The following is a 72,089-nucleotide window of genomic DNA, read 5'->3' on the forward strand; positions in this document are numbered from 1 at the left end:
GCCCTCCCCGGAGTCGGATCCCACCCACCCCCAACCAGGATGGCCCCGCAGCCAGAAAGCTGAGGTCTGCCGGGTGGGACCATATGTAAACCACCCTGGCGGAACTTGGCGGGCACTCAGCCTGTTGAGTGCGGAGGATCGCCGGGGGGGGGGGGGGGCGGTTTCAACGACCCCCGACCAGCGCCTCGGCGACCACGCGGGCGCGATTGCCGCTGATTCTCCGGAGAATCGGTGGCCCGGCGAGGCGGGACTCTCCCGCCCCCTCGGCGATTCTCCGACCCAGTGCGGGCTCGGAGAATCCCGACCATTTTTGTATCTGCTCCCGGCAGCGAGTTCCAGACTCTTACCTCCCTCTGTGTAATAAACGTACCTCGTACATCTCCTTTAAACCTTTCCCCCTACACCTTAAACCTATGCTCCCTAGTAATTGACTCTTCCCACCCTGGGAAAAAGCTTCTGACTATCCACTCTGTGTATGCCCCTCATGATCTTGTAGATTTCTATCCGGTCGCTCCTCAACCTCCGTCGTTCCAGTGAGAACAAACCAAGTTTCTCCAACCTCTGCTCAGATTTTTGTTAAAATAATTTAAAGTACCTAATTATTTCTTTTTCCAATTAAGGGCCAATTTAACGTGGCCAATCCACCTAACCTGCACATCTTTGAAACCCACTCAGACACGGCAACCTCTCAAAGCTAATGCCCTCCACACCAGCCAACATCCTGGTAAATCTTTTCTGTACCCTCGCCAAAGCCTCGACATCCTTCTGAGGGCACGGTAGCACAGTGGTTAGCACAGTTTATTCACAGTTCCAGGGTCCCAGGATCGAGCCCCGACTTGGGACACTGTCTGCGCGGAGTCTGCACGTTCTCCCCGTGTGTGCGTGGGTTTCCTCCGGGTGCTCCGGTTTCCTCCCACAATCCAAAGATGTGCAGGTTAAGTGGATTGGCCATGCTAAATTGCCTTTAGTGTCCAAAAAAGGTGAGGTTGGGTTACGGGGATAGGATGGAGGAGGTAAGGTGCTCTTTCCAAGGGCTGGTGCAGACTCGATGGGCTGAATGACCTCCTTCTGCACTGTAAATTCTATGATTCTATGATTCTGGGTGTGCGCCCACCAGAATTGAACACTTTTATATCCCAAGTGCGGCCTAAATAAGGTTCTATAAAGCTGCAACATTACTTGCCAATCTTTAAACTCAATCCCTAGCCCATTCATTGAGGCATAGAATGTGAGATGTGAGAAGCAGTGCTAACCACTGTGCCACCGTGCCATCCCCTCGTGGGATCCCTGATGGGATGCTGGGATAAAGTACTGGGATGAAGAGGACAATGCACAAGAGGCCCAAGTCAGGAATGGCAAATTCTGGGGTTGGTTGGAGGAATGAATGTAGGTCAGCGAGTGAAGTACTTTTGAAGTGTAGTCACCGGTGTAATGTTGGGAAAACAACTGCTAATTTGCAGCCAACATGGTCCCACAAACAGTAATGAGATAATGACTGGATAATCTGTTATGATTGAAAGATAGTAAGAAGTCTGACAACACCAGGTTAAAGTCCACCAGGTTTGTTTTGAATCACTAGCTTTCGGAGCACTGCTCCTTCCTCCAGTGAATGAAGAGGTGGATTCCAGAAACATATATAGACAAAGTCAATGATGCAAGATGATACTTTGAATACGAGCCTTTGCAGGTAATTAAGTCTTTACAGGTCCAGACGGAGCAACTGGAGAGAGGGATAATCACAGGTTAAAGGGGTGTGAATTGTCTCAAGCCAGGACCGTTGGTAGGATTTTGCAAGCCCAGGCCAGATGGTGGAGGGTGAATGTAATGCGACATGAATCCAAGGTCCTGGTTGAGGCCGTACTCGTGTGTGCGGAACTTGGCTATAAGTTTCTGCTCGCCGATTTTGCGTTGTCGTGCGTCCTGAAGATCAAAAGATGAAAATAGGTCAGGACACAGTGTAGATCTCTCCAGCTCCTCTTTGAAATTGTGCGGTGGAATCTTCTGCATTCACCTGAAAGGGCAGTGGGGGCTTTTGTTTAAAATGTCTCACCTGAGAAACTGCACCTCTAACAGTGCAGCACCCCGCTTTGATGCCACAGAGGATTATCAGCCTAGATTTTTGATTTCCAAGTCCTGAGGAGCAGGAGTGAAATCCGCAACCTTCTGATTTAGGGCCAAAGGTTAACAAACTGAACAACAGCAGACTGGAAAAAGAACTGGTCCTTGACATCTAACCTAGATCTGGTCTTGTACAGCTTAGAATTATGACCCCTGGTCCTCCCTAAACTACAAGCTCATAAAATGTGCAGATATGGGACAAATGCAGTGACTTCGAAAGGGAAAATCCAACACCCCCTTCACTCTGGGCAGCAGAGGTGCAATTTAGAGTATCCAATTCATTTTTTCCAATTAAGGGACAATTTAGCGCAGCCAATCCACCTCCCCTGCACACCTTTGGGTTGTGGGGGTGAGACCCACGCAAACACGGGGAGAATGTGCAAACTCCACACGGACAGCGACCCAGAGTCGGGATCGAACCTGGGACCTCGGCGCCGTGAGGCAGCACGGCTAACCCACTGCGCCATCGTGCTGCCACTATTGAAGGGAATGTATTGGGAATTGTTCGAGATAATCTTTCAATCATCAGCAACATAATGGAAGTTGTCATCGATACTTTATCCACGCCATTTACTCACTCGGGCCACTCAGCTCCAGACCTCATTACAGCCTTCGTCCAAAGATGAACAACAAAAGCTGAATGCTGGAGGTGAGGTGAGGATGACTGCCCTTGATATCAAGGCGGTATTTGACTGATTGTGGCATCAAGGAGCCCTAGCAAAACTGAATTGAATGGGAATCAGAGGGGACACCCTCTGCTGGTTGGAATCATACCTCGGACAAAGGAAGATGGTTGTGGTGGTTTGGAGGTCAATTATCTCAGTCCCAGGGCATCACTGCAGGATTGCCTCAGGGTAGTGTCCTCAACCCAACCACCTTCAGTTGCTTCATCAAAGTCCCCTTCATCAAAATGTCAGAAGTCGGGATGTTCACTGATGATTGCACAACATTCAGCGTCATTTCAAATTCCTCAGATACTGAAACAGCCCACACTCCACACAGCAAGACCTTGACAACATTCGGGCCTGAGCTAATGAGTGACAAGTAACATTCCTACCACGTGGGTGGCACGGTGGCGCAGTGGGTTAGCACTGCTGCCTCACGCCGCAGAAGACCCGGGTTCAATCCTGGCCCCGCGTCATTGTCCGTGAGAAGTTTGCATATTCTCCCCGTGTCTGCGTGGTTCTCACCCCCACAAACCCAAAGATGTGCAGCGTAGGTAGAGTGGCCATGCTAAATTGCCCCTTAATTGGAAAAAAAATGAATTGGGTACTTTAAATTTATTTTTTTAAACATTCGTGCCACGAAAGTGCCAGGCTGTGAACATTTCTACTTGACTTTCACTGGCATTACCCCTGCTCAATCCCCCATTCTCAACATCCTGTGGGTTGCTATTCACCAGAAACTGAACTGGACCAGCCACATAAATAATATTGCTGCAGGAGCAGGTCAGAGGCTGGGAATTCTATGGCGAGTAACTCACGTCTTGACGCCGCAAAGCTTGTCCACCATCGACAGAGCACAAATGAGGTGGGTGATGAAATGCCCATTTGTCTAGATGAGTGCAGCTCCCACAGCACAAGGACAAGGTCAGCAGATGCATGAGAACCTGGGAAGTCTCACTCCAAGCCACGTACCATCCTAACTTGGAAATATATTGCCATTCCTCACAGAACGGCGGGTAGAATCCTGGAACTCCCTTCGTAATAGCGATGTGGGTGCATCTACACCGCATGCACCGCAGTGTTACAAGAAGGGGGTTCACCACCACCTGGGGCGTTGTGTAATTTCAAGAAGGAATAAGATATAGCTCTTGGGGCTAAAGATGACAATATTAATTTCTTTACCCGTCAGCCTGGCCTCAATAAAACTCGGGATGGATTTGTAGGTATAGTATTATTTATTTTTAACCAACTTGCAAGTCTGACTCGCTTCATAGAGACACAGAACACAGAAACTGTCTCCTGGACCACTCGGAAAACGAATGAGGTCAGAGACAAAAAAATCTCTGCAAATACATTCAAATGGCATCAGGTTTCACATACAAGATTCCCATAGGTCATCCTATACCCCTCCTGACCTGGCCATACATCCTGATTGGCTCACTTTGCATTCCTTAACCCTGGGCCTCTTGTTACCCAGCATCCTTTTCCCCATCCTCCACCATGCACCCCTCCCCCTTCCTTGCCATGCTTTCTGAAATCCTTTGTGCTTTGTCCTTTGTGAACTCACTAGAATTAAACTGGCCTATATCTACATTACTGTAACTAATATTTGAACTAACTATTTTATATCACATTCGTCATTCCCTCCTTTTATCATTTTTTCACGTTCGTCAAAGGGATCAAGGGATATGGGGGGAGGGCGGATCAGGGTATTGAACTTGATCAGCCATGATCATAATGGATGGCGGAGCAGGCTAGAAGGGCTGATTAGCCTTCTCCTGCTTCTATTTCCTGTGTATGTTTCTACCACCTCAAGGGCAATTAGGGATGGGCAATAAATGCTGTCTGTGATTCACATCCCATGAACAAATATTTTAAAGTATTGTAACTAGTAGGGCAGCACGGTGGCGCAGTGGGTTAGCACTGCTGCCTCACGGCGCCGAGGTCCCAGGTTCGATTCCGGCTCTGGGTCGCTGTCCGTGTGGAGTTTGCACATTCTCCCCGTGCCTGCGTGGGTTTCGCCCCCACAACCCAAAAGATGTGCCGGGTAGGTGGATTGACAATTTAAATTGCCCCTTAATTGAAAAAAAAAGAAAAAAGTCTTGTAACTAGTGCTTACTGACCCTCGTTCACCTCTAGAGCAATTCCACATTTGGCAGCTTACACTCTCGTTTACCCTGAGGTACATTTATATTTTAACTGATTTCTATTTTATTACAGGTTGTAGCCCCATTTATTGAAATCCAGTTTGCAAGCCCTGAAGTTGGCTGCAGATTATCTTTCTATCTGGGTTTGGAGTTTCCTGTGGTGTGGGTTCCCATGCTCAGCTGGCTGTAGAGTATTGCCTTTGGAATGTGGAAATCCTCCATGCGAAGCACATGAAGTGTTCGTCGGGAGAGCGTACTCATTCAATCACAGAACAAAGCCATGGTTTATATCAAAAATGACTTTACTACTGAGTGGACTGTAAGCGTTGGTTCAGTTTAAATGACCTAGCAGCAGCCTTTAAAAACAAATGTCTTAAACGTCACCTTCTAAGATGGCCGGACATTTGCAATACTATACTTTACAAATTCCGTAGCCACGAGATTGGAGTCAGCCTGTCTAGAAGTAGGTTGCACTGGAGCACCAGCTGAGATTGTGTGTTTGAGTCTCTGGATTGGGGTTGGAACCCCTCAACCTTGCTTTTTGTAAATTTAGAGTACCCAATTCTTTTTTTTTCCAATTGAGGGGCAATTTGGTGTGGCCGGGCAGTGCAGTGGCACAGTGGTTAGCACTGCGGCCTCACGGCGCCGAAGTCCCAGGTTCAATCCCGGTTTTGGGTCACTGTCCGAGCGGAGTTTGCACATTCTCCCCGTGTTTGCGTCGGTTTCACCCCCACAACCCAAAAGGTGTGCAGCGTAGGTGGATTGACCACGCTAAATTGCCCCTTAATTGGAAAAAACGAATTGGGGGCTCTAAATTTATTCCCCCCCCTCCCAAAATAAAAATTTAGCATGGCCAATCCACCTATCCTGCACTTCTTTGGGTTGTGGGGGCGAAACCCACGCAGACACGGGGAGAATGTGCAAACTCCATAGGGCAGTGACCTGGGGCCGAGATCGAAACCGGGTCCTCAATGGCGTGAGGCAGCAGTGCTAACCACTGTGCCACCGTGCCGCCCAAAGGTGCAATGTAAATGCAAGTCTTTCTTTTTTTCCAGTCATTATCGCCTGTTGTCTGGTACTGCCCAGGACTATTAGAGGATGGAATCCAGCTGTCTGACAGCACAAAGTCATAAACTCCTGTTTTGTGGGCTGCCGGAAGGCCATGTTACTTTCCAGTCTCTGCTGAAGCAGTCCTTTTGCAACTGATTTCAGTGTGCGTTATTGTGCTGAGCATTTTGTTCCTGCGTTATCAAGGTCACCCTATCACAAGCCGAGGCCTTGAGCTGCTGCATCATTGCTTTGGTGACGTCAGCTCAGATCAGTTCACCCTGGCTCTGCCGATGGCTAATGCGGAATCTCGCCTCCTGGCCGAGTTAAATGGGACAAAAGGGAAATGTCTGGAACTGCTATCAGCGAGGAAGGGAGACAGAAAGATCAACAAAAGCCTTCCCAATGATGATCATCTTTTCAAATCCCTCCATGGCCAGGTGCCCTCCCTATCTCTGTACTCTCAGTCAGCCCTATGCCCGCTCTGAGACAGCTGAGCCCCTCCATTTCTGGCCACTGATTCAACCTCGGATATAGTAGCTCCAACATTGGCAGCCGTGCTTTCAACTTCCGTTCTGGCCTTAAGTTCTGGAATTCCCTCCCTAAACCCCTTTGCCTCCCTACCTCTCTGTCCTGCGTTACGATGTTGGTTAAAGTCTACTGGGCAGCATAGTGGTTAGCACAATTGCTTCAGAGCTCTAGGGTCCCAGGTTCGATTCCCGGCTGGGTCACTGTCTGTGCGGAGTCTGCACGTTCTCCCCGTGTCTGCGTGGGTTTCCTCCCACAGTCCAAAGATATGCAGGTTAGGTGGATTGGCCACGCTAAATTGTCCTTAGTGTCCAAAAAATGTTAAGTGGGGGTTATTGGGTTACGAGGATAGGTGGGCTTCAGTACGGTGCTTGTTGTAAGGAACGGTGCAGACTCGATGGGCCAGGTGGCCTCCTTCTGCACTGTAAATTCTATGACTCTATGACTACTGCTTAGGGGGCGGCACAATGATGCAGTGATTAGCACTGCTGCCTCACGGCGCCGAGGACCCGGGTTCGATCCCGGCCCCGGGTCACTGTCCGTGTGGAGTTTGCACATTCTCCCCATGTCTGCGTGAGTCTCACCCCCTCAACTCAAAGATATGTAGGTTAGGTAGACTGGCCACGTTACATTGCCCCTGAATTAAAATAAATTCGACTGCTTTGACCAAGCTTTTTGTCCTGATATCTCCTAATGTGGCTGAGTGTCAAAAAAGACTTGATACAAGTTTGTGAAAGACCTTGGAATGGCTTATGCTGTTAAAAGGTGTGCTATAATGCAAGTTGTTGTCCCTAATAAACCCTCCAGCAAGCTCTTCTCATCAATCTGCTGTAGGCTGCATATTAATCAACGTTGTGCCCCTGCCTTGATTGGTAGGAGGTAACTACAGTTCTTTACATTAGGGGGCTTTTAATGATGAGCTTAGGATTTTTGTTTTGTATAAATGAGAGGTTATCCACTTTAGTAGCAAAAGCAAGAATGCAGACTATTATCTGAATGGCCATAAATTAGGAGGAGTGAATGTGCAACGAGACCTGGGTGTCCTCATACAGTGACTGAAAGTAAGCATGCAGGTATAGAGGCAGAAAAGAAGGCAAATGGTATGTTGCAAGAGGATTCAGGTACAGGAATAGTGATGTCTCAATGCAATTATATAGGGATATTGCGTTAACGAAGCTGGTGGAGGAGGCTAGGGAGGATCTTAGGAGGTGGGATGCACTGCACTTAACATTGGCGGGGAGGGTCCAAGTGGTGAAAATGAATATTCAGCTGAGGTTCTTGTTTATCTTTCAGGCTCACCCGATCTTTATATCAAAGAACTTTTTTCGGAAAGTGGACACGATCATCTCGGACTTTGTATGGGTGGGGAAGGTGCCAAGGGTGGGGAGGACACTGCTACAGAGGGAGAGGCAGCGATGGGGTTGGCGTTGCCGAACTTGCTTCATTGTTATTGGGCGGCGAATGAGGACAAGGTGCAGCTGTGGTGGAAAGGAGAAGGGGTATGTCATTATATTCAGATAAACATCATGGTGCAAACACACATACACACTGATGGGCAGATCAACGGACCAATCAACACACACGCAACATCACAGCCAATCATAAGAACATAAGAACTAGCAGCAGGAGTAGGCCATCTGGCCCCTCGAGCCTGCTCCACCATTCAATGAGATCATGGCTGATCTTTTGTGGACTCAGCTCCATTTTCCGGACGGAACACCATAACCCTTAATACCTTTATTCTTCAAAAAACTATCTATCTTTATCTTAAAAACATTTAATGAAGGAGCCTCTACTGCTTCGCTGGGCAAGGAATTCCATAGATTCACAACCCTTTGGGTGAAGAAGTTCCTCCTAAACTCAATCCTAAATCTACTTCCCTTTATTTTGAGGCTATGCCCCCTAGTTCTGCTTTCACCCGCCAGTGGAAACAACCCGCCCGCATCTATCCTATCTATTCCCTTCATAATCTTATATGTTTCTATAAGATCCCCCCTCATCCTTCTAAATTCCAACGAGTACAGTCCCAGCCTACTCAACCTCTCCTCGTAATCCAACCCCTTCAGCTCTGGGATTAACCTAGTGAATCTCCTCTGCACACCCTCCAGTGCCAGTACGTCCTTTCTCAAGTAAGGAGACCAAAACTGAACACAATACTCCAGGTGTGGCCTCACTAACACCTTATACAATTGCAGCATAACCTCCCTAGTCTTCAACTCCATCCCTCTAGCAATGAAGGACAAAATTCAATTTGCCTTCTTAATCACGTGATGCACCTGTAAACCAACTTTTTGCGACTCATGCACTAGCACACCCAGGTCTCTCTGCACTGCAGCATGTTTTAATATTTTATCATTTAAATAACAATCCCTTTTGCTGTTATTCCTACCAAAATGGATAACTTCACATTTGTCAACATTGTATTCCATCTGCCAGACCCTAGCCCATTCACTTAGCCTATCCAAATCCCTCTGCAGACTTCCAGCAACTTCTGCACTTTTTTTTTTTTTTAAATAATATTTTATTGAAAATTTTTGGTCAACCACAACAGTACATTGTGCATCCTTTACACAACATTGTAACAATACAGATAATAATGACCTTTTTTAATTTAAACAAAAACAACAACAAATAAATAAATATTAAATAACAAAAAATAAAAACTAGCCCTAATTGGCAACTGCCTTGTCTCAGGTCACACCCCCCCCATCCCCCCCCCATCCCTCCCCCCCCCCCCCCCCCCCAAGTCCTGGGCCGCTGCTGCTGCCTTCTTTGTTCTCCCCCATCTATCTTTCCACAAGATATTCGACGAACGGTTGCCACCGCCTAGTAAACCCTTGAGCCGACCCCCTTAGGACGAACTTAATCCGCTCTAACTTTATGAACCCCACCATATCATTTATCCAGGTCTCCACCCCCGGGGGCTTGGCTTCTTTCCACATTAGCAATATTCTGCGCCGGGCTACTAGGGACGCAAAGGCCAAAACATCGGCCTCTTTCGCCTCCTGCACTCCCGGCTCTTGTGCAACCCCAAATATAGCCAACCCCCAGCTTGGTTCGACCCGGACTCCTACTACTTTCGAAAGCACCTTTGTCACCCCCATCCAAAACCCCTGTAGTGCCGGGCATGACCAAAACATATGGGTATGATTCGCTGGGCTTCTCGAGCACCTCGCACACCTATCCTCCACCCCAAAAAATTTACTGAGCCGTGTTCCAGTCATATGTGCCCTGTGTAATACCTTAAACTGAATCAGGCTTAGCCTGGCGCACGAGGACGACGAGTTTACCCTGTTTAGGGCATCTGCCCACATCCCCTCCTCAATCTCCTCCCCTAGCTCTTCTTCCCATTTCCCTTTTAGTTCGTCCATCATAGTCTCCCCTTCGTCTCTCATTTCCCTATATATATCCGACACCTTCCCGTCCCCCACCCATTTCTTTGAGATGACTCTGTCCTGCACCTCTTGTGTCGGGAGCTGCGGGAATTCCCTCACCTGTTGCCTCGCAAAAGCCCTCAATTGCATGTACCTGAATGCATTCCCTTGGGGCAACCCATATTTCTCGGTCAGCGCTCCCAGACTCGCAAACTTCCCATCCACAAATAGATCTTTCAATTGCGTTATACCTGCTCTTTGCCACATTCCATATCCCCCATCCATTCCCCCCGGGGCAAACCTATGGTTGTTTCTTATCGGGGACCCCCCCAGTGCTCCGGTCTTTCCCCTATGTCGTCTCCACTGTCCCCAAATCTTCAGTGTAGCTACCACCACCGGACTCGTGGTATAGTTCCTTGGTGAGGACAGCAATGGGGCTGTCACCATAGCCTGCAGGCTGGTCCCCCTACAGGACGCCCTCTCTAATCTCTTCCACGCCGCTCCTTCCTCCTCTCCCATCCACTTACTCACCATTGAAATATTAGCGGCCCAATAATACTCACTTAGGCTTGGTAGTGCCAGCCCCCCCCTATCCCTACTACGCTGTAAGAATCCCTTCCTCACTCTCGGAGTCTTCCCGGCCCAAACAAAACCCATGATACTCTTTTCTATCCTTTTGAAAAAAGCCTTCGTGATCACCACCGGGAGACACTGAAACACAAAGAGGAATCTCGGGAGGACCACCATCTTAACCGCCTGCACCCTCCCTGCCATTGACAGTGCTACCATATCCCATCTCTTGAAATCTTCCTCCATCTGTTCCACCAACCGCGTCAAATTTAGCCTGTGCAATGTGCCCCAATTCTTAGCTATCTGGATCCCCAGGTAACGAAAGTCTCTTGTTACCTTCCTCAACGGTAGGTCTTCTATTTCTCTACTCTGCTCCCCTGGATGCACCACAAACAGCTCACTCTTCCCCATGTTCAATTTATACCCTGAAAAATCCCCAAACTCCCCAAGTATCCGCATTATTTCTGGCATCCCCTCCGCTGGGTCCGCCACATATAGTAGCAGATCATCCGCATATAAAGATACCCGGTGTTCTTCTCCTCCCCTAAGTATTCCCCTCCATCTCTTGGAACCTCTCAGCGCTATCGCCAGGGGCTCAATCGCCAGTGCAAACAGTAATGAGGACAGAGGACATCCCTGCCTTGTCCCTCGATGGAGCCGAAAATATGCCGATCCCCGTCCATTCGTGACCACACTCGCCACTGGGGCCCTATACAACAGCTGCACCCATCTAACATACCCCTCTCCGAACCCAAATCTCCTCAACACCTCCCACAGATAATCCCACTCCACTCTATCAAATGCTTTCTCGGCATCCATCGCCACTACTATCTCCGTTTCACCCTCTGGTGGGGCCATCATCATTACCCCTAACAACCTCCGTATGTTCGTGTTCAGCTGTCTCCCCTTCACAAACCCAGTTTGGTCCTCATGAACCACCCCGGGACACATTCCTCTATTCTCATTGCCATTACCTTGGCCAAGACCTTGGCATCTACATTGAGGAGGGAGATTGGTCTGTAGGACCCGCATTGTAGCGGATCCTTTTCCTTCTTTAAAAGAAGCGATATCGTTGCTTCTGACATAGTCGGGGGCAGTTGTCCCCTTTCCTTTGCCTCGTTAAAGGTCCTCGTCAGTAGCGGGGCGAGCAAGTCCAAGTATTTTCTGTAAAATTCAACTGGGAATCCGTCCGGTCCCGGGGCCTTTCCCGTCTGCATGTTCCTAATTCCTTTCACCACTTCTTCTACCGTGATCTCCCAATCCCATCCTTTCCTGCTCTTCCACCTTGGGAATTTCCAGCCGATCCAAAAACTCCATCATTCTCTCCCTCCCATCCGGGGGTTGAGCTTCATACAATTTTTTATAAAATGTCTTAAACACTTCATTCACTCTCTCCGCTCCCCGCTCCGTCTCTCCATCTTCGTCTCTCACCCCCCCTATTTCCCTCGCTGCTCCCCTTTTCCTCAATTGGTGTGCCAGCAATCTGCTCGCCTTCTCTCCATATTCATACTGTACACCGTGCGCCTTCCTCCATTGTGCCTCTGCAGTGCCTGTGGTCAGCAAGTCAAATTCCACATGCAGCCTTTGCCTTTCCCTATACAGTCCCTCCTCCGGTGCTTCCGCATACTGTCTGTCCACCCTCAAAAGTTCTTGCAGCAACCGCTCCCGTTCCTTACTCTCCTGCTTCCCTTTATGTGTCCTTATTGATATCAGCTCCCCCCTAACCACCGCCTTCAACGCCTCCCAGACCACTCCCACCTGAACCTCCCCATTGTCATTGAGTTCCAAGTACTTTTCAATGCATCCCCTCACCCTTAAGCACACCCCCTCATCCGCCATTAGTCCCATATCCATTCTCCAGGGTGGACGCCCTCTTGTTTCCTCCCCTATCTCCAAGTCTACCCAGTGTGGGGCATGATCCGAAATGGCTATAGCCGTATATTCCGTTCCCCTCACCCTCGGGATCAATGCCCTACCCAACACAAAAAAGTCTATGCGTGAATAGACTTTATGGACATAGGAGAAAAACGAGAACTCCTTACTCCTAGGTCTACTGAATCTCCACGGGTCCACCCCTCCCATCTGCTCCATAAAATCCTTAAGCACCTTGGCTGCTGCCGGCCTCCTACCAGTCCTGGACTTCGACCTATCCAGCCTTGGTTCCAACACCGTGTTAAAGTCTCCCCCCATTATCAGCTTTCCGGTCTCTAGGTCTGGGATGCGTCCTAGCATTCGCCTCATAAAATTGGCATCGTCCCAATTCGGGGCATACACGTTTACCAACACCACCATCTCTCCCTGTAATTTGCCACTCACCATCACGTATCTGCCCCCGTTATCCGCCACTATAGTCTTTGCCTCGAACATTACCCGCTTCCCCACTAATATAGCCACCCCCCTGTTTTTCGCATCCAGCCCCGAATGGAACACCTGCCCTACCCATCCTTTGCGCAACCTAACCTGATCTATCAGTTTCAAGTGCGTTTCCTGTAACATGACCACATCTGCTTTAAGTTTCTTAAGGTGTGCGAGTACTCGTGCCCTCTTTATCGGCCCGTTAAGCCCCCTCACGTTCCACGTGATCAGCCGAGTTGGGGGGCTTCCCACCCCCCCCCCTTGCCGGTTAGCCATCATCTTTTTCCAGCTTCTCGCCCAGTTCCCACACAGCTGTATTTCTCCCAGACGGTGCCCCCCCGCCCATCCTTTCCCATACCCACTCCCCCCTTTCCCCAGCAGCAGCAACCCAGTAATTCCCCCCTCCCCCCCCCCCGCTAGACCCCCCGCTAGCGTAATTACTCCCCCCATGTTGCTCCCAGAAGTCAGCAAACTCTGGCTGACCTCGGCTTCCCCCCGTGATCACGGCTCGCCCCGTGCGGCGCCCCCTCCTTCCTGCTTCTCTATTCCCGCCATAATTATCATAGCGCGGGAACCAAGCCCGCGCCTCTCCCTCGGCCCCGCCTCCCATGGCCAACGCCCCATCGCCTCTCCCTCCCCACCTCCCCCCATCACCACCTGTGGGAGAAAGAAAAGTTACCATACCGCAGGATTAATCATACAATCCCTCTTCGCCCCCCCCCCCCACTCGTCCCACCACTTTGTCCAAACGTTCATTTTCGTAGTCCAATCATTCCAATTTTTCTTCTACAATAAAAGTCCACGCTTCATCCGCCGTCTCAAAGTAGTGGTGCCTCCCTTGATATGTGACCCACAGTCTTGCCGGTTGCAGCATTCCAAACTTTATCTTTTTTTTGTGAAGTACCGCTTTGGCCCGATTAAAGCTCGCCCTCCTTCTCGCCACCTCCGCACTCCAATCTTGATAGACGCGGATCACCGCGTTCTCCCATTTACTACACCGAGTTTTCTTCGCCCATCTAAGGACCATTTCTCTATCCTTAAAACGGAGAAATCTCACCACTATGGCTCTGGGAGCTTCTCCTGCTCTCGACCCTCGCACCATAACTCGGTATGCTCCCTCCACCTCCAACGGACCCGTCGGGGCCTCCACTCCCATTAACGAGTGCAGCATCGTGCTCACATATGCCCCGACGTCCGCCCCCTCCACACCTTCAGGAAGGCCAAGAATCCTCAAGTTGTTCCTCCTTGCGTTGTTTTCCAGTGCCTCCAACCTCTCCACAGATCGTTTCTGGTGTGCCTCCTGTATCTCCGACTTCATCACCAGGCCCTGTATATCGTTTTCATTCTCTGCTGCTTTCGCCTTCACGACCCGAAGCTCCTGCTCCTGGGTCTTTTGTTCCTCTTTCAGCCCTTCAATCGCCTGTAATATCGGGGCCAACAACTCTTTCTTCATTTCCTTTTTTATCTCCTCCACGCAGCGTTTCAAAAACTCTTGTTGTTCAGGGCCCCATATGAAACTGCCACCTTCCGACGCCATCTTGGTTTCTGCTTGCCTTCCTTGCCGTTGTTCCAAAGGATCCGCTGCAATCCGGCCACTTTCCTCTCCTTTTTCCATCCGTGTCCAGGGGGAACACCCTTCTGGTTTACCGCACGGTGTTTTCAGCCGTTAAAATTGCCGTTGGGGCTCCTATCAAGAGCCCAAAAGTCCGTTCCACCGGGAGCTGCCGAAACGTGCGACTTAGCTGGTCATCGCCGCACCCGGAAGTCATCCTCTGCACTTTTTGCTTTACCACTTATCTTAGTGTCGTCTGCAAACTTGGACACATTGCCCTTGGTCCCCAACTCCAAATCATCTATGTAAATTGTGAACAGTTGTGGGCCCAACACTGATCCCTGAGGGACACAACTAGCTACCGATTGCCAACCAGAGAAACACCCATTAATGCCCACTCTTTGCTTTCTATTAATTAACCAATCGTCTATCGATGCTACTACTTTCCCCTTAATGCCATGCATCTTTATCTTATGCAGCAACCTTTTGTGTGGCACCTTGTCAAAGGCTTTCTGGAAATCCAGATATACCACATCCATTGGCTCCCCGTTATCTACCGCACTGTTAATGTCCTCAAACAATTCCACAAAATTAGTTAGGCATGACCTGCCCTTTATGAACCAATGCTGCATCTGCCCAATGGGACAATTTCCATCCAGATGCCCCGCTATTTCCTCCTTGATGATAGATTCCAGCATCTTCCCTACTACCGAAGTTAAGCTCACTGGCCTATAATTACCCGCTTTCTGCCTACCTCCTTTTTTAAACAGTGGTGTCACGTTTGCTCATTTCAAATCCGCCGGGACCACCCCAGAGTCTAACGAATTTTGGTAAATTATCACTAGTGCATTTGGAATATCCCTAGCCATCTCTTTTAGCACTCTGGGATGCATTCCATCAGGGCCAGGAGACTTGTCTACCTTTAGCCCCATTAGCTTGCCCATCACTACCTCCTTGGTGATAACAATCCTCTCAAGGTCCTCACCTGTCATAGCCTCATTTCCATCAGTCACTGGCATGTTATTTGTGTCTTCCACTGTGAAGACCGACCCAAAAAACCTGTTCAGTTCCTCAGCCATTTCCTCATCTCCCATTATTAAATCTCCCTTCTCATCCTCGAAAGGACCAATATTTACCTTAGCTTCTCTTTTTTGTTTTATATATTTGTAGAAACTTTTACTATCTGTTTTTATATTCTGAGCAAGTTTACTCTCATAATCTATCTTATTCTTCTTTATAGCTTTTTTAGTAGCTTTCTGTTGCCCCCTAATGATTTCCCAGTCCTCTAGTCTCCCGCTAATCTTTGCTACTTTGTATGTTTTTTCCTTCAATTTGATACTCTCCCTTATTTCCTTAGGTATCCACGGTCAATTTTCCCTCTTTTTACCGTCCTTCCTTTTTGTTGGTATAAACCTTTGCTGAGCACTGTGAAAAATCACTTGGAAGGTTCTCCACTGGTCCTCAACTGGTTTACCATAAAGTCTTTGCTCCCAGTCTACCTTAGCTAGTTCTTCTCTCATCCCATTGTAATCTCCTTTGTTTAAGCACAAAACACTAGTGCTTGATTTTACCTTCTCACCCTCCATCTGTATTTTAAATTCCACCATATTGTGATCGCTCCTTCCGAGAGGATCCCTAACTATGAGATCCTGAATCAATCCTGTCTCATTCCACAGGACCAGATCTAGGACCGCTTGTTCCCTCGTAGGTTCCATTACATACTGTTCTAGGAAACTATCGTGGATGCATTCTATAAACTCCTCCTCAAGGCTGTCTTGACCGACCTGGTTAAACCAATCGACATGTAGATTAAAATCCCCCATGATAACTGCTGTAACATTTCTACATGCATCAGTTATTTCTTTGTTTATTGCCTGCCCCACCATAATGTTACTATTTGGTGGCCTATAGACTACTCCTATCAGTGACTTTTTCGCCTTACTATTCCTGATTTCCACCCAAATGGATTCAACCTTATCCTCCATAGCACCGATGTCATCCCTTACTGTTGCCCGGATGTCATCCTTAAATAACAGAGCTACACCACCTCCCTTACCATCCACTCTGTCCTTCCGAATAGTTTGATACCATCGGATATTTAACTCCCAGTCGTGACCATCCTTTAACCATGTTTCAGTAATGGCCACTAAATCATAGTCATTCACGATGATTTGCGCCAACAACTCATTTACCTTATTCCGAATACTACGAGCATTCAGGTAAAGTACACTTATGTTGGCTTTTTTACCTCTGTTCTGAATCTTAACACCTCGATCAGTAACCTCTCCTAAGTTATATATCCGCTTAACCTTTCTCCTAATTTTCCTTGTCGTTGAACCCATATCTTCATGTAACAACCTGCCGCGTCGCTTACCATTAATGTTTTCACTTCCCATTTTATTCCTTTTAGTATTCCTGGTCCTATTCACTGAGCTCCCCTCAGTCACTGTACCTTGTACTGTCGCCCTTTTTGATTTTTGACTATAGCTTCTCTGCCTTACACTTTCCCCCTTACTGCCTTTTGTTTCTGTCCCTGTTTTACTACCTTCCAACTTCCTGCATCGGTTCCCATCCCCCTGCCACATTAGTTTAAACTCTCCCCAACAGCTCTAGCAAACACCCCCCCTAGGACATCAGTTCCAGTCCTGCCCAGGTGCAGACCGTCTGGTTTGTACTGGTCCCACCTCCCCCAGAACCGGTTCCAATGTCCCAGGAATTTGAATCCCTCCCTCTTGCATCATCTCTCGAGCCACACATTCATCCTATCTATCCTGACATTCCTGCTCTGACTAGCTTGTGGCACTGGTAGCAATCCTGAGATTACTACCTTTGAAGTCCTACCTTTTAGTTTAACTCCTAACTCCCTAAATTCAGCTTGTAGGACCTCTTCCCGTTTTTTACGTATATCGTTGGTGCCTATGTGCACCACGACAGCTGGCTGTTCACCCGCCACCCCCCCCCCCCCCCCAGAATGTCCTGCAACCGCTCCGAGACACCCTTGACCCTTGCACCAGGGAGGCAACATACTATCCTGGAGTCTCGATTGCGTCTGCAGAACCGCCTGTCTATTTCCCTTACAATTGAGTTCCCTATCACTGTAGCTCTGCCATTCTTCTTCCTGCCCAGCTGCGCAGCAGAGCCAGCCACGGTGCCACAAACCTGGCTGCTGCTGCCTTCCCCTGCTGAGCCATCTCCCTCAACAGTATCCAAAGCGGTATATCTGTTTTGCAGGGAGATGACCGCAGAGGACACCTGCACTGCCTTCCTACTCTTGCTCTGTCTTTTGGTCACCCATTTTCTATCTCCCTCAGTACCTTTCACCTGCGGTGTGACCAACTCGCTAACCGTGCTATCCACGACGTCCTCAGCATCGCGGATGCTCCAAAGTGAGTCCATCCGCAGCTCCAGAGCCGTCAAGCGATCTAACAGGAGCTGTAACTGGACACACTTCTTGCATGTGAAGGAGCCAGGGACAGTGGACGTGTCCCTGAGTACCACATCGCACACGAGGAGCATGACAAGGGTCTGAGATCTCCTGCCATGTCTTAAACCTTCGGTTAACTTCAACAATTACAATTTACCAAAAGAAATTAAATAAATAAATAAACAACGAAGAAAAAAATAAATCAATACACCAATGAAAAGAAAAAGAAAACAGAAACACTACTTACCAGTCACTTACCAGGGATAAAAAGCACTTCCTCCCCACCCAGCTTCGAATTCCCACCTAGATTCAAATTCCCAAACTCACTCTTGGTTCTGTCTCACTCCGGCTGTGTCTTCTCTGGCTCACTGGGAGAACTCACTGGGAGTGAGTTTACAAGTTGCTCTTTTTAAACTGTCCTGAATTGACTCCCCTCCCCCACCTGCTTTTAGCTCAAGGGAAATTTAAGTGACTGACACTTAACTGCCAATCAGTTATGTGAGTGGGTGGGGAAGCCCTTGTTAACCTACACTGCACAATTCTAGCTTAATTTAAATTAATTTAAACTCCTGAAATTTAAAAGGAGCTGCCTTACTGATTTGATTCAAATTCCCACCAGTCACAAGCAAGAGCACACGCACTATAAAACAGGGAACACCACAGTTCCCGTTCATTCGAGCAGGAGACAGCTCAGGACACAGAGCTCACAGCAAGCCACTCAGACATACACTATGTGCTGAGTGCCTCTCTAAGATAGTGTAAGGGCTGGGTCCACAGGTTAAAGGGTAAAGAACGAACCACAGTCATAAGTTTCCAGATGTTGTTATTGATAGTAATAAGACAGAGTTGTACCATCTGCAACCGTGTTGGTTCGTCTGTATAGCGGAACACCCAACACGACAGGGTAGAGTGGGTTAGGATGGAGGAATCTTGTAAGGGGTCTAATTTGAGGCCTATGGTGATGGCAGCATTGCCGATGGCTCAGAGTAGGTATTCAGGGAACCCAGTGGTGCAGTCCACAGTGAAGATATAGAATCAGCTGAGGAGCATTTTAGGATGGAAGGGATGTCGGTCCTGACGCTGCTGTGTGAGAATCATGGGTTTGAGCCGGGGTGGGGGGGGGATGGATAGTGTATACAGCAGGTGGAGGGACGTGGGTCTGGCCAAGGTGAGGGATCTGTATTTGGAGGAAGGATTCACCAGTCTGGAGGAGCTAAGAGAGAGGGTAGAGCTGCCAAGGGGTAGTGAGATCAGGTATCTGCAGGTTAGGGACTTTGCGCGAAAGGTTTGGAGGGGGTTCCCTAGGTTGCCGGGATATACCCTGCTTGCGCGACTGCTGCTTCTAGATGTCATGATGTGGAGAAGCCGGTATTGGACTGGGGTGAGCACAGTAAGAAGTCTTACAACACCAGGTTAAAGTCCAACAGGTTTGTTTCAAATCACTAGCTTTCGGAGCACTGCTCCTTCGTCAGGTGATTGACTTTTTTTGAGGTGGGTAGGTCTCTCTTATCTGGGGTGAAGAGGGGGGGATACTCGACAATAGTTATTTAGGATCATGCTCCATATTTGATGTTGGAGCCGGGCCCCTCTCAGTGCCCCCTGTAGAGACTGGATACTGTGTTGCTGGCGGATAACGCAGTCTGTGTGAGGGTATCCTCCAAAATTGGGGAGTACATTCAGTTTAATAGGAATGAGACTCTCTCGCCTTCCACGTTGTGGAAAGACCTTAACGCGGTCAGTAGGGGGGAATAATCTCCTACAAGGTACAAAAGGAGAAGAGTGAAAGGGTGGAGAGGCAGCGGTGGACTTCATCCTCGAGGTGGACAGACAGTACTCGCTTGCCCCGACACCGGGGTTGTTGTTGGTGAATAGGAAGAAGTTGCAGATGTAATTTGAGCTGCTCTCAACGGGCAAAGCGGTGCACCAGCAGCGACACGCGAGGGGGGACTTTTAGCGCACCAGCTGAGGTGGCAGGCTACCTCCCGGGGGACAGTGCAGGTGAGGAACTCGAGCGACAGGTTGGTGTCCGCCCCAGCGAAGGCCAATGCTGCTTTTGAGGCCTTTTACCGAAGCCTCTATCAAGGGGAGCCCCCGGAGCAGAGGTTGTCCATGATGGAATTTTTGGATGGCTTGTCCATCCCAGTGGTGGAACAGGAGAGCTAAGAGGAGTTGGAGTCCCCGTTGAGCCTGGAGGAGATCATGAAATGTATGGGTTTACTGCAGTCAGGTAAAGTTTATTTTTAAAAATGCGAATTAAGAGGCAATTTAGCGTGGCCAATCCACCTACCCTGCACATCTTTGGGTTGTGGGGGTGAGACCCACGCAGACACGGGGCGAATGTGCAAGCTCCAAACGGACAACAACCCGGGGCCGGGATCAAACCTGGATCCTTGGCGCCATGAGGCAGCAGTGCTAACCACTGTGCCACCGTGTCGTCCTTGCAGTCAGGTAAAGTTCTGGGTCCGGACGGATTCCCGATTGAATTCTCTAAGAAATTTGCGAGTCAACTGAGCCCATTTATGTTCGACATGTTTAACGATTGTGTGGCCCGGGCGGTATTGCCGGTCACACTGATGCAGGCATTGATTTCCTTGATTTAGATCAAAGGGTAAGGATCACGTTGCTGAGCGCCAACGCTAAGCTGTTGCCGAAGGTGCTGGCAATGCGTTTGGAACTCTGCCTTCCGGGGGGTGATTTCAGCGGAACAGACTGGTTTTGTTCACGGCCTACAACGATCGGCTAACAAACGTTGACCACTTAATATTGCCTTCTCCCCCTCTCAGGTCCCTGAGCCAGAGATGATTATTTCAATGGACTGAAAAAGCATTTGATAGGGTAGAGTGGGGGGTACCTGTTCAAGACCCTTGGAAGATTCGGTTTTGGGCCTAAGTTTATGCCGTGGATCCATCTTCAATACAGGGCCCCCACCACGAGTGTTCAGATGAATCCCCTGAGCTCGGGATACTTCCAGTTGAATAAGGTGCGAGGCACGGTTGCCCACTGTCCCCACTCTTATTTGTCTTGACAATTGAGTCTCTGGCCATAGCGTTGAGGTTATCTATGGGATGGAGGGGGGTGGAGAGGGGCAGGATGAGCACAGGATGTCCTTGTATGAAGATGATCTACTTCTGCATGTAATGGATCCACTCACCAATATGGAGGAGATAATTAAGCTACTTTTTTGGCTCCTTCTCGGGGTGTAAATTGAACCTGGACAAAAGTGAATACTTTCTGGTGAATTCCGTAAGGAGGGGAACCAATTTGGGGACTTTGCCTTTTCGCATGGCCAAGTCAAGCTTTTGTTATCTGTGAAGCCGGGCGTCCCGTGACTGGACCTCACTTCATAGACTGAATTTCGCTAGCCTGGTGAATGGGGTCAAGTTGGAGTTGAAGAAGTGGGACAACCTCCTGCTGTCCTTGGCGGGCAGGGTTCAGACAGCAAAAATTAATATCCTCCCGCGGTTTATTTTTTTGTTTCAGTGTCTCCACGTTTTCTCCCTAAATCATTCTTTGTTAGGGTTAATCAGATGATATTTTCCTTTTGTTTGAGGACCTTGGCTCCTGCTCCGCTTGTGTTCCCCCCCCCCCCCCCCCCCCCCCCCCCCCGCAAGATTTACTTCAAGCCCGGTAGTGGTGGACTCTCTGCGGAGTGATTGCTGCGGATTCTAAGCTGGGATCCATGTCCATGTTGGCCCCAATCTGCATAAATACCTCTTTGTGCCAGCGGGTTTGAACTCATCATTTTGGTCATGGGGGAGGGAGGGACTGGAGAGGTTTGAGATATGTTTATAGAGGGGAAGTTCACCAGTTTTGACGAGCTGTTGGATAAATTCCAACTCCTGAAGACTAACCTCTTTAGGTGTTTTCAGGTCCACGACTTCTTGTGCAAGGTGGTTCCTTCCTTTGCTCTGGCATCTTTGACCTCTCTTTTGGAGGGGGTCCTTTCGAGGACCGAGTTGGGGGAGGAGCAGATCTCGGATATTTTTGTTTGGACCTCGTCAATGGAGCAGGGTCCATTTGATGAGGTAAAAAGGAAATGGGAGCTGGAACTGGGCCCGGTTTTTGATGGGGAGGGGGAGTTGTGTGGAGTGAGGCTCCTCACAGGGTCAACTCCACCTCCTCATGTGCTCGGCTCAGCTTGATTCAGTTCAAGGTGGTACATAGGGCACATCTGACCAGGGCAAGGATGAGTGGGCCTTTCCCAGGTGGAGGACAGGGATGAAGGGGATGCCCCCCGCCTTCACCTCGCCGATAACCCGGAGGTGAGTTCTGCCTGGGGGGAGGACTCTGGATCCGCCCATTGTCTCGGCCTTGTTGAGTGACCTTATGATGTTTTTATACTTCGAGAAGATCAGGCACATCATGAGGGGGTTGGCAGAGGGGTTCTACTCGACATGGCAGGTGTTATGGTGGGGAGGGGTTGGTTAAGTTTTGTTTTCGTTTTGGGGAGGGTGGGCAATTTTGGAATTATATTTCTTATGCGTTGAGGCTTTTCAGTATTATGACAAAAAAGTTTCTCAATAATTTTTTTAAAACTCTGGAGATGGTAATCGGGAGTGGGGGGGGGGGAGCGGGAATGGGGGGCACGATGATTCGGAGAGTACATGTTGAGCTGGGTCGCTGGTATATGTCAAACAATTGCGTTGTGGAAAGCAAAACCCAAGTGAAAAGGGGAAAATAAACGGAAGGTAAATCAATCTCAGGCTGTTCTTGCAAAGCTTAAGGTGACCCTTTATACTGCAGGCAGCTGTCTGGGATAATGGATAACTTAAAAAAGTCGGGGGGGCTGGTGGGGTCGATTACAAAGTGGCAGCACGGTTTTGTGAAGGGGAGGTCGTGTCTCACTAACTTGATAGAGTTTTTCGAGGAGGTCACTAAGATGATTGATGCAGGTAGGGCAGTAGATGTTGTCTATATGGACTTCAGTAAGGCCTTTGACAAGGTCCCTCATGGTAGACTAGTACAAAAGGTGAAGTCACACGGGATCAGGGGTGAACTGGCAAGGTGGATACAGAACTGGCTAGGCCATAGAAGGCAGAGGGTAGCAATGGAGGGATGCTTTTCTAATTGGAGGGCTGTGACCAGTGGTGTTCCACAGGGATCAGTGCTGGGACCTTTGCTCTTTGTAGTATATATAAATGATTTGGAGGAAAATGTAACTGGTCTGATTAGTAAGTTTGCAGACGACACAAAGGTTGGTGGAATTGCGGATAGCGATGAGGACTGTCTGAGGATACAGCAGGATTTAGATTGTCTGGAGACGTGGGCGGAGAGATGGCAGATGGAGTTTAACCTGGACAAATGTGAGGTAATGCATTTTGGAAGGGCTAATGCAGGTAGGGAATATACAGTGAATGGTAGAACCCTCAAGAGTATTGAAAGTCAAAGAGATCTAGGAGTACAGGTCCACAGATCACTGAAAGGGGCTACACAGGTGGAGAAGGTAGTCAAGAAGGCATACGGCATGCTTGCCTTCATTGGCCGGGGCATTGAGTATAAGAATTGGCAAGTCATGTTGCAGCTGTATAGAACCTTAGTTAGGCCACACTTGGAGTATAGTGTTCAATTCTGGTCGCCACACTACCAGAAGGATGTGGAGGCTTTAGAGAGGGTGCAGAAGAGATTTACCAGAATGTTGCCTGGTATGGAGGGCATAAGCTATGAGGAGCGATTGAATAAACTCGGTTTGTTCTCACTGGAACGAAGGAGGTTGAGGGGCGACCTGATAGAGGTATACAAAATTATGAGGGGCATAGACAGAGTGGATAGTCAGAGGCTTTTCCCCAGGGTAGAGGGGTCAATTACTAGGGGGCATAGGTTTAAGGTGAGAGGGGCAAAGTTTAGAGTAGATGTACGAGGCAAGTTTTTTACGCAGAGGGTAGTGGGTGCCTGGAACTCACTACCGGAGGAGGTAGTGGAGGCAGGGACGATAGGGACATTTAAGGGGCATCTTGACAAATATATGAATAGGATGGGAATAGAAGGATACGGACCCAGGAAGTGTAGAAGATTGTAGTTTAGTCGGGCAGTATGGTCGGCACGGGCTTGGAGGGCCGAAGGGCCTGTTCCTGTGCTGTACATTTCTTTGTTCTTTGTTCTTTGTTACTTTGAGAACCTTTGAGAAGTGTTGACGTGCTCACCCAGGCAGTCTGAGTTGTGGTAACATGCATGTCGCTCGAAGGATGGCAATGGTAGAGGTTCCAACGTTCACGCCAATCACAGGTCTGACCAAGAACCTTTGCCACTCTTACCACCTTAGATGTGATGGAAGGATTTACGGATTGAGACTTAACCTTCTCGGCTACGTTACGTATTTTTTCTTCAGGGCCTGACGCTGGACTCAAACCCAGAGTTTCTGGCTTAAAGGGCCACTTGCTGTATTTTCTATGTTCTATGTTCTCTCTGTGTCACAAGACCACCCAACGTGCTGAGTAGCCCCGGCATAATTACAATGCAACAACAACATGCACTGAAATAACGCCAACATAAACACTCCAAATACTGAAACCAGGCAGCTTACAGAACGTGAATATCAGTGGAGTAATCTGATTGATGACGAGCCAGAACTTCAGGAGAAACTCTCTGTCCAATATTACTCATCACATGGTAACAGTATCTTAGCGCTGACAAAAGTGGGCCATCAGAATCCTTAAGTTACTTTTATCCTCGTGAGGGAGTTATGGAAAGGAAGCCCATCACCATGAAGACAGTCACTGAGTCTCCCACTTCCTGCTTCTGCTGCTGTGTTTGGGATTGGACCAAGCTCCAGAAATCCAGGAAGTTTGCCCTTTTCACAGAATGTGTTCAGAGAATCATACAGCAAAGATGGCACTCGGCCCATCATTCCTGCCCTGCCTCTCTGCGAAAGCTATCTAATCAGTCCCACTCTTTCTCTGCAGCCCAGCATTTCTTTTACCCTTTTTTCGGTGGAAGTCCAATTCTCTTTTGAGAGTTACTATTGAACCTGATTCCGGCCTGTTTTCAGGCTGCGCGTTCCAGATCACAACAACTTTTCTGTACAAACCATAGTTTAGCTTCACAGACAGCCTGCAACCAGTGTTTGTATTGAGCACTTCATGTGGATCCCATTCTGGGTCTGTGAGCCCAAGCTGTTAGCTGTTCAAGCCCAGGTAACTTACTCGTTTAGGCGATAATATCTTTTCCATTTGTTGATGTCCATTGTTGGAGGCCTGGAGATTTGGAAACTGTAGATCTTAGCACAGTAGTCGCCTAAGTGGGTAATTGCCAAAAAGCATCAGTAAAGGAATAAACCAATTGGTTCTGACTTTACAGGGCAGCTCTTCTGCTGGTCAACGGGAGAGAGGGTCTGTCATGTACTGATTGTGGTTTGGAATAAACCACTAAGCGGGAAGTGTTAGCCGTCACACATCTTTGCTCCCACAGACTCCTGTGCATATCTATGTCACCCCCAAAGACAATCACGTCAGATATGGCTGTCTTAATAGATAGGTCTAAGTGCAGAAAGAAAGAAAGACTTGCATTTATATAACGCCTTTCTCAACCCATTCCAAAGTGCTAATCAGCCAATGAATTATTTTTGAAATGCAATTGCTGCTGCAATGTAGGACATGCCAATTTTCACACAGCAAGATCCCAGAAACAGGAGACAATAATTGACTGGACAATCTCCTTGAGTGAAATAAATTGACTGCCAGGACGCAGGAGAGAACTCCCCTGCACCTCTTCGCAAGAGTGCCATGGGATCGAGAGGACAGACAGGGCCGCAGTTTAACATCTCACTTGAAAGACAGCACCTCTGACAGTGCCGCCCTCTCTCAGCACTGCACTGGGAGAGTCAGCCTGGATCAGTGGTGGGAACCTACAGCCCAGGGACCACGTGCAGCCCACTTGGGTTCTGGGTGGAGCCCACGAGTCATTTTGTTGACCGTTGGCCGCTCGCAGGATGGCCAGATTCTGCTTGCCTCCGTCGGCACAGTTTTTTTTTCCTACCGGTCTTACTGAAGCGATACGCACGTAAAGTGAGGTGAGGCACGTGCTGATTGGTCACAACATTGACTATGAGAGCCATACACATCCAATCAAAGTGTAAATATTTATTTTCCTTTTATCATTTGAAGTTGATGACAGTTCTATTAAGGTATGAATGATTAAGCATTTTCTATAACGCATTATGAAATATCCATGGGGTCATGGCTCGTGAACAAACCCAACTTCAATCTTAGGGGCCCACTGAGATGAAGGGGAACCACTCAGATGGCCCCCTCAATAACCCAGATTGTCCCCCTCTGGCCTAGATTACATGCTGAAGTCTCCGTTGTGGTACTTACACTCAGAACCTTCTAACGCTGAAGCAAGAGTGCTTCCACACAGCCACGCTTGACATTGTTTAGTGTCAGCAAGGAAGGTCCTTGACTTGCTTGTCCAGAAACATCACGGGTTAGGATCAGTGAAAGGGGGGGGGGAGGCGCGAAGTTAGTCTTGGGCAGTATCAAACAACAGACAATAATGATTGGAAAGAATGGGCAGCACGGTGGCGCAGTGGGTTAGCCCTGCTGCCTCATGGCGCCGAGGTCCCAGGTTCGATCCCGGCTCTGGGTCACTGTCCGTGTGGAGTTTGCACATTCTCCCCGTGTTTGCGTGGGTTTCACCCCCACAACCCAAAGATGTGCAGGCTAGGTGGATTGGCCACGCTAAATTGCCCCTTAATTGAAAAAAATGAATTGGGTACTCTAAAAATTTTTTTTTTTTTCAAATGATTGGACAGAAAAAAAGACTTGCATTTATATTGCACCTTTCATGATCACTTTCAAAAGCCCTTTACAGCGGAGGATATACTTTTTATAAATTTAGAGTACCCAATTCATTTTTTTCCAATTAAGGGGCAATTTAGCGTGGCCAATCCACCTACTCTGCACATTTTTGGGTTTTGGGGGCGAAACCCACGCAAACACGGGGAGAATGTACAAACTCCACACGGACAGTGACCCAGAGCTGGGATCGAACCTGGGACCTTAGCGCCGTGAGGCAGCTGTGCTAACCACTGTGCCACCGTGCTGCCCAGCCGGCACATCTTTGGGTTGTGGGGGTGAAACCCACGCAAACACGGGGAGAATGTGCAAACTCCACACGGACAGTGACCAGGGGCCGGGATTGAACCTGGGACCTCGGCACCGTGAGGCAGCAGTGCTAATCCTGAAATATTTGTTGAAATGTAGTCAATGTTGTAATTTAGAAATCAGTAGCACATTTTACACTCTGGTCGATTTGTTTTCCAAGTGGTGACCTGACCAACCTTTATCCCTCACCCAATACCATTAAAAATAGGTTTATAATAATAATAATCTTTATTGTCACAAGTAGGCTTACATTAACACTGCAATGGGGGCAGCGCGGTGGCGCAGTGGGTTAGCCCAGCAGCCTCACAGCGGCGAGGTCCCAGGTTCGATCCCGGCTCTGGGTCACTGTCCGTGTGGAGTTTGCACATTCTCCCCGTGTCTGCGTGGGTTTCGCCCCCACAACCCAAAGATGTGCAGGGTAGGTGAATTGACCATTCTTAATTGCCCCTTAATTGGAAAAAATGATTTATAAAAAGAAAAAAAAAATTCTGAATATCCAATCCACCTAACAGCACATCTTTGAGGACTTGTGGGAGGAAACCGGAGCACCCGGAGGAAACCCACGCTGACACGGGGAGAACGTTCAGGCTCCGCACAGACAGTGACCCAAGGTGGGAAGCAATAGTGCTAACCACTGAGCTACCATGCTGTCCAACTAGCCCTTTATCACATTGCTCTTTGTGGCACCCTCTTTGTCCACAAGTTAGCTGCATATTTACCTACACCTGTGTTTTTCAAACTTTTTTTCCGGGGACCCATTTTTACCAACCGGCCAACCTTCGAGACCCAACCCTGCCGACCTTCGCGACTCACGCCGGCCCACCTTCGAGACCCAACCCGGTCGACCTTCGCGACTCACGCCGGCCGACCTTCGCGACCCACGCCGGCTGATATTTGCGGCCCACGCCGGCCCACTTTTGCGGCCCACGCCGGCTGACCTGCGCGACCCACCATTTTCTCTTACCTTGCTTGTTGCTGACAAAAATGGAGGAAATGGTTTTGGGTCCCTTTGGCCCCCCGAACTTGTAAAAACAAAAGGCTGCGACCCTATAAAACAAAATGCGGCCACACTGCGCATGCTTGCCCGATTATCGGCGTACATGCGCATAGTTTTGCGCATGCGCACCGATGATCAGGCACGCATGCGCAGTGCGGCCAAATTTTTAAAATCTGTTCTTGCCCATTTTGATGGCCGCTTGCAGCTGGCATTATTAAAAGCCGGCTGTTGTGCGCAGATTTGCGCGATCGGGAGCGCCGCGACGGACGGCTCCGCAACCCTCCCAACACCCGCCCGCGAGCCACCCGTGGGTCACCCCCCCCCACCCCGAGTTCGACAATGCCTGACCTACACGACAGCAGTGGCTGCTCTGCAAAAGTAAATAATTGCCTGTGAAGTGCTTTGGGATATCTTGGTGAACATGGAGGACACTACGTAAATGCAAACCTTCTCTTTATCGAATCTCGGAACTGTGATGTTAAGTTGTGGGGTAGTCGATTGAAAAAAGCGATGGTCGATCTAGTTCGTCTTCCAGGATTCAGGAAGTCTCACCATATGATGTTGGACTTGTTGACTAATCGTAGTGATCAATCTCTGTCAATTAGTTTGCAATAGATCCTTCTGCAAAATTCCATTATATCAGAATGTTTAGTATTTCACTCGGAAAGCAACTCAATAGGCTGCACAATGAGAAAATGGTGGTTTGCCAGTTTCTCGCTCCCGTGTTAATATTCTGGGCACATGTGGAAGAATATGAAGCTTCTGCTGCAATGGAACCATACTCTACGCTGTGACCATCAGGCATGATAGCTCTTACTGAGAACTACCTGCAGCTGACAGTACACTTGTCTTTATTGTTGCTGATTTTCTCCTTGGTTCAATTGCTCTGTTTTATTACCTTTGCTCTCGAGTCGTCAGGTATCTTTATGATACCGCCACGAGGTTCAAGTCCGAGTAATGATCAATAACCCAGCACACCAATTAGTAAGATTCAAATCAAAGCACATTTATTATACACAGTAATCGCTACTCATGCACAAATTCTACGTCTAAGCTACTTCTATAACTAACAGGCCAATACTTAACTTCGGACTGGCCCACCAGGTCAGGGGAACAAATGGCCTTTCGTTCGGGTTCTGAGTCTGCTGGATTCGAAGTTGGTACGGATTGGTAGCTCGGAGAGCCTATCTCGTAGCGAGCGTTGAATTAAGACGTACTTCTGTCGGGAGTCACTGCACCGGTCACAGTCAATGTTGGTTCGTGTTGCTGGGTGACCCGGGCAGGATGCAGAGGTGAAGAGAGCTGAAGAGAGCTGAAGAGAGCGATTTGAACTTGGGGCTTAACTCTTATAGTCCCCAGGGGCTTCCCGCCTTTCTGGGCGGACCCTGTACCTGGTCCCAAGTGATTGGACTTTGTCCCAATCTCTTGGTTCGATTTTCTCCGATACTGGAGCGGTTTCCTGATCGATGGGCGGTCTTGAGGTGCTCGTTCACCTCCTTTGTGTTGGCTCCTGCTGGCGCCGAGGAGTCTGGCTTTGCTTTGTGTGTCCAAAATGTTACTTATTGTTCCCGGGGATTGCTCATCAGTCTGCAGATGGCTGCTACTTTGTTATGCTGATGGTCGCTGGTATCGATGTTGTCTGGCCTTTGCAGAGGTAAATACGCAGCAAACCTGCAGCTGCTGGTTTCTGTCTATGTTGGCTGACTTTCCCATCAGCCTTTGCCATTCGCCATTTTAAATCGGGAGTTGGCCAATTTAGATGGCTACATAGAACATAGAACATAGAACGATACAGCGCAGTACAGGCCCTTCGGCCCACGATGTTGCACCGAAACAAAAGCCATCTAACCTACACTATGCCATTATCATCCATATGTTTATCCAATAAACTTTTAAATGCCCTCAATGTTGGCGAGTTCACTACTGTTGCAGGTAGGGCATTCCACGGCCTCACTACTCTTTGCATAAAGAAACTACCTCTGACCTCTGTCCTATATCTATTACCCCTCAGTTTAAAGCTATGTCCCCTTGTGCCAGCCATTTCCATCCGCGGGAGAAGGCTCTCACTGTCCACCCTATCTAACCCCCTGATCATTTTGTATGCCTCTATTAAGTCTCCTCTTAACCTTCTTCTCTCCAACGAAAACAACCTCAACTCCATCAGCCTTTCCTCATAAGATTTTCCCTCCATACCAGGCAGCATCCTGGTAAATCTCCTCTGCACCCACTCCAAAGCCTCCACGTCCTTCCTATAATGCGGTAACCAGAACTGTACACAATACTCCAAATGCGGCCGTACCAGAGTTCTGTACAGCTGCAACATAACCTCCTGACTCCGGAACTCAATCCCTCTACCAATAAAGGCCAACACTCCATAGGCCTTCTTCACAACCCTATCAACCTGGGTGGCAACTTTCAGGGGTCTATGTACATGGACACCTAGATCCCTCTGCTCATCCACACTTCCAAGAACTTTACCATTAGCCAAATATTCCGCATTCCTGTTATTCCTTCCAAAGTGAATCACCTCATACTTCTCTACATTAAACTCCATTTGCCACCTCTCAGCCCAGCTCTGCAGCTTATCTATATCCCTCTGTAACCTGCTACATCCTTCCACACTGTCGACAACACCACCGACTTTAGTATCGTCTGCAAATTTACTCACCCACCCTTCTGCTCCCTCCTCTAGGTCATTGATAAAAATGACAAACAGCAACGGCCCCAGAACAGATCCTTGTGGTACGCCACTTGTAACTGAACTCCATTCTGAACATTTCCCATCAACCACCACCCTCTGTCTTCTTTCAGCTAGCCAATTTCTGATCCACATCTCTAAATCTCCCTCAATCCCCAGCCTCCATATTTTCTGCAATAGCCTACCGTGGGGAACCTTATCAAACGCTTTACTGAAATCCATATACACCACATCAACTGCTCTACCCTCGTCTACCTGTTCAGTCACCTTCTCAAAGAACTCGATAAGGTTTGTGAGGCATGACCTACCCTTCACAAAGCCATGCTGACTATCCCTGATCATATTATTCCTATCTAGATGATTGTAAATCTTGTCTCTTATAATCCCCTCCAAGACTTTACCCACTACAGACGTGAGGCTCACCGGTCTATAGTTGCTAGGGTTGTCTCTGCTCCCCTTTTTGAACAAAGGGACCACATTTGCTATCCTCCAGTCCTCTGGCACTATTCCTGTAGCCAATGATGACATAAAAATCAAAGCCAAAGGTCCAGCAATCTCTTCCCTGGCTTCCCAGAGAATCCTAGGATAAATCCCATCAGGCCCCGGGGACTTATCTATTTTCAGCCTGTCCAGAATTGCCAACACCTCTTCCCTACGTACCTCAATGCCATCTATTCTAATAGCCTGGGTCTCAGCATTCTCCTCCACAACATTATCTTTTTCCAGAGTGAATACTGATGAAAAATATTCATAATAATTATCATAACATTATAACAACAGGGGTAGAACTGAAGCCATAGGCAGATGTCAGCCATGACTCAGTGGTAACGTTCTCACCTGAATCAGACGGTTGTGGATTCAGGCTCTGCTCCAGGGGCTTGCACATGAGGGTCAGAATTTACCAGCCTTCGGGAGGCAGAGAGCTGGCAAAATGGTGGCGGTAGACTTCAGGAGAGAGGCCCAACGTCTTCCTCCTGCTTCAACATATTCTAACACCAAGCAAGGCAGCACTGCAGCCTCTCCCTGACTGAGGTTCAGTCAAGTGACCAATTAATGACCACTTTCTGCACCTGCAATCATTTAACTTGTGCCGGGACAGACCCCCATGGGGAGAGCACCAAATGTATTGAGGTGGCTTCCCAAGTGTTCCCGGTGGGGGACAAGGCCTGCTATTCTGATCTCTGATTGTCTCAACATGGCAGCCACCCGCCTCCCCATGTTGACAATGGACAGCCCTGAAGCCCCATCGTCACCATTCGGGGTTCATCCCACCGGTCGTTTAGGCCTGCATGCCTGGCCCCGATGCGTTAAGGGAACAGCCTCAACATGGAGGCTCCCATTTCTTCACCCTGCAGCCTCAGCCTGCGACCTCCTCAGTCGGCAGCTGTGAGAGGGGGCTGCAGTCCTTGATTTGACGAGGATCCTGTTGGTGGCCTCCCCATTGGCTGCAGCTGGTTAAATCCCACTCCCCCTCCCCCCCTGAAGACCTGCCGTCCACCTCGCGAGCTGAGGGCCCGCTTTTGATTCCAAAGGCAGGTCTACCAACCCCTTTAGTATAGTACTGAGGGAGTGTTGGATTGTCACAGGGTTGGAGGCTCTGTCTGTCACCCCCAGTTGCAATTGGTCAGAAAGGGCGGCTATTCAGTGTAGAAGAAGGTGAGAAGTGACGTTCCACAAGAATCAGTGTCGGGGCCAATGCTGTTCACAATGGGGACTGTCGAGTACAGGGATGATCGGTGGATGGGGTCTGGTGCGAGTTTGGATATGGGAAGCAAAATTTTGGATGACCGCATTGCCACCTGGGAAATAAAATGAACCTCATGGTCACTCCTGGAAGGAAAAGGTGTGGCGGGTTTTTACACAACTTTAAAATAAATGCCCAGTTATTCTGATTTAGTGGTGTGAATTGAGGAATAAATGTTGATCAGAGGAGACCATCAAGAACAACAGTTTAGATTCAGATAGTGCTTTTAACGCAATGTAACATACCGAGGCCGTTCATTGGAGCATTAGGGAACAAAGTAGGGTGACCGAAAGCCAAGAGATCGATTTTAAGGAGTGTCTTAAAGGAGACATGTGAGGTGGAGAGCTCTGGGAGAGGGTGGAATTCCCAGAGGTTGAGGCCTGGACAACTGAGGTATGGTTGCAATGTGCTGGAGCTGCTATGATTGGGACTGAGACAAGAGGCCAGAATTGGAGGACCGCAGTTATCTTGCAGGATTGTGGAACTTGTGGAGATTACTGAGTTAGGGAGGGGCAAGGCCAAGGGAGGGATTTAAATCAAGATGTTGCTTGACCAGGAGATAAGTCCCGAAAGACATGCTTTTTAGGTGAATTGGACATTCTGAATTCTCCCTCAGTGTACCCGAACAGGTGCCGTAATGTGGCGACTAGGGTATTTTCACAGTAACTTCATTGCAGTGTTAATATCAGCCCTACTTGTGACAATAAAGATTATTATTATAATAATATAGTTCAGCGGGAACAGGGGTGATAGGGGACTGGGATGGGACTCACTGTGAGTTAAGACACATGCAGTCTTTTCTTCAAATACCACCTCGGGTGCTTTTCTGTCCCCCTGAATGGGTGGATAGGGCCTGAAATGAATGCCCCACCTGAAAGACAGCAGCTCTGACGATGTGGCACCCCTTCTGTACAGCAGTGAAGTGTCAGCCTCGATTATGTGCTCAACAGTTAAAATCAGGGCTTGAACCAGGCTCGTCCAAGTTCAGACGAGCTGCCATTGGGGCAGGATGGCGCCTAAAGCGATATCAAACATCATCAGCTCAGTACAGGTGAGACTAACCGACATCTGGTTCCAAATATTCTTCTTGTGTGTCAAGAACTTTAGCATAATGACAATATACATCGGGGCTGGCTGATGTGTTCTGATAAATGACGCTACCGCTGGCCTTGTCATTTATTCAGGTCTCAGCGGCTGTTTATCGACTCACTATTCCACAGCTGTGAGGGTGCACCTTTTTCAAACAAATGTTCAACTTGCCTCGCAGCAAGAGGAATAGAGCTGTGTGAATAATATGCCGGGTTGCAGCCTGCACGGTGATTGTGCACGGTTCACGTCTTGTCCTCGGCAGGTTTTTGACAATCCATCGCAGCCGGGCCTTCTTGGAATGTGTCTGCAAAGCTCTGTTATCAGGACCCTTCACTTAACGCCACTACAGTTATAAATCTGCGGGCGGGAGTTAATGTTCATATCTGAGTGGAACAGTTACTCTGTCCGTGTACGCAACACAAAAGATATAAATAGAGCTCCATTGATTTACCGGAAAGAGACATGTCTGATACCCCAGGGTTGACTATCTGAGTCTGGACCTATAAACAGAGCCACTTCCCTCTTTTCCCTCAGGCCAATTGCCTGAGTGACAGCTAATGAAAGCTGTCGGACTAATAGCGGGCAACATAGCATATCCTGGTCACAATTAAAACTGGAATAATCATTGCAGATCAACAGCGTATGGGGCATGACAAACATTAGGGGAAAGGAACCCTTTTGTTTTGCGGAAAGAATGAAAGAGAGCACAAGTGGCATTTTGTAATATTGGGATTGTGGGAACATTTTCTTCATCAATATGCTGTCAAAACACGACTGCCTGACATCAGTAAGTGTTATTGAAAGGCAGCAGCGGAGGTGTGTGCTGAGTGGAGCTCGGGAATGTCACCACGCTGCTCGGGCACCCTCTGCTTTATCGCTGTCACCCAGCTCTTTCTTGGCATCATTTCGCTCTGCACTCCCATCATGTAGCCAGTGGCGTTGTTCTCTGATCCACATCCCAATTAACGTACTCCACCCTTCTCGGAACCACATTTCCCCGCAGGATCCTAAAGTGTATGTTGCAGGAACCACTTTTCTGAGGAATCTTTCCTAAGGTGATGCTTTTAAGAAACAGTGGCCACCGCTTACACCATCCACGCTTATCACGGGCAGCTGCCTGGCTCAGGTCAATGGGAAGCGAGAAAGGTTTTGCATTTATATAGCACTTTTCACATCCACTGGACCCCCCAAAGTGCTTTACATCTAAGTAACACTCACTGCCATGATGGAGGAAAGACAGCACAACAAGTTCCCACAAACAGCATTGTGATAGTGACCAGATAATCTGTTTTTGTGAGGTTGGTTGAGAGATCTGGGAGTCCCCTGCTTTGGACGGGCATGTAGTGCAGTGGAGATTGATTCAGTCGCCTCGCTCTTGGAATAGGAACAGGAGCGCGTTTCGGCAGCTTTCTTCGACTACGACTGAATATCCCCATTCAGGATCCACTCTGCTCACCCTTGGTATGGGGAGAGGGCTAGAAAAGGTGTCCTAAAAATAATCTGTCCATTCTCCAGCCTGGCTGGAAAACCGCATCCAGCAGATCCATCTACCTGCGGCCAGAAAATCAAAGTTAGACTCAATTTCGAAACCTGGAATGTCTGAACCCTCATGGATAGCGAGCAAAACAATCGAGAGGAACAGAGAACTGCCCTTGTTGCCGTGAACTCAGGCACTTCAGCATTGACGTCACTGCCCTGCGAGAGACCCGAAGAACAGGCGAAGGGCAGCTGAGGGAAGATGGCAGCGGTTGAACCTTCTGAAGAGGAAAACCGGAGGATCGACCCAGGATGCTTGGAATTGGTTTCACTATCGAGGACAAACTCGTCATCCGACTCTCGGAGCTCCCTGTCGGCATCAACGTGTGCCTCATGACCTTCCGTTTACAACTTACCAAGAACCAGCAGGCAACACTCTTGAATGCCTATGCCCTTCCCTTGATGCCAATGATGTTTGGTTTTTAATTTTTCAAATGAAGGGGCTATTTAGCGTGGCCAATCCACCTACCCTGCACATCTTTGAGTTGTGGACGCAGACACAGGGAGAATGTGCAAACTCCACACGGACAGTGACCCAGAGCCGGGATCAAACCCGGGTCCTCGGCGCCATAGAACATAGAACATAGAGCAATACAGCGCAGTACAGGCCCTTCGGCCCACGATGTTGCACCAAAACAAAAGCCATCTAACCTACACTATGCCATTATCATCCATATGTTTATCCAATAAACTTTTAAATGCCCTCAATGTTGGCGAGTTCACTACTGTAGCAGGTAGGGCATTGCACGGCCTCACTACTCTTTGCGTAAAGAACCTACCTCTGACCTCTGTCCTATATCTATTACCCCTCAGTTTAAAGTTATGTCCCCTCGTGCCAGCCATATCCATCCGCGGGAGAAGGCTCTCACTGTCCACCCTATCTAACCCCCTGATCATTTTGTATTAAGTCTCCTCTTAACCTTCTTCTCTCCAACGAAAACAACCTCAAGTCCATCAGCCTTTCCTCATAAGATTTTCCCTCCATACCAGGCAACATCCTGGTAAATCTCCTCTGCACCCGCTCCAAAGCCTCCACGTCCTTCCTATAATGCGGTGACCAGAACTGTATGCAATACTCCAAATGCGGCCGTACCAGAGTTCTGTACAGCTGCAACATGACCTCCCGACTCCGGAACTCAATCCCTCTACCAATAAAGGCCAACACTCCATAGGCCTTCTTCACAACCCTATCAACCTGGGTGGCAACTTTCAGGGATCTATGTACATGGACACCTAGATCCCTCTGCTCATCCACACTTTCAAGAACTTTACCATTAGCCAAATATTCCGCATTCCTGTTATTCCTTCCAAAGTGAATCACCTCACACTTCTCTACATTAAACTCCATTTGCCACCTCTCAGCCCAGCTCTGCAGCTTATCTATATCCCTCTGTAACCTGCTACATCCTTCCACACTATCGACAACACCACCGACTTTAGTATCGTCTGCAAATTTACTCACCCACCCTTCTGCGCCTTCCTCTAGGTCATTGATAAAAATGACAAACAGCAACGGCCCCAGAACAGATCCTTGTGGTACTCCACTTGTGACTGTACTCCATTCTGAACATTTCCCATCAACCACCACCCTCTGTCTTCTTTCAGCTAGCCAATTTCTGATCCACATCTCTAAATCACCCTCAATCCCCAGCCTCCGTATTTTTTGCAATAGCCTACCGTGGGGAACCTTATCAAACGCTTTGCTGAAATCCATATACACCACATCAACTGCTCTACCCTCGTCTACCTGTTCAGTCACCTTCTCAAAGAACTCAATAAGGTTTGTGAGGCATGACCTACCCTTCACAAAGCCATGCTGACTATCCCTGATCATATTATTCCTATCTAGATGATTATAAATCTTGTCTCTTATAATCCCCTCCAAGACTTTACCCACTACAGACGTGAGGCTCACCGGTCTATAGTTGCCGGGGTTGTCTCTGCTCCCCTTTTTGAACAAAGGGACCACATTTGCTGTCCTCCAGTCCTCTGGCACTATTCCTGTAGCCAATGATGACATAAAAATCAAAGCCAAAGGTCCAGCAATCTCTTCCCTGGCCTCCCAGAGAATCCTAGGATAAATCCCATCAGGTCCCGGGGACTTATCAATTTTCAGCCTGTCCAGAATTGCCAACACCTCTTCCCTACGTACCTCAATGCCATCTATTCTATTAGCCTGGGGCTCAGCATTCTCCTCCACAACATTATCTTTTTCCTGAGTGAATACTGACGAAAAATATTCATTTAGTATCTCGCCTATCTCTTCAGACTCCACACACAATTTCCCATCCCTGTCCTTGACTGGTCCTACTCTTTCCCTAGTCATTCGCTTATTCCTGACATACCTATAGAAAGCTTTTGGGTTTTCCTTGATCCTTCCTGCCAAATACTTCTCATGTCCCTCCTTGCTCGTCTTAGCTCTCTCTTTAGATCCTTCCTCGCTACCTTGTAACTATCCATCGCCCCAACCGAAACTTCACACTTCATCTTCACATAGGCCTCCTTCTTCCTCTTAACAAGATATTCCACTTCCTTGGTAAACCACGGTTCCCTCGCTCGACGCCTTCCTCCCTGTCTGACCGGTACATACTTATCAAGAACACGCAGTAGCTGATCCTTGAACAAGCCCCACTTATCCAGTGTGCCCAACACTTGCAGCCTACTTCTCCACCTTATCCCCCCCAAGTCACGTCTAATGGCATTATAATTGCCCTTCCCCCAGTGTATACTTATCCCTTTCCATCATTAACGTAAACGTCACCGAATTGTGGTCACTGTCCCCAAGGTGCTCTCCTACCTCCAAATCCAACACCTGGCCTGGTTCATTACCCAAAACCAAATCCAACGTGGCCTCGCCTCTTGTTGGCCTGTCAACATATTGTTTCAGGAAACCCTCCTGCACACACTGTACAAAAAACGACCCATATATTGTACTCGAACTATATCTTTTCCAGTCAATATTTGGAAAGTTAAAGTCTCCCATAATAACTACCCTGTTACTTTCGCTCATATCCAGAATCATCTTCGCCATCCTTTCCTCCACATCCCTAGAACTATTAGGAGGCCTATAAAAAACTCCCAACAGGGTGACCTCTCCTTTCCTGTTTCTAACTTCAGCCCATACTACCTCGGAAGAAGAGTCCCCATCTAGCATCCTCTCCGCCACCGTAATACTGCTCTTGACTAGCAGCGCCACACCTCCCCCTCTTTTGCCTCCTTCTCTGAGCTTACTAAAACACCTAAACCCCGGAACCTGCAACATCCATTCCTGTCCCTGCTCTATCCATGTCTCCGAAATGGCCACAACATCGAAGTCCCAGGTACCAACCCATGCTGCCAGTTCCCCTACCTTATTTCGTATACTCCTGGCATTGAAGTAGACACACTTCAAACCACCTACCTGAACACTGGCCCCCTCCTGCGACGTCAAATCTGTGCTCCTGACCTCTATACTCTCATTCTCCCTTACCCTAAAACTACAATCCAGGTTCCCATGCCCCTGCTGCATTAGTTTAAACCCCCCCAAAGAGCACTAACAAATCTCCCCCCCAGGATATTTGTGCCCCTCAGGTTCAGATGTAGACCATCCTGTCTGTAGAGGTCCCACCTTCCCCAGAAAGAGCCACAGTTATCCAGAAATCTGAATCCCTCCCGCCTGCACCATCCCTGTAGCCACGTGTTTAAATGCTCTCTCTCCCTATTCCTCATCTCACTATCACGTGGCACGGGCAACAACCCAGAGATAACAACTCTGTTTGTTCTAGTTCTGAGCTTCCATCCTAGCTCCCTGAAAGCCTGCCTGACATCCTTGTCCCCTTTCCTACCTATGTCGTTAGTGCCAATGTGGACCACGACTTGGGGCTGCTCCCCCTCCCCCCTAAGGACCCGGAAAACACGATCCGAGACATCACGTACCCTTGCACCTGGGAGGCAACATACCAAACGTGAGTCTCTCACGCTCCCACAAAATCTCCTATCTGTGCCCCTGACTATAGAGTCCCCAATTACTAATGCTCTGCTCCTCTCCCCCCTTCCCTTCTGAGCAACAGGGACAGACTCCGTGCCAGAGGCCCGTACCCCATGGCTTACCCCTGGTAAGTCCCCCCCCCCCACAAGTATCCAAAGCGGTATACTTGTTTCTCAGGGGAACGACCGCAGGGGATCCCTGCACTGACTGCTTTTTCCCAGTCGCTCTTACAGTTACCCACCTATCTCCAATCTTTGGTGTAACTAATTCCCTGAAGCTGCTATCTATGACCCCTTCTGCCTCCCGAATGATCCGAAGTTCTTCCAACTCCAGCTCCAGTTCCCTAACTCGGTCTTGGAGGAGCTGGAGATGGCAGCACTTCCTGCAGGTAAAATCAGCAGGGACACTAACTGCATCCCTCACCTCAAACATCCTGCAGGAGGAACATTGCACTCCCTTCCCTGCCATTCCTCTAACTTTCTGCCAAGATCTGGCTAACAACTAAATTAAATTTTTATAAAAAATAATAATAATATAATAAAATATGGTACTTACCTCAGACCAATGGGTTTTATTATTAGGTTAGAGGAGGAGGGCGGGTGGGAGACACTACATGTGTAGTGTCTCGGGTTTCCTCTCCACCAAAATTTATTGGTGAGGGTCTTCCCAGACGTCCGAGGGTCGACTTCCTGTTCACGCCTAAAAAACTAATTTTAAAAAAAAGAAAAATTCTCAGCTCCTGCTGAAATTGACTAACCAGCCAGTTCCACTCACGCCGAAATCGACTGGCCTGCCCCTGCAAAGACAAGTGCTTTTAAAGGTTGACTTACCTCCCAGCAGCCACTTCCTCAATGCTCCCGCTGAAACTGACTCACCAGCTGATTCTCCAGCCGAAATCGACTCGATCGACATGAGGCAGCAGTGCTAACCACTGTGCCGCCGTGCCGCCCCCTTGATGCCAATGATGAGTCCAAAGAAGGCTTCTGACTCCACCCTGGACACCGTACTCCAAAAACATTCCAAAGGAAGATAGGCTAATTTTCCTTGGGGACTTCAACGCCAGGTTTGGATGGGACTCGCAACTCTGGAAAGAAACAATAGGAAAGGAAGGAGTAGGGAATTGCAATTCCATCGGGGTTCTCATGCTCACCAAATGCGCAGAACACCAGCTTTTCCACACTTTTCCATCATAAAGACAAGTTCAGGACTTCCTAGAGACATCCACAATCAACCATAAGACCATAAGACATAGGAGCGGAAGTAAGGCTATTCGGCCCATCGAGTCCACTCTGCCATTCAATCATGGCTGATTTCAACTCCAATGGCCGTGATCCGGATCTCCAGATCTCCATGAGCCATTAGGCTGGTTTCTGTCAAAGGTGGACCAGACAAAATGGCACCTGGGGGGGAGGTCCCCAGGTCATTAGAGACCCCTGGGTGGTCGGGGACAAGGCAGGCAGCACCCTGGCACCCCCTCTGGCACCCAGGCACCTTGGCACTGCCAGCCTGGTGCACTGGCAGTGGCACCCATGTCACCCTGGCAGTGCCACCTGGCACTACCAGAGTGTCAGGGCGGCAGTGGCGGCCTTCCAGGGGCACTGCCAGGATGCGAGCGCCGTAGTGCCAGGGTGCCCAGGTTGGCACTGCGAGGGATCAAACCCGGGGGTGCCTTATCAGGTGGACGGTGAGGGGGTGTTCCCAGGGGCGAGTTTGGGGGGAAGGAGGTGTCGAAAACCAGGACTGGGAGGGGGGGGGGCTGAAAGGGTTGGGGGGGAGGGAAGATCGGGGAAGCCATCCAAATTAGTCCCTCGATCTGCAAGGAGCCTTTCCCACTGGGCCCCCCAGCAGGAAATGATTCAAGTGCAGTCTCGGCGGGGTGAAGCTCCCCGAGGCCAAAACAATATGGCAAAGTGCCGTTGAATAGCGGCACGTTTATCGGTGCTGCAGCAGCTGAGGAACACCCGCTTAACACGCCCAAAACCGGACATAGATTTATTTCCATTGAATCGCTCCCATAGAGTCCAAGGACCGATCCCACCTCCCGGAATCATCTGCCAGGTGTGTGGTCGACGTTGCAGCTCTAGGATCGGGCTCATCGCCCACCCAGGACCCACAGAACCCGTGACCAATAACGTGGAGTTTCTTAGGTGGACAACCATACTCATGAACGAGTAATTGCCGAAGAGGAAGATATATTGGTCTGCACCCCAGGGATCACTCCCCTGTTCTTTAGAATAATGCCGTGGGATTTTCCCATCCACCTAACAGGGCAGCAGAGACCTCAGTTCAACTTCATTAACAAGGGGTGAAAGGTTATCGGGGGGGGGGGGGGGGGGGCGGGTGAGGCAGGAATGTAGGGTTGAGGGAACAATCAGATCAGCCTTGACCTTAAATGAATGGCGGAGCAGGCTCGAGGGGCTGAGGGGCCTACTCCTGTTCCTCGATACCCTGCCTGTGTGTAACATCTCATCCAAATAGGGCTCCTTCCACAGTGCAGCACCCCAATCGAGGGTCAGCTGCGGTTCCTGTTCTCCCTGCACCTTCGCTTGAACCACAACCTTGGAACTAAGATGTGAGAGTGCTGCCAACTGAGGCACAGCTGACACAAATGGCTCTCACCATTTACTTTTATTCCAGGAGCCAATTAAGGCCCTGCTTATAATGGATTGAACATGATGCATATTTTGAATGTACTTTATCATGTTGTTTTTGGTCTCTTTTCTGCAGTTTCTGGCCTTCCCCGTTTGGTTGGATAATGGGTTATTTCCATGAGCTCTTATTCAGTGAAGCATCTCTATTAAATTAAAAGTTTAATGCCAATCTCCATCCCAGAGTTGTTGCAGCCCTCCCCATCTCCAAAGCCAATTATTGCATTATTGAAATCTGGAGTGGGGTGTTTGCCAACACACACCCCTGTCCAGCTACTCAAACAAGTGACACCCCAAGCAAGTGATTGCCTGGAGCTGATGTTCTTTATTAAGAAAGAACTTGCATTTATGTTGCACTTTTCACATCCATTCAAGGCATCTGAAAGTGCACGGCAGCCAGTGAATACTTTTGGAGTACAGGCACTATATTAAAGTGGCAGCCTGCTTATACACAGTGTCATGTGAGAGTACCTTTCAGAAATGGGTGTTTATTACTGCAGTGATGTCAGAGAGTGGGTGAAGCTGGGCTGTCTGTCAGCTTTTTACTTTCATTTTAGGCTGTTTGCTGCAGGATGTGTTTTAGTTTCGTTTTCAGAGCTGGGTAGCTGCAGTCACAGCCAGAAGGTGTATGAATCTCTCTCTGTAATCTAAAGACTGTAAATCGATCCTGGTGATTTAAAACTAATAACAGTAGTGACTTTAACCTGATGTGCTTCTGGTAAAAGGTGTTTTAAGTCTTATGGATGATAAAAGGAAAGCTTAAAGGATTACTTAGTGTTGTACTCTTTGGGGGTTGTATTTGAATTGATGGTTGCTAAGATGTTCACTGTTTGTTTTAAAAAGGTTAACTTGAATTCATAGATTAAACATTGTTTGGCTTTAAAAAATACTTTTCCATTTCTGCTGTACCACACCTGTAGAGTGGGCCGTGTGCTCCCCATACCACAATCTATTAAAAGTTGTGGGTCAGGTGAACTCCATGAGACACTTTGGGGTTCTCCTAAACCCTGGCCCATAACAACAGCAAGATCCCACAATTCAAAACTGGAGAATCTGTTTCGATGGTGTTGGATGCAGGATATTTTCTTTCTTCGTTCACGGGATGTGGGAATCGCTGGCAAGACCAGCATTCCATCTCTAATTGCCCTCAGGAAGGTGGTGGTGAGCTGCCTTCTTGAACCGCTGCAGGCCATGTGGCGTAGGTTATCTGATTCGGGGCTGGATTGCCCGAAGTGCTGGTTTGAGTACTAAATTGGCACCAAACTGGTCTTCCCTGGAACTCGGTGCAGAATCACCCCAATTCCCCTTGGAGCACCTTCGCTACAGCTTTGTGTGGAACCCCTGATGTTGCAAGTACCCTTTCTAGACATTTCCCCTGGCAGTGGGGAGGGTGGAGGTTGGACAAGGGAGTGGGGACGATGCATTCTTTTAGGCTGGGGATTCTTGGGAAGCCTATCTGGACTACGCCGCTCCCAATAAGCAAGCCTAGACTCTGCTTGAATATCGACTGAAGCTCGGAAGAAATTCCAGGCCGGAATGAATCAAACTGGTCAAACTAGATTTAAAACCACAAAAGTTCCTGTGTTTCCTTCAATCTTACTTCCACCCTCCTTTACCATCCCCCACACTGGGCAGCAGCACCCCCCCCCCCCCAAAGCAATTGTGAGACGGAACAATCTGTCCCAGTCCCAGATTGTCCGAGTGAGTTCTCTTTGAATTTGACAGAAATCTGTAGCAGCAGGACATTCAATCACCAGGTTAAAGAGAGATGTAATAGCAGTGTAGTCGTCATAAACCGAGATTTATAAATTAAGCAGCATTTTAATTTTGAGTGCTATGAAATTAACCCCCTCCCTGGTGTTAACTGAGCTCGTAATAATTATCATGATATTGAAGTCAAGCTGCAATTACTTCTTCTATGCTCACCATACGCTGTCAGTGATGATGCAAGCTTATAAGTTGTACAATTTCGCAATGTACCTCACTGAGAGCTGTTTGGAATTCCCATTGTATAACTCATTGGCACTTTAAATGCTTATCCAGCAGTAAAAAAAACTGCAAGACTCCATTTACCAGGCACTAAAGGACTCTGCTATTCTCTCTAAGCACATCATCCTCAAAACCAAGACCACCATATTGCATGATATCCGTAATTGTAATATTCTCCCAGTGATTATGGTAATAATCCTAAATTAACGCAGCTATTACAGAAAACGCAGGCAGGGTTTCCTCATTTATCTCTGTCACAGTTCATTCAGACACCTCTTTTCAAAAGTATTTAGCATATTCTTCCATCAAGTCCCCTTCAGATTGTCAAACAACAGACTGCTTTTGCTATTGTGAAATGAGCCATGCCATTTGCCGCACTCAAATATTGCTGGGAAAAGGAAGTTATCTTAGACAACTGAGGCGTTCACCTTACCCAGGAGGTCTAAGCACCTACTCTGATCAGCTCAAAGGTCAGAGCTCAAAGGTTATTTATTTGTACTGCCAGTGGCTAGCTAAGTGATGACAATGTTGTACCTTCCATAACGTCTTCTAATTTTCCCGTTCCTTAATCAACATGGGGGGTGGGGAAGGGGAGGGGGGGGGGGGGGGGCAGTGACTGTCAGTGATGTTTGTTTTTAATAAGTCTTCTCAGCTCGACCGATGTGACGATTCACAGTCAGAACTGGGGGTAAGTAGCCAGCGGCCTAGACCCTTGCGTGCTTCAGACCCGATGTACCAGATATCCAGCATGTGATTATCAGTAGCCTGTCCTGTCATGGTACGACATCTGCATATTGCAATCCAGATTGATTATACAGCACAGAATTTAACAAGCTGCACAATGTCTGCTGATGCCAGCACAATTGATTGTTTCACACCAGCTCCCCATAGATACAATTAGTTTCATTTTTTCATATGCAAATACAGCCCAACATTAGCTTCTACTTGACACTGGCCAATGTGCATCATACAAAGATCCGATATTTTTATTTTTTATTTTTTTGCGAACATTGTCATTTAATGCCAATCTATTCCTTCGGACGGAGAAAAAGCAAGAGACCAACAATTAACACTTTGCACATCTTGGATTTTGATTTCCTAATGACTTTCTGCTTCCCTGCTGCTTTGATACAAAGCAGTGTGCTGTATGAATCTACACATACCCTGTTCCTTCACTCAGCTATCTGACCTTGATTGGTGTTTTGGGAACTGGTTAAATAGATTACATATAGGTAACCTTGACAACTGTCTTTGCTGATTTAGCAAAGTAGTTCATTCTTGGACGTAGAACTCGCAACAACTATGGAATTCCTGTGACTTGCTATGAATGATTAACTCACGATTAGTAAAAGGGCTTTTTTTTAATGCCAAAACAACAATAAGAACAGCTTTGAAAATGGCAGCTTCAGTATGTTATACAAGTAACGCTACCTCAACACAAAGTGGATGGTAAAAGAAATATTTGCACTACTTTTTTTTGTCACCCATAATTGAACCTGATGGAAGTTATTTTAATAGATCCCAGATGAACGTTTTTGAAATGTGACAGATCCTTCTCATCAATAATTATGAAGCCTTGAAGCTATAATTTACTGACGATATATTAAAAAAAATAACTTCTTAGCCTCGTTGCAAGATTTGTGGTTGAAAAGGGAAGTGTTTTTTTCCTCCCTTTATATTTGATTATGTTCTGCAGCTAGCTGACTAGCTAGAGGAAGCCCACACATTGCTTGAATACACAACAGAGAGTTGAGAATGACTGCAGAAATAAATTCTATTAACACAGATGCTGTATGCAGCAAGGCCAGACAGAATAATCCCCTTCAGTCTGGCTCCGTTAGTGTCCTGTTTGAGTGAAGCAATTTGAATACAGTGCTGCATGCCAGATTGGAGACAATTATCATTCCAACAGGGTTGCATGAGAGCAAAAGTGATGCAACATTTATTGATTTAGGTAGCTGGGGATCGCTAATCTTTAAATTGATATACAAGTAGCACAATATTAAAATATTAATACGGCCATTAGGACAAAAATGAAACCTACTTAAGCACATTTTTGCAGGCAAACATGCAGGTGTCTGTACTGCCGCACTGCAGTGTGCAACTGTGCATCCACAATGCACTGGCAAAAATAACGCATTCGTCACACTATTGACATGTGACTTTGCCATTTCTGTGTCGGGAATCTGTTTTTATACGAAATTCCTGATGGCAGCTCAGCTACACGTCAGGAATTCTTGAGATGCGCCCGACCTACGGAATTTTTAGTGTCTCAATAAATGTTTTTGTTCGAACACAGGTGTGCTGTGCTGCTCATTCTGTGGACCCACGTTTCCCCACGCCGTTGGATTGCTGCAGCAGGTAGTTATGGTCCAACTGTGTAGCAAATCCGGGCCTCAATAAGCCAAGGCGCTGTGTGTCTCTTGCTTCACTTCACTTGGCTCTTGTCACGATGAGATTTGATACGGCAGGAGATGCATCATGGCTGATCTCCCCATAACACAAAGTCCTCCGTTGGTACTTGGCACCACCTCAAATGATATGAACTTGCAGAGGAGAGACTCGAGGCACAAGATACCTAGAAGGTGAAGGTCTGGTGAAGAATCTGAAAGCAGTCCTGGCGGACTGCGGGTGCTGGGGAAGGCTTTGACGTTTTTCTTTTAAAAAGCAGGCAAAGTTTTCTCCCCCACCACCCTTTCAAAACTATCTAGTGGTATCGGGAGCTGAATAGAGAGAGTCAGATCCAATTCCAGAACAGAGGCTGGGTAGAAACGATCAGTGCCATGGCCCCAAAGAGCTAGATGGATAAAGCGAATCAGGGATCCAGCTCCAGGGAAGAAACAGTGTGAGATGTAAGCAACAAGTCAACGTAAAGGAAGAGACATTAGTCATTTTCCTGTGGCAGCAATGAAATTAATGAAATGAAAATCACTTATTGTCACAAGTAGGCTTCAAATGAAATTACTGTGAAAAGCCCCTAGTCGCCACATTCCAATGCCTGTTCAGGGAGGCTGGTACGGGAATTGAACCGTGCTGCTGGCCTGCCTTGGTCTGCTTTAAAAGCCAGCTATCTAGCCCTGTGCTAAACCAGCCCATGTAGCTGAGCAGTTTTTAAAAAAAACAATTTCAGGGTCTAAGTTTAGTTCAACTTTCGATTTGGTCACCTTGTAGAAAGGTTAGCACTGCTGCCTCACAGCACCAAGGACCCAGGTTCCATTCCACCCTTGGGTCACTGGAATTTGCACATTCTCCCCGTGTCTGGGTGGTTTTCCGCCGGGTGTTTCGGTTTCCTCCCACAGCCTAAGGATCTGCCGTTAGGTGGATTGGCCATGCCAAATTGCCCATCAGTGTCCAAAGATGTGCAGGTTAGGTGGGGTCATGAGGATGGAGTGGGGGTGTGGGACCACGTAGGGTGCAGACTCAATGGGCTGAATGGCCTCCTTCTGCACTGTAGGGATTCTATGGAGTGGGTCTGCTTCATTCTGCTAATTCCAGTGCTGCAGTTAGGATCATTATTTGATTTCTGAAGTCTGTTTTGCTCTGGATGATAAATTTATCAACAATCTTAGCAACTAATTACTCCACATCGGAAAATACAGAAATAAAAATGATGGATTTAGACTTTAAGGGGTGAAAATCTTCCTGGTCAGTCGAGTAGAGCAGCGACAGTAAATTATCAGCTCATTTTTCACTCTGCCTGATCCTTACTGAAGACGGACTTCACCCGATCAGCGTCTCCTTACTCCTCAAAATTAAAGAAATCGTCTCAAAACTGGATGTGTCACACCCTTGATCCCTTGATAACTCAGTTGTACAAACACTGCAGTGTGGGGCAGAGACTGAAGACCCTCGTAGTTTTTCAGATCCAGACAGATTTCTAAGTCAGCCTCGACGTCACATCCAGATCACTTTCTCATTTTCCTCAAAGTTTAAAAAAAAAGATTTAGGGTACCCAATTGATTTTTTCCCATTAAGGGGCAATTCAGCATGGCCAATCCACCTACCCTGCACATCTTTGGGTTGTGGGGGTGAGACCCACGCGAACACAGGGAGAATGTGCAAACTCCACACGGACAGTGATCCAGAGCCGGGATCGAACCTGGGACCTCAGCGCCGTCAGGCAGCTGTGCTAACCACTAGGCCACCGTGCTGCCCTCTTTTTTTCCCTCAAAGTTCAAGATATTTTAAACATCCAATACTTTCTAAAAACGATGCAGGAAAATGGATAAGGGCCTCGATCTTTTTTACTTCTTTTATTTGCTCCAATCGCTGCTCCAAGTAATTGTTGTTGAAACTGTTTCAAATTTTTCTGGTGAATTCCCGGTCACCAAAAGGCAGTTGTTTTTTTATCCCTTTTTTTTGTTATTTATTTTTCCTCGGCCTTTTACTCCAAGAATGAATGAAGAGAAAAATTATTATAACAGCTGAAGTTCACCATTCTGATAAAAGAATTCCATCTCCAGTGCTCTAGTTGGACCTCAAACTGGTTGATCAATTATGAAATCTTGATTGTTAAAGTTATGGCTGTAACTTGCACACATTGTGTAGAATTGGCATCTCCTGAGGTTTGCGCAATCATTGAACACTGCACAATAGTGATTGCCTTATTGACCCAATTACACCATTATCGGTTGGACAATTTTTTAAACCATTATTTTTGGTTTGGATAAGGGCGGCGCAGTGGTTAGCACTGGGACTGCGGTGCTGAGGACCCGGGTTCGAATCCCGGCCCTGGGTCACTGTCTGTGTGGAGTTTGCACATTCTCCCCATGTCTGCGTGGGTTTCGCCCCCACAACCCAAAGATGTGCAGAATAGGTGGATTGGCCACGCTAAATTGCCCCTTAATTGGAGAAAAGAACGGACACCGCGCAACAATCACCAGGCAGGAATGTTCCCTTCCAGTCGGGGAACACTTCAGCAGTCAAGGGCAATCAGCCTCTGATCTCCGGGTAAGCGTTCTCCAAGGCGGCCTTCAGGACGCGCGACAACGCAGAATCGCCGAGCAGAAACTTATAGCCAAGTTCCGCACACATGAGTGCGGCCTCAACCGGGACCTGGGATTCATGTCGCATTACATTCATCCCCCACCATCTGGCCTGCGAAATCCTACCAACTGTCCTGGCTTGATACAATTCACACCTCTTTAACCTGGGGTTACCCCATCTCTGGATCTGTAAAGATTTAATCACCTGCTAATGGTCGCATTCCTAGCATTGTTTGGCATCTTTGAATTTGTCTATATATGTGTTTCTGGAACATACCTCTTCATTCACCTGAGGAAGGAGCAGTGCTCCGAAAGCTAGTGACATCGAAACAAACCTGTTGGACTTGAACCTGGTGTTGTAAGACTTCGTACTGTGCTCACCCCAGTCCAACGCCGGCATCTCCACATCACGGAGAAAAGAATAATTGGATACTCTAAATTTATTTTTTTTAAATAAAAATGTTTTGGTTTGGATAAGCCTTTCTTCTGGGGGATGCTGAAAAACCCTAATGCAGGAAGCGCGGTGGCGCAGTGAGTTAGACCTGCTGCCTCACGGCGCCGAGGTCCTAGATTCGATCCCGGCTTTAGGTCACTGTCCGTGTGGAGTTTGCACTGTCATGTGAGAGTACCTTTAAGAAATGGATGTCTAAGCAATGTACCTTCAAGAAAACAGTGATGTCAGACAGTGGGTGGAGCTGAGCTCAGTTCAGCCATTTTGAAGTTTCAGTTTGGAAAAGTGCCTGGCTGGTTTTGCTGAGAGCAGTTTAAAAGTGCCTGGCTGTTTTGCTGTGAGCTGCTTAAAAGGAGAAAGCCAGTTTGAGACAGCAGCTTCAGAAGTTCTGGTTTGCTGTGAGTTGCTTGAAGGGAGAAAGCCAGTTTGAAAAAGCAGCTTGTGTGTGTCTGTGTGTTTCCAGAGAGCTGCAGGAAGAAAAGCAAGGTGCTGGAGCTGAAGTCAACCAAGCTGATATATCTCTGCCATAAAACAGAAAATATCTATATATTAACTGTGACCTGGTGTGTTACTGTTTTGAAGGTTTGAAGCCTTTTGGATGTTTGAAGGAACATTTTGAGGGATTATTTAGTGTTGTATTACATTTGGGGTTACCTTTGAAGTAAGGGGTGTTAAGAGATCCAATGTTTATTTGATAGGTCAATTTGAATTCATGGAATAAACATTGTTATGTGTTAAAAACCACGTGTCCATAATTGTAATATCACACCTGGGGAACAAGCCTTGTGCTGGAAAAGCAACAATCCATTAAAGGGAGAGGTTGGTTGAACTCCATGATACATTTTGGGGTTCTGAAAACGCCTCGCCCATAACAGCACATTCTCCCCGTGTTTGGGTGGGTTTCGCCCCCACAACCCAAAGATGTGCAGGGTAGGTGGATTGGAAACGCTAAATTGCCCCTTAATTGGAGAAAATGAATTGGGTACTCTAAATTTAAAAGAAAAACCCTAATGCTTGCCGTGGCTGAACAAAATGAGATGGTTATGGAGGCAAAGGAACATCTATGGATACCCGTTTCATTATTGATTTGATTCCCTTTATCCCAGATTTCTTTCCTCTGCCTCTAACAATTCTCCCTGCTCATCCAACCAATCATAGGCTGGGACTGTGTGCCACCCCCTTCTCCCCCGCTTCCCCGGGGCAGGTTTCCTGGCAGCAGAGGCAGGTTGCCATTGGCTACTTCCAGGCCCGCCATAGTCAGTGGCCATTCATGTTGCTTGCCGGCCGCACTGCCGGGGAACCTGCCACGGATGGGTGGGTGGCCGCCTTCGACAGGACAGGAAGATCCCGGCCATGGAGAACTAGGTTGGACCACCCAATTCAGATGAGCAAGTTACATATAAAAGTACATACGATTTCAGAGCAGGGGTAGGCCACTCGGCCCTTCGAGCCCCCTCCTCCATTCAATAAGATCATGGCTGATCTGATTGTAACCTCAACCCCACATTCCCATTTCACCCCCTTGCTTATCAAGGACCCAGCTCACTCTGTCTTAAAAATATTCAAGTTTAATCGGCATGTGAAATAATTTGAAACCGGGGGGGGGGGGGGACGACAATTTGAAACCCCAGCCCCTCTTTCAATCCTCTATTTTAAAAAAATATATTTTTATTAAGGCATTCGTGTACATATATACACATCAAACACAACTGCTGGAAATGAGGTTGACTGATGGAAATGAGGCTATGACAGGTGAGGACCTTGAGAGGATTGTTATCACCAAGGAGGTAGTGATGGGCAAGCTAATGGGGCTAAAGGTAGACAAGTCTCCTGGCCCTGATGGAATGTATCCCAGAGTGCTAAAAGAGATGGCTAGGGAAATTGCAAATGCACTAGTGATAATTTACCAAAATTCATTAGACTCTGGGGTGGTCCCGGCGGATTGGAAATTAGCAAACGTGACACCTCTGTTTAAAAAAGGAGGTAGGCAGAAAGCGGGTAATTATAGGCCAGTGAGCTTAACTTCGGTAGTAGGGAAGATGCTGTAATCTATCATCAAGGAAGAAATAGCGAGCCATCTGGATGGAAATTGTCCCATTGGGCAGACGCAGCATGGGTTCATAAAGGGCAGGTCGTGCCTAACTAATTTAGTGGAATTTTTTGAGGACATTAACAGTGCGGTAGATAACGGGAAGCCAATGGATGTGGTATATCTGGATTTCCAGAAAGCCTTTGACAAGGTGCCACACAAAAGGTTGTTGCATAAGATAAAGATGCATGGCATTAAGGGTAAAGTAGTAGCATGGATAGAGGATTGGTTAATTAATAGAAAGCAAAGAGTGGGGATTAATGGGTGTTTCTCTGGTTGGCAATCAGTAGCTAGTGGTGTCCCTCAGGGATCAGTGTTGGGCCCACAACTGTTCACAATTTACATAGATGATTTGGAGTTGGGGACCAAGGGCAATGTGTCCAAGTTTGCAGACGACACTAAGATAAGTGGTAAAGCAAAAAGTGCAGAGGATACTGGAAGTCTGCAGAGGGATTTGGATAGGCTAAGTGAATGGGCTAGGGTCTGGCAGATGGAATACAATGTTGACAAATGTGAGGTTATCCATTTTGGTAGGAATAACAGCAAAAGGGATTATTATTTAAATGATAAAATATTAAAACATGCTGCTGTGCAGAGAGACCTGGGTGTGCTAGTGCATGAGTCGCAAAAAGTTGGTTTACAGGTGCAACAGGTGATTAAGAAGGCAAATGGAATTTTGTCCTTCATTGCTAGAGGGATGGAGTTTAAGACTAGGGAGGTTCTGCTGCAATTGTATAAGGTGTTAGTGAGGCCACACCTGGAGTATTGTGTTCAGTTTTGGTCTCCTTACTTGAGAAAGGACGTACTGGCACTGGAGGGTGTGCAGAGGAGATTCGCTAGGTTAATCCCAGAGCTGAAGGGGTTGGATTACGAGGAGAGGTTGAGTAGACTGGGACTGTACTCGTTGGAATTTAGAAGGATGAGGGGGGATCTTATAGAAACATAAGATTATGAAGGGAATAGATAGGATAGACGCGGGCAGGTTGTTTCCACTGGCAGGTGAAAGCAGAACTAGGGGGCATAGCCTCAAAATAAGGGGAAGTAGATTTAGGACTGAGTTTAGGAGGAACTTCTTCACCCAAAGGGTTGTGAATCTATGGAATTCCTTGTCCAGTGAAGCAGTAGAGGCTCCTTCATTAAATGTTTTTAAGATAAAGATAAATAGTTTTTTGAAGAATAAAGGGATTAAGGGTTATGGTGTTTGGGCCGGAAAGTGGAGCTGAGTCCACAAAAGATCAGCCATGATCTCATTGAATGGTGGAGCAGGCTCGAGGGGCCAGATGGCCTACTCCTGCTCCTAGTTCTTATGTTCTAAAAAGAGAACAAAACAGGAATTTAAGTAACAAATAGATATCTAACACTCCATCGCCCACTCTCTTCATTTCATTTCATTTCTCTGCCTCCCCCTCCCCTACCTCCCCTAGCTCCATGCTGGTTTAGCTCAATGGGCTAGACCGCTGGATTGTGGTGCAGAACAAGGCCAGCAGCGTGGGTTCAATTCCTGTACCAGCTGGGAATTCTGAATTCTCCCTCTGTGTACCAAAACAGCCGTCGGAATGTGGCGACTAGGGGCTTTTCACAGTAACTTCATTGTAGTGTTAATGTAAGCCTAATTGATCGCGGATCCAGTGGAGGGGATGGCAGAGGTCATGCAGACTCTTAGGGAGTTTGGAGACTTCTCGGGATACAATCTCAATGTTGGGAAGAGCGAGCTCTTTGTGGTGCATGCGAGGGGTCAGGAGAGGAGGCTGGAGGAGCTGCCGCTCAGGAGGGTGGAGAGGAGTTTCCGATATTCGGGTATCCAGGTGGCCAGGAGTTGGGGGGTTCTGCATAAGCTCAACTTGGTGCGGTTGGTGGACCAGATGGAGGAGGACTTTAAGAGATGGGACGTGTTGCCACTCTCCCTGGCGGGTAGGGTGCAGTCTGTTAAGATGACGGTCCTCCCTAGGTTCTTGTTCGTGTTCCAGTGCCTGCCTATTCTCATCCCTAAGGCCTTTTTCAAGCGAGTGAGCAAGACCATTATGGGGTTTGTATGGGCAAGTAAGACCCCGAGGGTTAAGAGACTGTTCTTGGAGCGCAGTCAGGGGGGGGGGGGGGGTCTGGCGCTGCCGAATTTGTGTAGCTATTACTGGGCAGCTAATGTGGCAATGATTCGCAAATGGGTAATGGAGGGAGAGGAGGCAGCGTGGAAAAGACTAGAGGTGGCATCATGTGTAGGTACTAGCCTAGGGACACTGGTGACAGCACCGTTGCCGCTACCGCCGACGGAGTACACCACGAGCCCGGTGGTGGCGGCGACATTGAGGATCTGGGGGCAGTGGAGACAGCACAGGGAGGAGGTTGGGGCCTCAATCTGGTCCCCGATACGGAACAACCATAGGTTTGCACCGGGCAGGATGGATGGCCGATCCCTACGTTGGCATCGGGCGGAAATTAAAAGGATGGGGGACTTATTCATTGATGGGAATTTTGCCAGTCTGAGGGCGCTGGAGGAGAAATTTGGGTTACCCCCGGGAAATGCCTTCAGGTATATGCAGGTTAGGGCGTTTGTGAGGAGGCAGGTAGGGGAATTCCCGCTGCTGCCTGCCCGGAGGATACAGGATAGGGTGGTTTTGGGCGTGTGGGTCGGAGAGGGTAAGGTCTCGGCGATATACCAGGAGCTGCAGGAGGCGGAGGAAGCCTCGGTGGAGGAGCTGAAGGGCAAGTGGGAGGAGGAGCTGGGGGAGCAGCTGGATGAGGGCCTGTGGGCTGACGCCCTGGGCAGGGTCAATTCCTCCTCATCTTGCGCCAGGCTTAGCCTGATTCAGTTTAAAGTGTGCACCGGGCGCATATGAAGGGGTGAGGATGTGTAAGTTTTTTGGGGTAGAGGACAGGTGTGTGAGGTGTTCGGGGAGCCCAGCGAACCACACCCATATGTTCTGGGTGTGTCCGGCGCTTGGGGGGTTTTGGAGGGGCTTCGCAAAGGCTATGTCCAGAGTCTTGGGCACTCGGGTAAAACCGAGCTGGGGGATAGCGATATTTGGGGTGTCAGACGAGCCGGGAGTACAGGAGCCGAAAGAGGTCGGAGTTCTGGCCTTTGGCTCTTTGGTAGCCTGGAGAAGGATCTTACTAATGTGGAGGGACGCGAAGCCGCCAAGCGTGGAGGCTTGGCTCAATGACATGGCGGGGTTTCTCAGGTTGGAGAAGATAAAGTTTGCCTTGCGAGGGTCTGTGCAGGGGTTCTCCAGGCGGTGGCAACCATTCCTTGACTTTCTCGTGGAGCGTTAGGTGGAGGCCAATAGCAGCAGCAACCAGGGGGGGGGGGATTTCTTGTTTTGGTTTATGTAAGGGCCGTTTGCCCCATTTTGTTCTTAATTTTGTTAAATCTGATGTGTTGGGTGATCTGGATCACATACAGGTTACCAACACTTGAAGTAGTGCAACACTATTTTATTAAAAGGTTAACTATTTAAACATACTTGAACTGTGGGTAAATACGATACCAGCTTTAACTAAAGACCTTTGCCTTGTCCTAACCAGTTGATGCACTCAGCACATGGTGAATGTCTGTGTTGCAGGCTGTGAGCTCTGTGCTCCTAGCTAGCTGCTACTCGAATGAGTGGGAACTCTGATGTCCCCTGTCTTTATAGTGCGTGTGCTCTAACTGGTGATTGGCTGCGGTGTTGTGTGTGTTGATTGGTCCCACTGTGTATTCATCAGTGTGTGGCTGCACCATGATATACTGGTGTATATTATGACAAAATCGTTTAAGGGTTAGAGCATTAAGTTGCTTTGTGTGTTGCGTAATGCCCTTTTTACTTTTCTTTTGTATATTTTCTTTCCTTTTTGAAGTGTTTTGTAAAAATTATTGAAAAACTTTGAATAAACATATATTTTTTTTAAAAATGTAAGCCTAATTGTGACAATAAAAAGATTATTATTATTTAACCCCCTCCCCCTGCTGACATCTTAACTGTTTTGAGGAAGTTGATGAACAGTTTCCACCTCCGGGCAAACCCTTTCACAGTTCCTCTCAAGGTGAACTTAATCTTTCGCAACCTGAGGAACTCTGCCAGGTCGCTCACCCACATCTCCGGGTTCGGCGGCCCCAGGTCCCTCCATTCCAACAAGATCCATCTCCGGGCTACCAGGGAGGCAAAGGCCAGCACAACATTCTCTTTCGCTCCCTGGACCCCCGGGTCTTCCGACACTCCAAAAATTGCCACTTCTCAGACATAATGAAAATGAAAATCGCTTATTGTCACAAGTAGGCTTCAAATGAAGTTACTGTGAAAAGCCCCTAGTCGCCACATTCCGGCGCCTGTTCGGGGAGGCTGTTACGGGAATTGAACCGTGCTGCTGGCCTGCCTTGGTCTGCTTTCAAAGCCAGCGATTTAGCCCTGTGCTAAACATCAGCAAACCCCCGCCAGAATCTCTCCAACTTCGGACAGGCCCAAAACATGTGGACATGGTTCGCGGACCTCCCTGCGCACCGCCCACACTTATCCTCTCCCCCGTCAAAAAAACCTACTCATCCTGGCCACCGTCATATGCACCCCGTGGACGACCTTGAACTGAATAAGGCTAAGCCTCGCACGCAAAGAGGACGCATTCACTCTCCTCAGAGCCTCCCTCCACAACCTTGCCTCCACCTCCCTTCCCAGCTCTTCCTCCCACTTGCGCTTGACTTTTCCGATCGGAGCGCCCTCCCAGTCCATTAGCTCGTGATGGATCTCCGACTCTCTGCCCTCACCCACCCCTGTTATCTTTCCCCCCTCTATGACGGAAGTAAGGTGAGGGTGGCAGGTAAAATGTAGTCGGGGCTTACCCACTTTGTTCCCCGTGTGCCAATCTTAGTGCGGACAGCAAGGGCACTTGTCAGCAGCTGGCAGGGGCCCTTCTTTATTGCTGCAGGTCAGGCTCTGGTGATATTATGGGGCCTGATGTTTTTTAAAGTTATTCTTTCATGGGATCTAGATGTCATTGGCAAGGCCCGCATTAGTTGCCCATCTCTAATTGCCCTTGAGAAGCCACCTTCCTGTAGTGGTTTGACACAACTGGACGGTTTGCTAGGGCCATTTCAGAGGGGCAGTTGAGAGTTAAACACACTGCTGTGGGCCTGGAGTCACATACAGTCAGACCGGGTAAGGAAGGCAGATTTCCTCCCCGAAAGAACACGATAGTGAACCAGGTGGGTTTTTTTAATGGCAATCCAGCAATTTTTTTGTGTTCACCATGACTGAGACAAGCTTTCAATTCTAGCTTATTAAAATTAATTAATCAGCGAACTGCTTTGGTGGGATTTGACTAATGTATCCAGAGCGTTTGACAAATGTATCTCCCACCAACACCGAGTGGACAAGCAGTGGTGCCAACCCCCCCCCCCCAACCAAACAGACTAAGGTATTTCAAGAGCTGCATCTGGGCCCAGAGGTGACCTAGTAAGATGACTATCGCAAATTTATTCACATTTCCCTTGTGTATAGGTGGAGGAGTGACACTCCCATGGGCCTTACAAAAGGAATCTTGGCCTTTCGGGCCTAAATTAACGACTCCCCCAGATTTCCCCCTCCACCCATTCCACAACCACGACTATCTCCCATGAGCCCTTCCAACCCATTGGCCGTGAGCTGGGGACCGTTCCCCAGGGTCAGCTGACTAAAGATGAATAAGACTTAAATGTATGCACGTATTCCTCTGTGGTAAACTGATTCATACAAACATGCCGAGTTTAATAACTGATTCTAAGTAAAAATTTGCCCAGTGCAGCAAATGAAGCAGATGTGTATGATCATCATAGAATTTACAGTGCAGAAGGAGGCCATTCGGCCCATTGAGTCTGCACCGGCCCTTGGAAAGAGCGCCCTACCTAAGCCCACACACCCATCCTATCCCCGTAACTCAGTAACCCCACCCAACCCAACCTTTTTGGACACTAAGGACAATTTAGCCTGGCCAATCCACCAAACCCACACATTTCTGGACTGTGCGAGGAAACCGGAGCACCCGGAGGAAACCCACGCAGACACGGGGAGAACGTGCAGACTCCGCACAGACAGTGACCCAAGCCGGGAATCGAACCTGGGACCCTGGCGCTGTGAAGCAACTGTGCTAACCACTGTGCTACCGTGCCCTCCTAATGAACCCCATTCATTCAACATCAACTCGGTGCTTCGTCGAGGCTCCCTTCACTGTTGAAAATCAGAATATTGCGGCTGCTGGAAATCTGAAATAAAAAACAGGAGATGTTGGATGTGCTTCAGCGGGTCAGGCAGCATCTGTGGAGGGAGAAACAAGAGTTAACATTTCAGGCTGAGTTTCATTTGAGAAAGAGGTGGGGGGGGGGGGGGGACGAGGACAAGCTGGAGGTTCAAAAGGGTGGCCTAGCTCACATTCATGAAAGAATAAATGAAAAGTCGGCAGTCTTCCATCAGTGGCCACTGTGCAGTAGAACAGGTAAAGGAACCCCAGAAGACAGCGACTACAAGGGGGAATCCTTCAGCCGGGATTTTCTTCTCCTGCCAATGGGCGGGTGCCTGAATGTTAAACGCTATTCTCATCAAGGCAGCCACTGGCGGGGCAGTCCTCATCCTGCCTTGAGGTTCCAGGTCATTTTGCAGGAGGTGGCACAGTTCAGTGACCATCTCCTTGGTGACTGGGCGGCACAGTGGTTAGCACAGTTGCTTCACAGCTCCAGTGTCCCAGATTTGATTCCCCGCTTGGGTCACTGTCTGTGCGGAGTCTGCACGTTCGCCCCGTGTCTGCGTGGGTTTCCTCCGGATGCTCCAGTTTCCTCCCACAGTCTACAGATGCACAGGTTAGGTGGATTGGCCATGATAAACATGGCCTGGGGCTGGTTTAGCGCACGGCTAAATCGCTGGCTTTGAAAGCAGACCAAGGCAGGCCAGCAGCACAGTTCAATTCCTGTACCAGCCTCCCTGAACAGGCGCCGGAATGTGGCGACTAGGGGCTTTTCACAGTAACTTCATTTGAAGCCGACTTGTGACAATAAGCGATTTTCATTTTGTTTCATTTTCAGAAATTGCCCTTAGTGTCCTAAAAAGGCGAGGTGGGGTTGCTGTGTTATGGGGATGGAGTGGAGGTGTGAGTTTGGATAGGGTGCTTTCCAGGGGCCGGTGCAGATTCGATGGGCCGAATGGCCTCCTTCTGCAATGTAAATTCTATGATTCTATGACCCTGTGTCTCCTCCCCTCCTGGGTCAGCTGCTGGGAACATAGAACATAGAAAATACAGCACAGAACAGGCCCTTCAGCCCACGATGTTGTGCCGAACCTTTGTCCTAGATTAATCATAGATTATCATTGAATTTACAGTGCAGAAGGAGGCCATTCGGCCCCCTGAGTCTGCACCGGCTCTTGGAAAGAGCACCCCACCCAAACTCAACACCTCCACCCAACACCAAGGGCAATTTTGGACACTAAGGGCAATTTATCATGGCCAATCCACCTACCCTGCACATCTTTGGACTGTGGGAGGAAACCGGAGCACCCGGAGGAAACCCACGCAGACACGGGGAGGACGTGCAGACTCCGCACAGACAGTGACCCAAGCCGAAATCGAACCTGGGACCCTGGAGCTGTGAAGCAATTGTGCTATCCACAATGCTACCGTGCTGCCCTTAAGAACAAATAAATCTACACTATATCATTTTACTGTAATCCATGTACCTATCCAATAGCTGCTTGAAGGTCCCTAATGTTTCCGACTCAACTACTTCCACAGGCAGTGCATTCCATGCCCCCACTACTCTCTGGGTAAAGAACCTACCTCTGATATCCCTCCTATATCTTCCACCTTTCACCTTAAATTTATGTCCCCTTGTAATGGTTTGTTCCACCCGGGGAAAAAGTCTCTGACTGTCTACTCTATCTATTCCCCTGATCATCCCATAAACCTCTATCAAGTCGCCCCTCATCCTTCTCCGTTCTAATGAGAAAAGGCCTAGCACCCTCAACCTTTCCTCGTAAGACCTATTCTCCATTCCAGGTAACATCCTGGTAAATCTTCTTTGCACCTTTTCCAAAGCTTCCACATCCTTCCTAAAATGAGGTGACCATAACTGTACACAGTACTCCAAATGTGGCCTTACCAAAGTTTTGTACGGCTGCATCATCACCTCACGGCTCTTAAATTCAATCCCTCTGTTAATGAACGCGAGCACACCATAGGCCTTCTTCACAGCTCTATCCACTTGAGTGGCAACTTTCAAAGATGTATGAACGTAGACCCCAAGATCTCTCTGCTCCTCCACATTACCAATGCACACACACAGAAACGTGCTCGCTAAAAACCCTTGATGTGATCTTATGTGGACAATCCTCACCCTCCTTGACACACCTTTTAGAGCTTCCCCTCTTTGCATTCTCTACTCCATGTTGAGTAACCACAGCCCCCATACTCTAGTCACCAAATCCTGTGACCTCCCTGTTTGGAAGTAGCAACTAGCGATAACACCTTAAAAAATACACTACAGTATTCCCACAAACTCAACTTAAGCAGAAGCAAGTCAAATGTACCTCCGCTGCAAATTGGGGTCGAGCTGCTTCAGTGACATGACTGAGGAATATCTTTATGTTGCCAAGTGTATGTGCAAGTCAGAGTGAGCTTCATTGGATATGTGCAAAGTTCCTGAAACTGACATCAAATCAGTTGGCAGGGCTCCATAATGTCATGATAATCCTGCCACTTCCAATGTGTACATTGCACACCCACCACTAGTTCCCCTCTCAGCATGGGACACCCCACAGGCTGCTTTGGAAATGGCTGGTGGTGCTATTTTCTTGCTTGTGGGCTTGTTGGTGCCAGTACCAATGATGCTGAGGGATAGAATAGAATCACCACAGTGCAGAAGGAGGCAACATCGAGTGTGCACCGACCCTCCGTAAGAGCATCCTGTCGTGTTGTGTGTTCCGATACACAAACGAACGAACACGGTTGTAGATGGTACAACTCTGTTTTATTACTCTGTACAATAACAACTGTTAACTTCTGGCTGTGGTTCGTACTTCACCAGTTAACCTGTGGACCCAGCCCTAGCACTATCTTAGAGAGGCACTCAGCACATGGTGTATGTCTGAGTGGCACGCCGTGAGCTCTGTGCTCTGAGCTATCTCCTGGTAGAATGAGCGGGAACTGTGGTGTTCCCTGTTTTATAGTGCGTGTGCTCTCACTGGTGATTGGCTGTGATGTTGTGTGTGTGTTGATTGGTCTGTCTACCTGTCCATCAGTGTGTGTGTGATTGCACCATGATATGTTAATATGGATATCATGACATTCCCCCTTTTCACAAGGATATGTGCCTACATGGTAATAAATATTGGTGTGTACTGAGTGCGGCTGAGTATGTGTGTGCAATATTTACAACATGTACATGAGGCTAAACTATATACAGAGGAAGGTGTCAGGTGCAACAGAGCAACGAGGTTGTACCACGAACAAAACAAGTGCAATCATCAAATATCGAAAGAGAACTCCTGGAATGACAAAGAAAAACACGTTAACATTATTGCACAACAATTCAGTGAGTCCAATGTGCAAACAGGCTCATAAGTCCAGTCTAGTAGGTGAGCGACGAATTCGGGTTGACCGCCTCAAGGATGGGTCAGGATCCACCGGCTGAAGAATGGGCCTGGCCACGGGTGATAGAGGAATGGGCAGAGTGGCAGGAAGCTCCACAAAGTCAACATCAGGGACAACAGGAGGGCGTGGCACCGGTGCATGATCACGTAGCGAGCGCGGAAGCAGTCGAAGGGCCCACCGATTACGCCGGCGAATGGAGCCATCAGGCATGCGAACCAGGGACGAGCGGGGAGCCACGCGGCAGAGAACCTCGGCAGTTGCTGACCAGCCATCCTCTGGTAGGTGTATCCGGACGTTGTCTCCAGGCGCCAGGGCAGGAAGATCAGTTGCCCGAGTGTCATGTGCCACCTTCTGCTGAGCACGCTGCTGTCGCATCCTTTGCAGTACTGGAGCATGGTCGGGTTTAGGAACATGAATGGTCGGCACAGTGGTCCTGAGGGCGCGACCCATCAACAGCTGGGCTGGCGAGAGGCCCGTGGACAGTGGGGCCGAGCGATAGGCCAGCAGGGCTAAACAGAAGTCAGATCCGGCATCAGCAGCCTTGCAGAGGAGCCGCTTCACGATATGGATGCCCTTTTCCGCCTTGTCATTCGACGGGGATGCAAAGGGGACACACGTCACGTGTGTGAAGCCATATGAAGCGGCAAAAGAAGACCATTCTTGGCTCGCAAAACAGGGCCCATTGTCCGACATGACGGTAAGCGGAATGTGATTGGTGGTCGGTTGACCGTTAGGGTGGCACACCATTCATCGCCCGGATTAACGCTGTGCACTGGCATCGGCTGGTTGGTCCTACTTGGGGACATCTGATTTCTGTCTATTACCGCAATGCGGAAGGGTTCCCGGTCGTCGGTATCACCGGTCTGTACGTCGTCAGGGTATGACTCGGTGTATGGAGGCTGAATGGCCCGCACATCCCTGCGAGGTTGGTGGAATTGCGGAGCGTTGGCAGGTTGAGCTGCTCGACAGCAGGCAGCGTAGTGGCCCATCTTGCCACAATGGAGGCATTATCGAATTTTGGCTGGACATTGCCGCTTTAAGTGTGCGGATCCACAGTTGCCGCACGTCGTGACATCATGGCGTTCGTTGCTCCACTGCACATGCGCGGTGCGGTCCTGCATAGAGCTCACCTGCGCATCAGTCCCCCTTCTTTTGCCGCGTACAAGCGCGGGAGGCCTCGGAAAGCGTGTGAAATGGCCGCCCTCGTCCGGGCCGCAGGCCGGGAGGAACTCGATCGACTGGACCCGCTCGGCCTCGTGGGACCCCTGCCCTGCCGATTCGGCCGCCTGGAATTGGGAGTACCGACTGGTCGCGTTTTCGTGGAGGACGCAGGTTTCGATGGCGGTGGCTAGGGTGAGGCGCTGTATTCTGAAGAGCTGCTGGCGTAGGGTGTCTGAGGTGACCCCAAAAACTATTTGATCCCGAATCATGGAATCGGAGGTGGCCCCATAGCCGCAGGACTGCGCAAGGATACGGAGGTGTGTCAAAAAAGATTGAAAAGGCTCATCCTTACCCTGCAGGCGTTGCTGGAAGAGGTACCTCTCGAAGCTCTCATTCACTTCGACGCTGAAGTGTTGCTCAAATTTTAGAAGGACCGTCTTGTACTTCGTCTTGTCCTCGCCTTCCACGAATGCCAGGGAGTTGTAGATGTGGATGGCGTGTTGCCCCGCCGTGGAGAGGAGGAGGGCGATCTTCCTGGTGTCCGAAGCATTCTCTCTGTCTGTGGCTTCTAAGAAGAGCTGGAAGCGCTGTTTAAACAGCCTCCAGTTGATGCTGAGATTTCCAGGGATTTGGAGCGGCTGCGGCGGGCTGATGGTGTCCATGGCGCAGGATGGCGGATCTCTGAAGAAGTGCAGGTAGGTCTCACAGTCACTGGCGAGTTTCCAATCCTGGTATCATGTCGTGTTGTGTGTTCCGATACACAAACGAACCAACACGGTGGGCACTCAGCACATGGTCTATGTCTGAGTGGCACGCTATGAGCTCTGTGCTCTGAGCTATCTCCTGATAGAATGAGCGGGAACTGTGGTGTTCCCTGTTTTATAGTGCGTGTGCTCTCACTGGTGATTGGCTGTGATGTTGTGTGCGTGTTGATTGGTCCGTCTACCTGTCCATCACTGTGTGTGTGTGATTGCACCATGCTTTGTTAATATGGATATCATGACACATCCCACCCAGGGCCATGCCCCCACCCATTCTCCGTAACCTAGTAACCCCACCTAACCTTCTGGAAACCAAGGGGCAATTTAGCATGGCCAATCCACCTAACCTGTACATCTTTGGACTGTGGGAGGAAACCGAGGCATCCGAAGGAAACCCACGCAGACACGTGGAGGAAGTGCAAACTCCACACGGACAGTGACCCAGAGCTGGGATAGAACCTGGGACCTCGGCGCCGTGAGGCTGCAGTGCTACCATGCTAAATGCTCTGCAGAAGTCCAGTGTGAGGGTAGACTTTCTCTCCAGCAAGTTGGGGCACCGTTCTCTGGATACTGCTGAGCCTGAAGTCAAACCACGAGCTGAAGGCGAAGTTTGATGTGAGAAGAAGTATCTCAAAAAAGAAGTAGGCCTTAATGTGAACCTCTAGCTGAAGACCCAGTTTAATAAAAGCTAAAGTGTCTCACCAGTCAGTCTGCTGCCAGTGAGTAGTAAATTTTCTTTTTTGTTTAAATTTAAGAGTACCCAATTCATTTTTTCCAATTATGGGGCAATTTAGCGTGGCCAATCCACCTAGCCTGCATATCTTTGGGTTGTGGGAGCAAAACCCACGCAAACACGGGGAGAATGTGCAAACTCCACACAGACAGTGACCCAGAGCCGGGATTGAACCTGGGACCTCGGCGCCGTGAGGCAGCTGTGCTAACCACTGCACCGCCATGCTGCCCGAGTAGTACATTTTCTAACCTGAATGAATGACTCTGTAAAGAAGACCATTACCAGTTGTAAACCAGAAATTTGATCAGTAGAGGGTGGGACAGTTAAAGGGGGTAGTAGGTGAACTTGTTGTTTTCTGTATGTACTGCATATTTCATCATTATTCTTGTTGTAAATAAACAGTAATCGTGTTTCAATTTACAAATCATTTTACAAATAAATTTAGGGTACCCAATTCTTTTTTCCAAATAAGGGGCTATATAGCGTGGCCAATCTACCTAGCCTGCACATCTTTTTGGGTTGTGGGGGTGAGACCCATGCAGACACGGGGAGAATGTGCAAACTCCACACGGACAGTGACCCGGGGCCAGGATCGAACCTGGGTCCTCGGCGCAGTGAGGCAACAGTGCTAACCACTGTGCCACCTTGCTGCCCCTAACAACTTACAAACTTGGTGACTGTAATTATTGGGGAGCCAGGGGCCAAAGGCTTCAGAAATTTTTATCAGAATTATTGGTTTGTTCACTTGTGTTGTGGCTCCGGGGTCATGTGGGGCTGAAATTGACTGCACACTTGTCCACGGTGATGTAACAAATCCAATTTTCCCCCCCATGTTTTCCCATCAGAATCATTGAGCACCTGGATATGTTGCACAATTCCACACTATCAGAATTATGTTGCAAGGTTCCGTTATCTCATTAAGGATCATGATTCGACTAAAAAGGAAATGGTGACATTTGAACAATATATTTAATCCCAATATGTACATAGAGACAAATATAGATGTATAATATATCCAAATATATTTAGCACAATTGCACTTCTCCAGTGTGTTGCTCTTGAAGCTTTGATTTTATTATCAATTCACCCAACATAGTGAAAAGCTAATCTAGCAAACACTCATCGCTCTGATTAATCATTTTATTTCAATTTTATCTCAATTGAAAATGCTGACTTTATTCAAAGGATGTGCGCTACATAACACCCACACACAGCCATAAAAATAATTGTCTTGTAATATGGATCGTCGAGAAATTTTTCCATTCTCCTTTCGCCCATCGCCAACCCGGGAACCCCGTCCTGTGACCTCGATCAAATTAGGCACATTGGGGTAGACGTTCAATCAGGCATCGCCTCCTTGCTATTAATGTCGTTGGAATGGTCAGTCACTCTCTTGGCCATGTTCTTACCTGGGAGTTAAAACCTGTTCCCCACCCTCTGCCTCTATATTGGTGAATCTGGCACTCTGTCACCAGAACATCTGCAGTGACATTCACAGAAATGTGGCTTTTCACAGCTGTATCATTATCAAAGCTTCTGTTTCAGGAACGGCAGGTTTGATCTGTAGCATAGCTCAGCATCTGTTAAGAGGCTCCATTTATTTGTTTCAAGGGAAAAGAAAACAATGGAGAACACTGCAATTGTGAATTCTTTCCTGCTTGCACATCGCTGTCTTTGCCTTACTTTAAACAAGACAAGTGGTCTAATTCTGCAAAGTTCTGGTAACCTGCTTTCAGAAGCAGGATGCACGTATTTACAAAGTGCACGGGTATATTGCATTGTCACCCGTCTTATGAGGTATTTAATAGCAAAATAATTATGTTTTTTAAAGCAGTTCCTACAAGCACACCTGGGCACCAGCTGGCGGAGTGTCTTTCCAGGTCATAGGTCAGGTGTGAAGGTCAGAGAGAAGTTTCTATTGTATGATTCCAAAGTTCAAATGTTGAAGGCGAAACATCATTCCAAATGTGGCTCTTGATGTATTCCCCAAATAAAGTGTGGCAAATAGGTTGCTACTGGTAACCACTTAAGCTTCAGTCACCCAACATCCCAACCTATCCAGTAGGACAGTTTGTCTCTAAATAGCATCAAGGACCGGACTTCAAACATAACTTCACCATAGTAGAAACGGGCTTTTCAGTAAACATTAAAAGCTGGTTTGTGAGGGCAGCACGCTGGCGCAGTGGTAGCACTGCAGTCTCACGGCGCCGAGGTCCCAGGTTCGATCCCGGCTCTGGGTCACTGTCCGTGTGGAGTTTGCACATTCTCCCCGTGTTTGCGTGGGTTTTGCCCCCACAACGCAAAGATGTGCAAGGTAGGTGGATTGAACACGCTAAATTGCCCCTTAATTGGAAAAATGAATTAATTTTTTTAAAAGCTGGTTTGTGGAGGGTGGGGGAGTGAGATGGCTTAGTTCACACACGATGAATGCTCAAGTATATGCAGATATTCTCTCGTGGTAAAGAGATCTTGCAAATTCATACAAACATGCTGAGTTTAATAACTGGTTCTAAGTAGCAATTTGCGTGATGTAGCAAATGGAGCAGACATGCATAATGAACTCCAATAGACATCAACTCTGTGCCACAACTTTATCAAAGTTCCTTTAATTATTGTTGGCTAGCTTGCAATGTCAGGGCAGCCCGTCTAACCATGTCTGAAGGGACAATAATCTCTCATCGGAATTATTGAAAAGCTGGACAGGTAGCACAATTCTGGACTATCGTAGCTCTGCTGAAATGCCGTGGTATTTTAAACACCACAGTTCTACTGAACGGAAAACTGTGACGTCCAAACAATATTATCAGCTAGGAGTTTGAGTCTGGGATGCATTGTGCATACAGCATTGGGGCAGCACGGTAGCACAAGTGGCTAGCACTGTGGATTCACAGCGGCAGGGTCCCGGGTTCGATTCCCCGCTGGGTCACTGTCTGTGCGGAGTCTGCACGTTCTCCCCGTGTCTGCGTGTGTTTCCTCCGGGTGCTCCGGTTTCCTCCCACAGTCCAAAGACGTGCAGGTTAGGTGGATTGGCCACGCTAAATTGCCGTTAGTGTCCAAAAAAAGATTAGGAGGGGTTACTGGGTTACGGGGATAGGGTGGAAGTGAGGGCTTAAGTGGGTCGGTGCAGACTCGATGGGCCGAATGGCCTCCTTCTGCACTGTATGTTCTATGTACATAGAATCCCTACAGTGCAGATGCTGGCCTTTCGGCCCGTTAAGTCTACATTGACCCTCTGAAAGACCACCCTACCTAGGCCCGCACCCCCGCCCTATCCCTGTAACCCCAGCTAACCTGTGGGCACTCAGGGACAATTCTATCATGGCTAATCCACCTAACCCGCACATCTTTGGACTGTGACAGGAAGGCGGAGCACCCGGAGGAAACTCCACACAGATAGCCCCCCAAGGCCGGAATCGCACCGGGCCCCCGGCGACGTGAGGCAGCAGTGCTAACCACCGTGCCGCCCATACAGTCAGAGGAAAAGCTAAAGGCTTGGCCGAGGGGTTTTGGTATATCGACTTCGAAGCTCGCCCAGGATCTCTGCACACCAGGCGTGACCAAATAAAAGAACAGTCCAGCCTCCTTCGAAAGCGAGCAAATATGAGAGGCAGAGAGAAAAGGCGAGGAGAGGAAATCCCGAACCGACAACTCATGCAAAACTCTGGCGTCACTGTCTCATTTACATTTTATTATCAGTTCACTCCAATGCAAAGAAAACCGATTCCGAGTCGAGCAAACACTCATTGCTCTGATTCGTCATTTTATCACAACTTTATCTCAACTCAGTTGTATCCGCGGGAGAAGGAGCATTTCCAAATGCAGGCCTCCGTTACTGCAAGAGTCTTGTGATCTTTTCTCCTGAATGAATTTGTTTCATTACTGTGGGTCCCTCATCTGAGCACATCGCAAAAATATTTCAGGAACGAATAACTTGGCAGGTCCACAACTTTTCCCTCAGCTCAGGGCACCCCAATGTTCTTTTCAGCCAGCGACGTGCTTTTAAAGACTGAGGCTTTGAATCGCACTTTGGAATATTTTACGTCGGCCCAAGAGGGCAGACGGAGCCTCGGATTAACATCTCAACCGAAGGAGAACACATCTGGCAGTACGGCCTCCCTCAGCCCTGTGCTGCAGTATGGCCTAGATTATATTTAGGGTAGCACGGTAGCATTGTGGATAGCACAATTGCTTCACAGCTCCAGGGTCCCAGGTTCGATTCCCCGCTGGGTCACTGTCTGTGCGGAGTCTGCACATCCTCCCTGTGTGTGCGTGGGTTTCCTCCGGGTGCTCCGGTTTCCTCCCACAGTCCAAAGATGTGCAGGTTAGGTGGATTGGCCATGATCAATTGTCCTTAGCGTCCAAAATTGCCCTTAGTGTTGGGTTGGGTTATGGGGATAGGGTGGAGGTGTTGACCTTGGGTAGGGTGCTCTTTCCAAGAGCCGGTGCAGACTCGATGGGCCGAATGGCCTCCTTCTGCACTGTAAATTCTATGAAAAAAAAAATTCTATGATATGCTCTGGACTGGGGCTTGAAACCACAGCTTCCTGACTCGGGGGACGACAAGACTGCCGTCACTGAGTCATGACTGACACATTCCGATATTTAACTTGAGACTGGGTTGAGTGGAATGATGCACACACTTCATGTTTTGGTTTCTGAGTTGTCTGCAGCCTGCCCTGGCTCCATTCTAGTCCCCTGCTGACAGCCTTCCAAAGCACCCACCCCTTTCCCAGTGCTACACACTATGCTGTACTCAGATCCAGCAGGTAACCTGCTTTGCAGCCTCTGGTTATACCCATTGAAAGGCACGTGGAGGTGTGGGAGACAGGCCCAATTACCTCCCAGCCTTTTCTGTCAGGGCACTATCTCCCCACTCACTGACTCCTCAACCTGTATAGAGCATTAATATAATGCTTTCCTTAAAAGATGTTTCTCAAGGTATTTGGGAAATAATCAAAAGGTGAATGGATCCTGGGACAGGAGGGAACAGATTGGCATGGGGGAAGGGCAGCACAGTGCCCAGGCCTTACAGGGGACCCCGATTCAATTCCGACCTCGGGTGACTGTGTGGAGTTTGCACTTTCTCACCGTGTCTCCTCCGGGTGTTCCAGTTTCCTCCCACAATCCAAAGATGTGCAGGTCAGGTGAATTGGCCATGCTAAATTACCCCTAAGTTCCCAAATGTTGGGTGGGGTTTCCGGGATAGGGCGGCTGCAGTGGGCCTGGGTAGGGTGCTGTTTCGGAAGGTCGGTGCGGATTCGATGGGCTGAGTGGTCGGTCCCTTTATGCACTGTGGGGATTCTGCGATTCTAATGTTCTACTCTAAGGTGTCTAACAGTGAGGTACAAAGAGACAGGACGCCAAAGATATGCAGGGTCGGTGGATTGGCCACGCTACATTGCCCCTTAATTGGAAAAAATTAATCGGGTACTCTAAATTTATTAAAAAAGAGATAGGATAGATGAGATAAGGAGCTATTGGTATGGGAAATTATTGAGGGCTAATCCCTGTTGTTTAACTCTGTGCTTTTAGTTGAGGGGTTCCTGACCTGCTGTGTTGCGTTGAACACTGTTTGGCAGGCAGGACACATTCCTGTCATCACCTTTGTCACCAAGAGGGAGCCTGCTGATGACAAGAAGGAAAATCCGGGCCATTGTCACTCCAGAAGAGACTGAGGCCAGAAGAGCCGGGGTTTCAGCAGCTAAGAAAGGAAGGAAGGAATCAGCATTAATGGATTGCCCTTCCAGGCCTTGGGGTGTTGCAAAGTGCTTTACTCCGCCAACAGGAGATGGGACCTCAATAGTGTTATAGCACAAGACACCTTCAGGCAAGGACACTGATTGAGCAGGCTGTTGGCGTTTTAGCAATATGTTTCTGATGCTTAGACCACTTGGGAGAAGTATTGCAATACTCAACCACAAGGGTGTTAAGGATAGTGGCCTAGCTGCTGCCTGTTGAGTGATATGGCACATTGAAGGGGCTGGATCCAGAGCCCAGAGATGGACAGCATTCATCAGAGGAAGAGTTGGAGGAGAAGGAGCCCTTCACCCCAGATGAAGATGCAACTACGGAGGAGAGTAACAACGGGGCGGCTCAGTAAACTATGCCATTGTCACTGGGAAGGATGTAACACAGAGGCAGTGCTGCTCAGCAACATTCAGGTTCTAGTTGCACCTTCAGCAGCAAATGGCGGGCAAACCATTGTCACATAAGTGTCCTTGAGATTATGGATGCCTCACATCTCCTAGGAGATGCACATTCTAGAGTCTAAAGGCACCAAAAGATATGGGGAGAGTATAGCGTTGAGATAGAGCATCAGTAATGGTGATGTAGAATAGCGGAGCAGGCGCGAAGATCTGACTGACCTATTCCTGCTCCTATTTTCTATGTTGTTATGATTACACCTAAAGTATCACCACTGTTGTAATTTAGGAAATATGGCAGCAATATTAATGAGTGGGCAATCCATTTTAGTGATGTCGATTGGATTGGATTGGATTTGTTTATTGTCACGTGTACCGAGGTACTGTGAAAAGTATTTTTCTGCAAGCAGCTCAACAGATCATTAAGTACATGGGAAGAAAAGGGAAGAAAAGAAAATACATAATAGGGCAACACAAGGTACACAATGTAACTACATGAGCACCGGCATCGGATGACGCATACAGGGTGTAGTGTTAATGAGGTCAGTCCATAAGAGGGTCATTTAGGAGTCTGGTAACAGCGGGGAAGAAGTTGTTTCTTAATCTGTTCGTGCGTGTTCTCAGACTTTTGTATTTCCTGCCCGATGGAAGTAGTTGGAAGAGTGAGTAAGCTGGGTGGGAGGGGTCTTTGATTATGTTGCCCGCTTTCCCCAGCCAGCGGGAGGTGTAGATGGAGTCAATGGATGGGAGGCAGGTTCGTGTGATGGACTGGGCGGTGTTCATGACTCTCTGAAGTTTCTTGCAGTCTCGGGCCGAGCAGTTGCCATACCAGGCTGTGATGCAGCCCGATAGGATGCTTTCTATGGTGCATCTGTAAAAGTTGGTAAGAGTTAATGTGGCCATGCCGAATTTCCTTAGTTTCCTGAGGAAGTATAGGCGCTGTTGTGTTTTCTTGGTGGTAGCATCGACGTGGGTGGACCAGGACAGATTTTTGGAGATGTGTACCCCTAGGAATTTGAACTGCTAACCATCTCCACCTCGGCCCCGTTGATGTTGACAGGGGTATGTACAGTACTTTGCTTCCTGGAGTCAATGACCAGCTCTTTAGTTTTGCTGGCATTGAGGGAGAGATTGTTGTCGCTGCACCACTGCACTAGGTTCTCTATCTCCCTCCTGTATTCTGACTCGTCATTATTCGAGATCCGGCCCACTATGGTCGTATCGTCAGCAAACTTGTAGATGGAGTTGGAACCAAATTTTGCCACGCAGTTGTGTGTGTACAGGAAGTATAGTAGGGGGCTAAGTACGCAGCCTTGCTGGGCCCCAGTATTGAGGACTATTGTGGAGGAGGTGTTGTTGTTTATTCTTACTGATTGTGGTCTGTGGGTTAGGAAGTCGAGGATCCAGTGGCAAAGTGAGGAGCCAAGTCCTAGGTTTTGGAGCTTTGATATGAGCTTGGCTGGGATTATGGTGTTGAAGGCGGAGCTGTAGTCAATAAATAGGAGTCCGATGTAGGAGGCCTTATTGTCAAGATGCTCTAGGGATGAGTGTAGGGCCAGGAAGATGGCGTCTACTGTGGACCGGTTGAGGAGGTATGCGAATTGCAGTGGATCAAGGCGTTCTGGGAGTATGGAGGTGATACGCTTCATGACCAACCTCTCGAAGCACTTCCTTACGACTGGAGTCAGGGCCACTGGTCGGTAGTCATTGAGGCACGTTGCCTGGTTCTTCTTTGGCACCGCGATGATGGTGGTCTTCTTGAAGCAGGTGGGGACCTCGGAGCGGAGTAGGGACAGGTTAAAGATGTCCGTGAACACATCTGCCAGCTGGTCCGCTGGTTGGTTGAGGGATCAATATTGACCAGGATATGGGGGAATAACTACCCTTGCCTCATCAAAATACTGACATAAAGGGCAGCATGTGGCGCAGTGGTTAGCACTGGGACTGCGGCGCTGAGGACCCGAGTTCGAGTCCTGGCCCTGGGTCACTGTCCGTGTGGAGTTTGCACATTCTCCCCATGTCTGCGTGGTTTTCACCCCCACAACCCAGAGATGTGCAGGCTAGGTGGATTGGTCACGCTAAATTGCCCCTTAATTGGACAAAAAACTAACTGGGTACTATAAATGTAAAAAAATAAAAATACTGACATGGGATATTTTACATGCAGCTGAGAGGACCGAAAGGTCTTTGGTTTAGTGTTGCATCCCAAAGATGACGGATTCTCCCATTCGGCGGCAGAGTGTCCACGCCGTCGGGAACGGCGTCTCGTTTCACGACGGTGTGACCGGGCCGCTGGGAGTACCGATTCTGGCCCCTACAGGGGGCCAGCACGACGCTGGAGCGGTTCACGCCGCTCCAGCCTCCCATCCCGGCACGAACTGTGCGCCCCGCCAACCCGCGCATGCGCAGTGGCGCCGGCGTCAACGAGGACATGCGCAGTGGCACCGGCGCAGACCCGCACATGCGCGGTGGCCTCCCTCAACGTGCCGGCCCCGACGCAACATGGCGCGGGAGTTCAGGGGCCGGCACGGACGAAAATAGGCCCGGGGAGCGAGAGGCCGGCCCGCCGATTGATGGGCCCCGATCAAACGTTTCAACAGATGCAGCTGCAGGGTTTATGGTATCATTACAAATACGGGTT

The sequence above is a fragment of the Scyliorhinus torazame genome, chromosome 5 (genome assembly GCF_047496885.1).
Source record: "Scyliorhinus torazame isolate Kashiwa2021f chromosome 5, sScyTor2.1, whole genome shotgun sequence".
In the NCBI taxonomy this organism is placed as follows: domain Eukaryota; kingdom Metazoa; phylum Chordata; class Chondrichthyes; order Carcharhiniformes; family Scyliorhinidae; genus Scyliorhinus; species Scyliorhinus torazame.